At 38.6% G+C, this 70,783-nt stretch overlaps 2 protein-coding genes and 1 pseudogene across 4 annotated transcripts; all 3 read left to right on the plus strand.

Moving 5' to 3' along the window:
- The first annotated feature begins 11,604 nt into the window (after positions 1-11,604).
- Positions 11,605-33,290, plus strand: C5H12orf54 (chromosome 5 C12orf54 homolog). Of its 3 annotated transcripts, none has more exons than XM_070621155.1 (9): positions 11,605-11,699; positions 12,418-12,537; positions 22,697-22,727; positions 23,231-23,269; positions 26,505-26,537; positions 28,553-28,577; positions 30,287-30,335; positions 31,756-31,937; positions 33,081-33,290. In XM_070621155.1, exons 2-8 carry the CDS (start codon positions 12,473-12,475, stop codon positions 31,895-31,897), a joined length of 384 nt encoding a protein of 127 aa, XP_070477256.1. In that variant the 5' UTR covers positions 11,605-11,699; positions 12,418-12,472; the 3' UTR covers positions 31,898-31,937; positions 33,081-33,290. The 3 variants fall into 3 exon arrangements, with proteins under 3 accessions (XP_070477256.1, XP_008511823.1, XP_070477257.1); XM_008513601.2 differs by having other exon boundaries at positions 11,612-11,739; XM_070621156.1 differs by having other exon boundaries at positions 11,651-11,785.
- Positions 33,291-42,454: 9,164 nt separating this feature from the next.
- Positions 42,455-43,883, plus strand: LOC139083570 (glutamate dehydrogenase 1, mitochondrial-like; annotated as a pseudogene).
- An 18,081-nt stretch (positions 43,884-61,964) lies between these two features.
- On the plus strand, positions 61,965-62,915 carry LOC103546814 (olfactory receptor 8S1-like). Its single transcript, XM_008513649.2, has one exon. It carries the CDS (start codon positions 62,076-62,078, stop codon positions 62,913-62,915), a length of 840 nt encoding a protein of 279 aa, XP_008511871.2. The 5' UTR covers positions 61,965-62,075.
- Positions 62,916-70,783: the final 7,868 nt, after the last annotated feature.

Consider the following 70,783-nt stretch of genomic DNA (forward strand, 5'->3'; position numbering starts at 1 on the left):
TCCCTTTTCTCCACATCCTCTCCAACATTTGCTGTTTTTTGTCTTGGTAATTATAGCCATTCTGACTGATGTAAGGTGATATCTCATTGTAGTTTTTATTTGCATTTCCCTAATAATTAGTGATGTTGAATATCATTTCACACGTCTGTGGCCATCTGTATATCTTGTTTGGAAAAATGTCTGTTCATATCCTCTGTCCATTTTTTGATTTGGTTGGTTGTTTTTTTGCTGTTGAGCTGTATGAGTTCTTTATATATTTTGGAGATCAACCCCTCGTTGGATATATGATTTGCAAATATTTTCTCCCAGTTGGTGGGTTGCCTTTTCATTTTGTTCGTGGTTTCCTTTGCTTTGCAGAAGCTTTTTAGTCTGATGTAGTCCCACTTGTAAACTCTTTCTTTTGTTTCCCTTGCCCGAGTAGACATGGTATTTGAAAAGACGCTTCTAAGACCAATGTCAGAGAGTGTACTGCTTACATTTTTTTCCAGGACTTCCATGGTTTCAGGTGTTACAACCAAGTCTTTGATCCATTTTGAGTTACTTTTTCTGTATAAGATAATGGTCTACTTTCATTGTTTTGCATGTGGCTGTCCAGTTTTCCCAACACCACTTATTAAAGAGACTTTCCTTTCTCCATTGTATGGTCTTGGCTCCTTTGTCAAAGATCAACTGTCCACAGATGTGTGGTTTTATTTCTGGGCTTTCAATTCTGTTCCATAGATCTTTGTATCTGTTTTTGTGCCAGTACCATGCTGTTTTGATTACCATAGCTTTGTAGTATATTTTGAAGTCAGAGATTGTGATGCCTCCAGGTTTGTTCTTTTTTCTCAGGATTGCTTTGGGTTTGGGGGGTCTTTTGTTGTTCCATACAAATTCTGGGATTCTTTATTCTATTTCTATAAAGAAGGTCATTGGGATTCTGATTTGGATTGCATTAAGTCTGCAGATTGCTTTAGGTAGTATGGACATTTTAACTATGTTTTTTCTTCTGACTCACGAGCATGGAATCTCTTTCCATTTCTTTATGACTTCTTCCATTTTTTTCAATAATGTCTTATAATATTCAGTTTACAGGTCTTTCACCTCTTTGGCTAAGTTTATGCCTGGATATTTTATTCTTTTTGTTAAGATTGTGAATCGGATTGTATTCTTGATTTCTCTTTCTGCTAGTTCATTGTTGGTGTATAGAAATGCAACTGATTTTTTAAAATTGATTTTGTACCCTGCAACTTTGCTGTAGCTGTTGATTATTTCTAACAGTTTTCTGATGCATGCTTTAGGGTTTTCTATGTATAAAATCATGTCATCTGCAAACAGAAAAAGTTAAACATCTTCCTTCCAATTTGGATTCCTTTTCTTTCTTTTTCTTGCCTAATTGCTCTGGCCAAAACCTCCAGTACTGTGTTGAATAGGAGTGGGAAGAGTGGGCACCCTTGTCTTGTTCCTATTCTCAGAGGGATGGCTTTCTGTTTTTCACCATTAAATATGATGTTGGTGCTGGGTTTGTTATATATGGCCTTTATTACGTTGAGGTACTTTCCTTCTATATCCATTTTATTCAGAGTTTTTATCATAAATGGATGTTGGATCTCGTTACATGCTTTCTCAGCTCTATTGAGATGATCACATGATTCTTGTTCTTCATTTTGTTAATGTGGTGTATCACATTGATTGATTTGAAGATGTTGAACCATACCTGCATCCGTGGAATAAATCCAACTTGATTGTGGTGTATGATCATTTTAATGTATTGCTGTATTTGGTTTGCCAATATTTTGTTGAGAATATTTGCATCTCTGTTCATCAGTGTTATTGGCCTATAATTTTCCTTCTCTGCAGTGTCCTTGTCTGGTTTTGGTATCAGGGTAATGTTGGCCTCATAGAATGAGTTAGGAAGACTTCCATCTTCTTCAATTTTTTGGAATAGTTTGAGAAGCATAGGTATTGAATCTTCTTTGAGTGTTTGGTAGAATTCTCCAGAGAAGCTGTCTGGTCCTGGACTTTTGTTTTTTGGGATGTTTTTGATTACTGTTTCAATGTCTTTACTTGCGACTGGTCTATTCAGATTCTTTATTTCTTCTTGTTCAGTTTTCGGAAGTTGTATAATTCGAAGAATTTTTCCATTCCTTCTGGGTTATCCACATTTGTGGGCATACAGTTTTTCATAGTATTCTCTTATAATTCTTTCTATTTATACAGTTGTAATTTCTCCTCTTTCATTTCTAATTTTATTTTAGCCTTCTCTCTTTTGTACATTATGAGTCTGGCTAAGGGCTTGCCAATTTTGTTTATCTTCTCAAAGAACCAGTTCTTAGTTTCATTAATCCTTCCTACTGATTTTTTAGTCTCTATTTCATTTATTTCCACTCTGATTTTTATTTCTCTCCTTCTTTTAACTCTGGGCTTAGTTTGTTCTTCTTTTTCTATTTCTGTTAGGTGCAGTTTAAGATTACTTATTTGAGATTTTTCTTGTTTGTTGAGGTGGTCCTGTATTGCTATGAATTTCCCTCTTATGACTGCTTTTGCTGCATCCCATCAGAGTTGGTATGTTGTATTTTCATTTTCATTTGTCTCCAGATATTTTTTCACCTCCCCTTTGATTTCTTCACTGATCCAGTGGTTCTTCAGTAGCATGTTGTTTAGTCTCCACATATTTCTGGCCTCCCAGTTTTTTTTCTTGTAGTTGATTTCTAGTTTCATAGCATTGTGATCCAAAAAGATGGTTGAGATGATTTCAATCTTCTTAAATTTATTGAGGCTTGCCTTGTTTCCCAACATATGTTCTATCTTTGAGAATGATCCATGTGCACTTGAGAAGAATGTGTATTCTGCTGTTTTTGGATGGCATGCTCTCTATATATCTATTAAGTCCACCTGATCATGTGTTTCATTTAAATCTACTGTTTCCTTGTTGTCTATTTGTATGGATGATCTGTCCACTCATGTAAGTGGGGTGTTGAGGTCCCCTACAATTATTGTGTTCCTGTTAATTTCTCCCTTTATGTCTGTTAATAATTGCTTTATGTACTTTGATGCCCCTGTGTTAGGTGCGTATATATTAATAAGTGTTATGCCCTTTTGGTGGAATGTCCCTTTTATCATTGTATACTGCCCCTCTTTGTCTCTCATTGTCTTTTTTAACTTGAATTCTGCTTTGTCTGATATAAGCATGGCAACACATGCTTTCTTTAGTTTGCCATTGCCTTGGAGTATTTTCTTCCATCCCTTTACTCTGAGCCTATGTTTGTCTCAAGAGCTGAGATGTGTTTCCTGGAGGCTGCATATTGTTGGGTCTTGTTTTTTAATCCATCCCACCAGTCTGTGTCTTTTTATTGGAGAATTCAATCCATTTACATTTTAGTGATTATTGATATATACAGGCATAATACTGCCATTTTATCTCTTGTTTTCTGGCTGTTCTGTGTTTCCATTGTTTCTCTTCCTTTGTAGTTCTGACTGCCATTTCATTTTGGTGGTTTTCAGAGAAGGTTTTTGCAGTTTTATCTCTTTTTGTGGACTGTAGCTCTGCTCTGATTTTTTGTTTAGTGGTTACTATGAGGTTTGTATAAAAGATCTCATGGATGAAATAATCCATTTTCTCATTGCTTTCTCATTGTCTCTTATCTCCATTAACTTAAGCAGTTTCCATCCCTCTCCTCTTCCCCTTCTGTGTTATTGCTGTTACAAATTGTTCTAGTTTTAATGTTATGAGTTTGTGACTAAGTTGAAGTCTTTACTGTTATTTTTGATGCTTTCTTTCCTTTTATCTTTTAAGTTATAACTGTGTATTTGCCTCCCTGTTGTGATAGAGAGAGCTGCAGTTTTCAGATTATGTCTGTCTATCTCCTTGCTCAAAGCTTTGTAGACCTTTGCCTTTTGTTTCCAGTGTGAGGGCACCTTTAATTATTTCTTGTAGGGGAGGTCTGGTGACAATGAACTCCCTGAGCTTTTGTATCTGTGAAAGGTTTTATTTCTCCATCATATCTGAATGACAGTTTCACTGGATAGAGTATTCTTGGCTGAAAGTTTTTGTCTTTCAGTATTTTGAATATATCACTCCATTCTCTCCTAGCCAGTAGGGTCTCTGCCAAGAAATCCACCGAAAGCCTGATAGGGTTTCCTTTGTAGGTTATTTTCTCCTGCTTTGCTGCCCTTAGTATTTTTTCTTTGTTGTTTACTTTTGCCATTTTTACTATTACATGCCTTGGAGAGGGTCTTTTAGCACTGATGTAATTTGTCACTCATTCACTTCGTGTATTTATAAATCCGTATCCTTCCCTAGGTTTGGGAAGTTCTCAGCTATTATTTCTTTGAACAAGTTCTCTGCTCCTTTCTCCCTCTCTTCTCTCTCTGGAATAACTATAATCTTTATGCTGCTTTTCCTAATTGAGTTGGATATTTCTTGAAGAATTTCTTCATTTTTTCATATCTTAGTTCTGTCTCCTCAAACTGTAGAAGTCTATACTTCTATCCTCTAAATCACTAATTCTTTCCTCCATAACATCAGCTCTATTTCTCAAGGATTCTAGATTATTTATTTCATTGTGTTTTTCATATTCAGAATTTCTGGTTGATTTTTTTTTATAGTTTCAATCTCTTTGGTGAGGAGATTCATTTTATTCCTGAGCTCATTGAATTGTTTTCTGTGTTCTTTTGTAAATCACTGAGTTTCTTTACGACAGCTGTTTTGAATTCTCTGTCGTTTAGGTTATAAATTTCTGTGCCTTCAGGGTTGATTTCTGGAGAACCGTCATTTTCCTTTTGGTCTGAATTGTTGCTGCAGTTTCTCATGGTGTTCGATGAACTAATCTTTTGTCAGGGCATTTTTGGTAGTATTAGGTCACAGATTCCACTAGTTACTGCTAGGGGGAAGCAGGAGCCAAGTTTCTGGTCCCACCCTGTGTGCTGGAAGCTGTGGGGGTACTATGGGCACTTGCACCGGCCTGGGGAGCTTTCAGGTGCTTGTGTGGACTGTGCTTGGTGGGCTGGGCCTCCTCACTGGGTCTGAGCTAGGGCCACTCCTTGGGACCTCAGGGGCATGGTGGGCTCCCTCCCCCCACCGGGAAAGCAATCATGAGCAGGCTAGGGCTGCAGCTGCATCTTGATACAGTTGCCCCAGGGCACGTTCTCTCTTTTCGGGCTCAGCAGTACCATGGGTGCTTGCTTGGCCTGGAGTGTGCTTGCCCCAGCATGTAGACCTGCTGCCATCTCTGCTTGTGGTCTTCCAGCAGCTGTGCTTGGTGGGTGGGGTTTCCTCACCAGGACTGAGCCACTCCTTTGGGCCATGGGGGCATGGTGGCCTCCCTCCCCCCATCAGGAAAGTGATCACAAGCTGGCTAGGGGCTGCCACTACCTCTTCCTACAGTTGCCCAGGGGCACATTCCCACTTTCAGGGCACTCACACCAGGCTGGAATGTGTCACGCATATGCACAGGGCTACAGGTGCAGGGCAAGGGGTGCTCACTTATCTCTATTACTTCCCAGAGAGCCAGTCAATCCACCCTCAGATGAATAGCTGCATGTGTCTCTCAGGTGTCCTGTTGTGCTCTGTAGGTTGGTCAGTGAATGTCTACTTAGCTGTAGTTCAAAAGAGGGAGAGACAAAGGGAGCAGCTCACTCTGCCATGTTGCTGACATAACTCTCCTTTGGTTTCTTTACTTGATTGAATATAAAACTACACTTTCATAGTTTCCTCCTGCTTCTTGTAATTCTTTTTCTCTGCTTAATAGGTCCTACTGGCTAGATGGTGGAAGTCTCAAGCCACGACTTTCAGAGCTTGCAGATGCTGTGGTCATTAGCAATGCTATTCACCAACATTTCAGTTCTCTTTCTGAGCACATGATGGGACAGAACTTCTCAGCCACCTCAAAGCTAAGAGTGTCTCTATGTCTTGTTTGGGCCAATGAAATGTGAATGGAAGTTATGTGTCAGTTTAAGGAAGATGTTTTTATTACAAACAGTCACGACTCATCATGTTTCTGTTTTCCTACATCAGGAATTGCTGAAGCATGAAGAAGAAACTCCCTCCCAGATTACCTGAGTGAGGATGACACAGGCAGAGCCCTTCCCCCATGCCCACCCAGAAAGGACATGTAATGTGCACAAAAAAGAAACCTTTCCAGTTTTAAGCCACTGAGATTTGGGGAGGGTTGTGTTGGGGGTACCCCAGACTACCCTCAGGCTTGATGATTGACCAGAAACACTTACAGGACTCAGAAGCTGTCATAATTATGGCTACACTTTATTACAGGTATGGGATACAGATCAAGGTCTGTATCACAAGAGAAAAGGCACATGTAGCAAAGTCCAGGGGAAACCAGGCACAAGCTGCCAGATGTACCCTCTCAGTGGAATTGCACAGGGGTACACTTAATTCTCCCAGTAATAATGTGTGAAAACGTGTGAAGTACTGCCAACTAGGGAAGCTCAACTAAGCCATGAGGTCCAGGATTTTTATTGGGGGTTGGTCACATGCAGTGCCCATATGACTGACCTCAGCTACTCAGACTTAAGTCCTCTCCAGATCAAAAACTGGCATTCACCCTAAATATAAACTTACCTGGTCAAACTGGTACAACATGGCTCAAAGCCTCAGGCTATAAAAACACTCTTATCAGGCAGACTATTCCAAGGTTTCAGAGATTATCTCCCAAGAGCCAGACAGGGACCAGTCCTGAAGATAGGCCTTTCTTTGGAATATGTAGAGTTTAAGAAACCCAGCCCTGTGTAGTTAACTCTCTTCTGCCCAGGGAATTGATTTGGGGGGTCATACAGCCTCTCCTGAATGTTATAGAGACCCAAGTCATTTCTACTTTTGAAGCACTTGTTATACTAAAAAATGAAGAAATGTTCAAACAAAGCTATAAAGAAAGGCAGAATAATTTAAATATTTACATTTAATGAAATAAAACTTCAGAAATAAGACTTTTTTGAGACATACAAAAGTTGAAAGAATTCATCACCAGGAGATCTGCATTGGAAGAAATTTAAAGAAAAGTCCTTCAAGGAGGAGGAAAATGATACCAGATGGAAATCTGGATCTACATAAAGAAATGAAGGCACCAGAAATGATATTTACATGGGTAATTATAGAAGACATTTTATTCTTTTTAAGTCTCCTTTAACAACAATTAACTATTTAAAGCAGAAAATACTGTATTTTGGGACTTATAACATAGGAGAACAATAGCACAAAGGCTGTCAGGTGACAAATCAAAGTATATTGTTGTAAGATTCTTATACCATACATAAAGTGATAATAATATCACTTGAAGATAGACTCTAATAGTTTAAAGATATAAACCATAAATCATAAAACAGCCCCTAAAGTAACACAGTAAGAGTTTAGTTAATAATCCAACAAAAGAGATCAAAGGAAATCATAAAAAATATTCAATTCACAAAGACACGGAAAAAGAGAAACAAAGGAACAAAAAAAAGCTAGGACAAATAGAAAACCAAGAGCGAGATGGTAGAGTTAAACCCAAATGTATGAAAAATCATATCAAATGTAAACTAAATTTCCCAATTAAAGGGCAGAAATAACTACATTTGGTTAAAGAAAAAAGCAAGACCTAACTATATGCTGCCTCCTGGAAACCAACTTTAAATATAAAAACACAAATATATCAAAATAAACGTGATGGAAAATTATATGCCATGTTAATATGTATCAAAATAAAATTGGAGTGGCCATTTTAACATCAAAGTATATTTTTGGAAAAAGAATATTACTAGGACTAAAGAAGGTCATTTCATAATGATAAAAGGTCAATTCATAAATAGAATATCTGACCATCTTACACAACACATGACACAAAAACTGAGGGCACTAAAAATAAATAGAAAAATTGAAAATTATAGTTGGAGATTTCAATACTCTCTCTCAATAACTGACAGAACAAGTAGACTGAATATAAGTAAATACATAGAAGACTTGAAAAACACTGACTCAACTCTACCTAATTGAAATTTACATAAACTCCATCCAACAACAATGAAATGATTATCACAATAAGTTTAGTTAACACATCCTTCACCTCACATAGTTACCACTTTTTTGTGTGTTTGTGGTGGTGACATTTAACATTTACTCTCTTAGCAACTTTCAAGTATACAATACAGTATTGTTAACCATAGTTACCATTATGTACATTAGATCCCAAGAACTTAGTCATCTTCTAACCAGGAGTCTGTACCCTTTGACTAACATCTCATTTCTCCAACCTCTGCCCCAGCCCTTGGCAACCACCATTCTACTCTCTGTTTCTATGAGTTTGCCTTTTTAGATTCCACATATAAGTGAAACCATATAGTATCTGCCTTTCTCTGTCTGACATTTCATTTAGCATAATTGTCTAAAGGGTCATCCATGTTGTCACAAATGACAGGATTCCCTTGTTTTTTATGGCTAAATAATAAGGAATGAACTATTAAAATGCATAATAACATGAATGAATCTCAAAATAAAATTCTGAACAAAATATTTCACACAAAAAAGTACATATAGTGTAATTTGACTTCTAGAAAATGCAAACTATAATGACAGAAAGCACATCAGTGGTTGCTTAAGGATGGGGAGGTGAAAATGGCAGAGAAGGGCTAGATAAAGGATCATGAAGGGACACAAAGAAATTTTTTGAGTCATGGCTATGTTTATTATCTTGTTTTTGTTGATGATTCCATGGGTGTATACATATGCCTAAACTTATCAAGTACATTCTGTTTATTGTATGTCAATTATACCTCAATAAAATTCTCAAAAATTCAGTCTGAATTTAGTCTTTGTGTGTGTATCACACTGACAACTTAGATGTTTTTCTCCTCTTCCCTCTAGGTGACTTCTGTTTGCAGAAAAAGTGATGTCACGGTACTGGAGGATGACTTTCCTCTGTGGGATGCCCTTTTATATCCTCATTACTGGCCTACAATAATAATGCAATGGCTGGCTTCCCACTCATGCCTTTGAGCGAAGTGTCTGTACTGTTGATTGGCTTACTCGTTCGACATACATTTGAGTTCCTTCTATATTCCAGACATTGTTCTTGGCACTGTCGATACAATCAACAATGACTAAGACAAAAGCCCACATGGAGTTCACATTTTACGAGATGAAACAGACAGACAAAACTAACAAGTATTTATATTATGTCCAGTGATGATTAAAAGAAAAACAAATCACGGGGATGGCCTGGTGGCATAGTGCTTGGGTTCACATGCTCTGCTTTGGTGGGCCCGGGGTTCACGGGTTCAGATCCCGGGCACGGATCTACACACTGCCTGTCAAGCCATGCTATGGTGGCATCTCAAATACAAAACAGAGGAAGACTGGCACAGATGTTAGCTCAGCAACATTCTTCCTCAACCAAAAAGAGGAAGATTGGCAACAGATGTTAGCTCAGGGCAAATCTTCCTCAACAACAACAACAACAAAAAAGCAAATCAAAATAAAGGACTAGTCAGTGGTGGCAGCTGATGCTTTAGACGGGGGATATAGGAAGATCTCTCTGAGGAAGTGTCATTTGAGCAGAGACTTGAAGTGACTGAGATTGCCAAACAAATGGTCAGGAAAAGAGTGTTCTAGGAAGAAGGGACAGCAGGTATGAAAACCCTGAGACAGTAGTGTGTTTGGCCCATTTGAAGAAAAGCAAGGAAGCTAATGTGACTGGAGCAGAATGAGTAGGATGGAGGTGGGTAGGAAAGGATGTCTGAGGGGCAGGCCTGGATGTGGAAGGACTGTGAACTTTGTTCTAAATGTGATGCAAAGGGAACACAGGGTTTTGAGGAGGGAAGTGATGTGATCTGTACACATTTTTAAATGATTATTTTGGTTGATGCAGAAAGATAAAAATGGACCAATTAGGAGCTTCAGCAGTAGTCTAGGAGATAAATGACTGGCTTGGCCTGGATGACAAGTGATCAGATTCAGGATACACTTTGAATGTAAAGCCAACAAGATTTTCTGATGTAAGATAGAAAAAGAAAGGACTCAATGATGATTCCAAGGTTTTTGACCTAAGCAAGTGGATAAATGGTGGCACCATTTAACATGATGGGGAGAAACAGGTTTCCAAGGTGGGTGGAATCAAGAATTCAATTTTGGATAGTGAAAGATTTGGGGTGGTTAGAGACAGGTGGTAACTTGAGTTAGATTATGGGATGTATCTGGGCATAAAAGGATATAAGTCCCTGTGATGAGGGATGATGGAAGGAGGAGTTTAGAATTCTCATGGAAACTAAGGCAAGTAGGCAGGTAGGTCATGATGGGAATGGCCCTGATGGTCTCTTAGAGGGAGGGAGAGGCTAACTTCTAATCAGGGGCCTTTCTGCTGATTTTTTAAAGCAGTTCATAATAGTAAAAAGGCAGTGTTTAGGGGGCAATCATGGTGGTCTCACTAGTAGAACCTGGAGCCCTAAAATCTCCTTTCAAAACTAAGGATGGGTAGTGTACCTTCCCTTAAATCCTGCTGAAGACAGGTAGAGAGGCAAGCAAATGTCCATATCTTTGTCCATGAACCTACTATGGATTTTTTTTTTTTTTTTTTTTGGTGAGGAAGATTGGCCCTGAGCTAACATCTGTTGTCAATCTTCCTCTTTTTCTCTCCCCAAAGCCCCAGGGCATAGTCGTATATCCTAGTTGTAGGTCATTCTAGTTGTCCTATGTGCTATGCTGCCACAGCATGCCTTGATGAATGGTGCATACGTCCACACAGAATCCGAAGTGGTGAACCCTGGACCAGGGAAGTGGAGCATGCAAACTTAATCACTCAGCCACGGGGCCAGACCCCTACCGTGGCCTTTTGCAACAGGGAGCACATGTTGTGAGTCCTCTTCAGATTTCAGACCTCTGCTTCTCCACTCTGTACTTCCGCATGAGGGATGATTTGAATCTTTCCCACCATTACCTGGGCAGGCGGTGGGGCACTGCAAGGTTCCATCTTACTGTCTGTCTGCCTAAATACACCATAACACACTTCCCATTTTATCACAACCTCCCCACGTTGGCACAGCAGCCTCTCTGAGCCTGTTCCTCCTAGGGTTCTAGTTGCAGGGACGAAGTAGGTCCTTGGTCCCTTCTCTTCTCAGATTTTTAAACATACTGGGAGATTTTACATGTGCCATCACCAAAAAGCAGCAGATCCCTCTCAGAGTTGCACAACTACATCTAACATCACTTCTGTAGTACTTACTTCCTGCCTTCTTTTCAGCACTTGGCTTTTTGGCGTTTTTCTGCAGGAAAACTGTCTTCATCCGCCCTGAGGCTTTACAGCCATGATCATTCACCAGTCTTTGGTGATCTTCCAAGTCAAAGACTTTTGGAATTGAAAACAAAACTATTTCTCTCAAGGACCTAGCTCACAAAATTGAAAGCCAAATTTTGCAGACTCTGTTTTGAAACTCAAAGTAAAAAATGGATTCTTCTTCTGGGCTCATTCCTACTGTCTCTCAGAAGCAGTGGATGTCTCACGCAATGGGTGGAAGTCAATGAAGCAGCAAAGATTTCAAGAAACTAAAATTTCACAGTATTATCTCATTATTTTGTCACTATCATTTGGATATTGACTGAGCACAGGCTGAGGGTGGCAGATTTATGAGGTCATAGCTGAGGTCACAGAAGAGTTGAAAAGAGCAAGGTTTACAGGGGGCAGATGAGATGGGGCTGTTGTGAGATGGGGCTTAAAGATAAGAAATTCTAGGGGGTAAGAGATGGGGTGAAGTGTGTTTGGGGAGCCCAGTTGGGTAAGTTCCTGGGCATATTCAGACCAGCTCCTGCTGGGGTTTGGAGGTGCGAAGAACAGGAGGGGGAAACTGGGAGGCAACTTCTCAAAGGAGGATTTAACTCTTGCCTGGGTTACTACTTTGGTCTTTCAGCCCCATGTGGTTTTGAGAGCATCAGTATGAGGTTTCCCTTCTCCTCTACAAAGCACTTGAAGGCTGGAGCTGACAGACCTCCAACCTGTAGTGCTACCCTTAGTTGACCATGAAGATTCTGACTGTGAGGTGGGATGGGATGGGAAGTTTGCCAGTCTTGAATTCATTATATACTACTTCCTATCCTTGCCTTAGAGCCCGCCTTCACCTCAAGGAGCCTCTGGCCAACTCCCTAGCCCCAATCCCAGCTAGCTATTATTTTTTACTTACGTTATTTATCTTTTTTACACCCACCTTCTCCCTAGATTTTCTGTTCTTACTGAAAAAGAAGTCAGGAAGACTACCTGGGGCATATGTTTTCTTCCTCTCGCACTTATTTTTCATTACACATATGTACACACACATACACGAATACAATTGACCTATTCAAAACACAGATGCTTCCTGAACTACTGAGACACCTGTCCTGGTAGTTCTCCAGTGGGTAAGTGCTTCTCTTCTCATTGTACACCTGCCCTCTCCTCCTATTCATTTATGCCTCCCCAGGGCCTAGAGCTATCTCCATCTTCAGCTCCAGAGTCTGGTTTCTGTCCGGGGACAAATGGCACAGCATGTCTTCCAGGATCAAGAAAGAAAAGCAAGAAGGACCTCCAGGCAGCAGGAAAGGTAAATAGGGCTAAAGATGATCTTCAAAAGTCCTTAGATCGGATAAGCTCTATGGCAGAACTACGATCACAAGTCTCCCATCCCTCTTCTGGCTGTACTTATTTCCTGGTTGGAGAAAGTGGAGACTTTCCTGTGTCCTCTCTCTCTCCACCTCCTCAATGGATGACACAATAGCAAATCTCTGTCATCCTATTAGAGGATGGGCATCAATCTGAAATACCTCTAGGAGTTAATTGGGTATACAACCTAGGAACATTTATTTATCTCAGGGTTAACTTTCTCTAAGAAGTCCTTGTGTCCTCTATAGTATAAATCAAGGTCAACCATTAAAAACCATGCTTCCCTTGGACTAGGGTGAAGAGAAGGGCCAGAATCTGCTGCTTGAGACTGAATATGAGACCCAGGCAATGTTATCCATAAAGTCAGAAAAAAGGAGGCTTGCTGTGAGCTTATGGCTCAGGAAAGCCTCAAAAAAGAAATGGGACTTGGCTTGAGCTTTTGAAGTATGCAAGTGATGTCTTGAGATAAGGGTTTGTAAGAATTCAGGAAGAAAGAGAGTTTAAGGCGTCTTCTAGGTTTCTAGGCTGCTTATCTTATTAAAGTACTGAAAATGGTTAACTGGGCCTCAAGTCTGAGAGCCAGTGAGGAATTGAGAAGCCTAAAACTTGTAGGAAGATGGAAATCTGTTCTAAGAGCACAAATTATCTTCCAGACAGTTGCAAGACTCTGAGGAGAAAATAGTGACTCCATATCAGAGTCTCTGAGGGTTCTATATGGGAAAGCACATAAACCACACCAGAGACCTGACTTCTCTGCTAATGAACAGATGTCTTGGCAGAGGAAGAGGGCAAGACATTGTAAAGATAGCAATCACAATAATATATTAATAAATAATAAAATAAAATATATTAATAAATAATAAATAACCTTTAAAGTTACAAGGGCTTTCATATAATCCACCCCCACCCCCAAACCCTGTGAGGTAAAGATGATTCTTCCTGTTTTTTAGGTGAGGAAACAAACTCATATAGGCTAAGAGACTTGCCAGACACTTTGGAACTGGAACATGGTGCAGCTGGAATTCAAACAAATTCCTCTGTCTCCAACTCCCAAATTCTTCCTTCTGCAATGTAATTAGGTTTCTGATAACTGAGCTATAAAACAAGGATGGAAGAATATCTTCTGCTCTTTTAGAGAAGTCATAACAAAGAGTGGAATCAAACAGACCTGAGATGGAATTTCAGCTTTTTCACTACTATTCCTTAGCATATAAGAGTGTCGGTTTGCTGCATAGTAAAAGTGTCATTCCACACCTCCCTCACAGGACTGTTTGAGGATAAGATATGTAGATCAAAGCACCTACCTCAGTACCTGGTTCATAGAGGCTCAATCTTCTCCCAGTTTCCAGTGACAAATCGTGAGAATTCTGCTGTGAGTGGATCTCCTCTCCTCTCCCCACTCTCACCTCCCTCTCTCCCCACCACTTCTCTTTCTCTATATATCTATATCTATACATACATGTCATTCTTTCTCTTCATATCACACCACACACACACTTCCTAACCCTTTCCCTCGATGTCCTTTACCCAGTGTGTCAATTATTCACTACCTTTGTTTACAAGGATCTGGATTAAAACCTCAACCTGGCAGAGAAAACTCCAGGTGAACTCAGTTGTTTTATTTTCTCTCCCCTCCTCACTCTCTAGAATAGGTAGATGGAATCCCTGGGGAGAAGAACCTTAAAAGTAAGGAGGTGTTCAGGATAAGGGTCATGGTTTGGATTTGCAGGAAGAGCTGTCCCCAAGTTCCATAGAGAAATAGCACTCTAGCTGGCAGAATTTGGGGCATGAGTCATCGTATATGATGGCTCCAAGGAGATTTTCACCTTGTTCTTTGCTATTCTGAATGTAGGTTCATCAAGAGTCCCCTCTTATCTGGAGATCTGTTAGGTTCAATGTCCTCGTAGGCTCAGTATTTGCTTTCTTCTGTGTCCCCCAGACTCACCATGGTTATTAGCCTCCCTAACCTTGTTTGGAAAGACTTATTGCTTCTTTACATGGCAGCAGGAACCCCAGGCCAGAGATGTAGGATCCTTGAGTTCTGAAACATGCCTTCCCCTCCATCACCTTTCCCTTTTTTTCCAATCTCTTCTGAGGGTCCCACTCTAGGGTTCCCAAAACAATTCTAGGAGGTAAAGACCAACCCTTACTCCCTCCAGGTTGTTACCAATCCCCTGACATCCTTTGACCTGTCACCTCTACACAAGTCTCCACTGGGTCAGAAGATCCAGGCTGACTTTGGTGAGGATACACTATTATGGTAGATCAGACTGGTTGCCCAGTTTTCACCCCTCTCCTTCTTACCAGTTACTCCTCTAACCTTATATACAGCTATTCCCTCTCCCAGGTGATTTTGGCATCAATTCTATTGGTCTTGAGGAACAAGTGCTTCAGCTGTGCTGCCAAGAATAAGAAAAATCTTTCAACTTCTTCTTCAGCCTTAAATTCCCATCCCCACCCATCAGAGGTCATGAAGAACACATTTTGGGGGGACAAAAAAGGAAGCAGTTTGATAATTAGATTTACTTTCTCAAGACAGGCCTGGGCTGTTCAACAAGTTAGGTAGGCTGCAGGGAGTGGAGCAGACACAATTAGGAGGAGAATGGTAAAGTTTAATGGCAATGACCATCACTCTTACTTTTACTGCTCTATGCTTTAAAGTTCTCAAAGTGCTATCACAATAGCCAAGATTCTGGGAAGATAATGACATAAGTCCCAGAGGAGATATGAGAGGTGGGAGGTGGGACCCTGGCTATCCTTCCTGCATTTTTAGTATAGAAACATCAAGAATTCTCACTAGGAGTTACAGGATAGAGTTTAGGAAAAGCCATTGGCTTGTGTTCCCAGCACCTCATCAGGTTTATTTTAATATTTTATTGTATATATTTAAGGCATACAGTTTGAGGATTCAATATATGTGTATATTGTAAAATAATCATCACAATCAAGATAATTAACATATACATCATCTCACAGTTAATTTTTTTGGTGGTGAGAACACTTAGGATCTACTCTCTTAGCAGATTTCAAGTACACAGTACAGTATTGCTACCTGTAGCCAACATGCTGTACATTAGATCTCCAGAACTTATTCATCTTGCGTAACTGAAACTTTGTTACACCTTGGCCAACTCATTTCCCTCTCACTCAATCCCCTGATAACCACCATCTACCCTCTGCTTCTATGAGTTTGGCAATTTTAGATTCCACATATAATATAGATCATACAGTATTTGCCTTTCTGTGTCTGGCTTACTTCACTTAGCATAATGTCTTCCAGGTCCATCCATGTGGTCATAAATGACAGGATTTCCTTGTTTTATTAAGGCTGAATAAGATTCCATTGCAAGTGTATGCCACATTTTCTTTAACCACCCCATCGTGGACATTAGGTTGCTTCCACACCTTGGATATTGTGAATAATGCTGCAATGAACAAAGGAATGCAGGTATCAAGGAATAATAATTTCAATTCCTATGGATATATACCCAGTAGTGGGAGTGCTGGATCATGTGGTAATTCTATTTTAAATTTTTTTGAGAAACCTCCATACTGTTATCCATAATGGCTGTACCAATTTACATTCCCACCAACAGTATACCAGAGTTTTCTTTTCTCTACATCCTCACCAACACTTGATAGCTTTCTTTTAATTGAAGTATAATTGACAGATAACATTATATTAGTTTCAGGCGTAAACATAACGATTTGATATTTGTATATATTACAAAATTATCACCACACTAACACTAGTTAACATCTGTCACCATACATAGTTAAAATTTTTTTTCTTGTGAAAAGAGCCACAAGTCTAGTTAACATGTCACCATACATAGTTACAAAATGTTTTTCTTATAGTGACAACTTTTAAGATCTACTCCCTTAGCAACTTTCAAATATGCAATACAGTATTATTAACTATAGTCACTATACTATACATTACATTCCCATGACTTATTTATTTTATAACTGGAAGTTTGTACCTTTTGACTCCTTCACCCCTTTTGCACACCCCCACTTTCCCTTGCCTCGGGCAACCACCAATCTGTTCTCTGTATCTATGAGCTTGTTTTGTTTTTTTTTTAATTCTACAGATAAGTGAGATCATATGGTATTATCTTTCTCTGACTTATTTCACTTAACATAATGCCCTGAAGGTCCATCTATGATTTCCTTCTTTTTGTGGTTAAATAACATTCCATTCTGTTTATCCATTCATCCATTGAAGGACACAGGTTATTTCCACATCTTGCCTATGGTAAATACTACTACAATGAACATGGAAGTGCATATATCTTCAAGTCAGTGCTTTCATTTTCTTTGTATGGATATCCAGAAGTGGGATTGCTGGATCTTATGGTAGCTCTATTTTTAATTTTCTGAGGAATCTCCATACTGTTTTCCATAGTGCTGCACCCATTTACATTCCCACAAACAGTGCTCAAGGGTTGCTTTTTCTCCACATCCTCACCAACACTTATTTTTTGTCATTTTGATAATAACCATTCTAACAAGTGTGAGGCAATATTTCATTGTAGTTTTGATTTGTGGTTTGATTAGTGAAGCTGACCATTTTTCAAATACCTGTTAGCCATTTGGATATCTGTTAGCCATTGTATATCTTGTGTATTTGAAAAGTCTATTCAGGTCCTTAGTCCATTTTTCAGCAGAGTTATTTATTTTTTCACTATTGAGTTGTATGAGTTCCTTATACATTTTGGATTTAACTCATTATCAGATATGTGGTATGCAAACAGTTATTCCCATTCTGTAGGCTGCCTTTTTATTTTGTTGATTATTTCCTTTCTTGTGCAGAAACTTTTAGTTTCATGTAGTCCCACTTGCTTAATTTTGCTTTTTTTGGCCTGGGCTTTTGGTGTCATAGCCAGAAAATCTCTGCCAAGAATAATGTCAAAGAGCTTTTCCCTATGTTTTCTTCTAGGGGCTTTAGAATTTCAGGTCTTATGTTTAAATCTTTAATCTACATTAGTTTTATTTTTGTGCATCTTGTAAAATAATGGTCCAATTTCATTCTTTTGCATGTGTTTATCCAGTTTTCCCAATACCATTTGTTGAAGAGACCATCCTTTCCCCACAGGGTGTTCTTGGCTCCCTTATCATATATCAGTTGACCACATTTGCAGGGGTTAAATCTGGACTCTATATTCTGTTCCATTGGTCTATGTGTCTATTTTTATGCCAGTACCATACCATTTTAATTACTATAGCTTTGTAGTATAGTTTGAAATCAGAAAGTGTGTTCTCTGGCTTTGTTCTTCTTTCTCGGGATTGCTTTATGTATTCAGGGTCTTTTGTGGTTCCACACAAATTTTAGTATTGTTTATTCTATTTCTGTGAAAACTGCCATTGGAATTTTCATAGAGGTTGCATTGAATCTCTAGATTGCTTTGGATAGTATGGACATTTTAACAATATTAATTCTTCCAATCCATGAAAATAGGATATCTTTCCATTTATTGTGTCTTCTTCAAATTCTTTTATCAATGTCTTACAGTTTTCGATGTATAGATCTTTCACCTCCTTGGTTAAATTTATTCTTAAGTATTTTATTCTTTTTGATACTATTGTAAATGAGATTTTCTTAATTTCTTTTTCAGTAAGTTAACTACAGTGTATAGAAACACAACTGATTTTTGTATGTTGATTTTTTATCCTTCAACTTTACCGAATTTGTTAATTAGTTCTAACAATTTTTTGGTGGAGTCTTTAGGGTTTTTTATACATATATAAGATCATGTCATCTTCAGAGACAGTTTTTTAAGATTTTTTTTTTCCTTTTTCTCCCCAAAGCCCCCTGGTACATAGTTGTATATTCTTCGTTGTGGGTTCTTCTAGTTGTGGTATGTGGGATGCTGCTTCAGTGTGGTTTGATGAGCAGTGCCATGTCTGCGCCCAGGATTTGAAGCAACGAAACACTGGGCCGCCTGCAGTGGAGCGCGTGAACTTAACCACTCGGCCACGGGGCCAGTCCCTTCAGAGACAGTTTTACCTCTTCCTTTCCAATTTTGATACCTTTTATTTCTTTTTCTTGCCTAATTTCTCTAGTTAGGACTTCCAGTATTATGTGTATAGGAGTGGTGAGAATGCACCCCCTTGTCTTGTTCCTGATCTTAAAGGGAAAGCTTTTAGCTTTTCACCATTGAGTATGACATTGGCTGTGGGCTTGTCATATGTGGCCTTTATTACGTTGAGGTATATTTCTTCTACACCTTATTTGCTGAGAGTTTTATAATGAATGGATGTTAAATTTTATCAAATCATTTTTCTGCATCTATTTAGAATTTTATCCTACATTCTGTTAATGTGGTGCATCACAGTTATTGATTTTTGTATGTAGAATCATCCCTGTATTCCAGGGATAAATACCACTTGATCATGGTGTATGATCCTTTTAATGTACTGTTGAATTTGGTTTGATAGTATTTAGTTGAAGATTTTTGCATCTATGTTCATCAGGAATATCGTCTATAGTTTCTTTTATTGTAGTATCCTTATCTGGCTTTGGTATGAGAGCAATATTGGCTTCATAAAGTGAGTTTGGAAGTGTTCCCTTCTCTTCAATTTTTTGGAATAGTTTGAGAAGGACTGGCATTAACTCTTTAAATGTTTGGTAGAATTCACCTGTAAAGCCAACTGGTCCTCAGCTTTTCTTTGTTGGCATGTTTTTGATTACTGATTAAATCTCTTTACTCATTATTGGTCTGTTCAGATTTTCTATTTCTTCATATTTCAGTTTTAGTAGGTTGTATGTTTCTAAGAATTTATCCATTTCGTCTAGGATATCCAATTTGTTGGCATATAATTGTTCACAGTAGTCTCTTCTGATCTTTGTATTTCTGTAGTATCAGTTGTGATGTCTTCTCTTCCATTTATATTTTTATTTATTCAAGCCTTTTGATATTTTCTTTGACATATTAGTTGTTCAGGAGTGTGTCATTTAATTTCCACATGTTGTTGAATTTTCTAAATTTCCTCCTGTTACTGACTTCTAGTTTAACACTATTGTGGCCAGAAAAGATACATGATATGCTATCAATCTTCTTAAATTTGTTAAGGCTTACTTTTTGGCTCAACATATGAACTCTCCCGGAGAATGTTCTATGTGCACTTCAGAAGAATCTTGCTGCTGTTAGATGGAATGTTTTGTATATGTCTTTTAGAACCATTTTGTCTATAGTGTTATTCAAGTCTGCTATTTCCTTACTGATATTCTGCCTGCATGATCTATCCATTGTTGAAAGTCGGCTACTGAAGTTCACTATTATTGCTGTTTATTTTCTCCCTTCAGTTCTGCTTATATATGCTATATATATTTAGGTGCTCCAATGTTGGGTGCATATATACTTATAATTGTTATATCATCTACATGAATTGACTCCTTTCATTATATAATAACCTTCTTTCTCCCTTGTGACAGTTTTTGATTGAAAATCTATTTTCTCTGATATAAGTAAAGTTACCACTGCTCTCTTTTGTTTACCATTTGCATAGAATATCTTTTCCATCCCTTCACTTTCAGCCTATGTTGTCCTTAAAACCAAAATGAGTCTCTTGTAGACAGCACATCGCTTGATCTTTTTTTCCTCCATTTAGCTACTCTGTTTCTTTATTGGAAAATTTAATCCATTTACATTTAAAATCATTATTGATAAGTAGTTATCAATAATTACTATTGCCATTTTGTTGTATTCTCACTATTGTGTAGTTCCTTTGTTCTCTTCTTCCTCTCTTGCTGTCTTCCTTTATGATTCGTTGAATTTTTGTAGTAGTATGCTTTGATTCCTTTCTCTTTACCTTTTGTGTATGTAGTAGAGGTTTTTTCTTTGTGGTTGCCATGAGGCTTACATAAAACATAGTATAAGTCTATTTTAAGTTAAGAACAACTTCAATTGCATACAAATCTCTACATTTTTTTCACCTCTCAGCCACACTTCAAGTTACTGATGTCATTATTTACATCTTTTTATATGTATCCATTAACAAATTATTGTAACTATAGTTATTTTTAATATTTTTAACTATTATACTAGCATTAGAAGTGATTTAAGCACCATTACAGTATTCTGTATTAGACTAAAGTATTCTGAATTAGACTACATACTAATCTTTTTCAGTGAGATTTATAGTTTCATACGTTTTCATTCTGTTGCTTAACAACCTTTCAGTTAACTTGAAGACCCTCCTTTAGCATTTGTTTGCCAAGTCTAGTGGTTATGAACTCCCTCAGCTTTTGTTTGTCTGGGAAAGTCTTTCTGTTTCCTTCATTTCTAAAGGATAGCTTTCCAGGGGAAGTATTCTTGGTTAGCAGTTTTTGCTTTTAATACTTTACTTTATCATCCTAATCTCTCCTAGCCTACAAGGTGTCTGCTGAGAAGTCAACTGATAGTCTTTTCAGAGTTCCCTTGTACGTGGCAATTTGTTTTTCCTGCTCCTTTCCAAATTCTCTGTCGTTTCCTTTAGATGACTTGATTAAAATGTCTCAATGAAGATCTCTTGATGTTCAGTCTCTTTAAGATTTTTGAGCATCTTGAATCTGAATGTTCATTTCCCTCCCCAGATATGTGAAGTTTTCTGTCATTATTTCTTTAAACAAGCTTTCTGTCCCTTTCTTTTTCCCTGCTCCTTCTGGGGATCTCAAAATGTCTCTACTGTGTCATTTGATTGTGGCCTCTAAGTCACAAAGGCTCTTTTGCATTCATTTTCTTTTTGTTCCTCTGTTTATATTTCAAATTATCTGTCTTCAAGTTCAATGATTCTCTCCTCTGCTTGATTAAGTCTGCTGTTGAAACTCTTCATTGTATTTTTCGGTGCAGTCATTATAGTATTCAGCTCCAGAATTTCTGTTTGGTTCTTTTTTATGGTTTCTATCTCTTTGTTGAACTTCTCATTTTGTTTATGTATTGTTTTCCTTATTTCCATTAGTTTTCTGTGTCCTCTTATGGCTCACTGAGCTTCTTTAAAATGATTATTTTGAAGTGTTTGTCAGGCAATTTGTGGACTTCCATTTCTTTGGGGGTCCATCACTGGAGCTTTATTTTGTGATATTTTGTTGATTCTTCATATTCCATGAATTCTGGCATTGCTGTCTTTGTATTTAAAGAAGCAGTCCCCTGTTTCAGTCTTTATTGACTTGCTTTGAGAGTGAAAAACCTGAACCAGTTAGCCCAACTAAAGATTTTGGGGATTTCTCAGCCTATTCTATAGGTGCACTCACTCCTATCTTCTTGTTTCCTCTTGGGGAGAGCTTAGGATTTTGTGCCTTCTCTTGATCCCACAAAGGCAATCTGGGTGCTGAGAGCCTCCTGTTTATTTGCCCCAGTGGTTCCCTGGAACATTCAAGATTGTATGCCTTTTCCCATTCCCACATAGTTGAGCAAGCTGCTGATATCTACATACTGTCTGCAGAGGCTTGCACTTGCCATTTGTAGAGGCTTGCAAGCACTATCTTGGGGAGAGTGAAGTGCTGGGGGCATGTGTCAGTCATTTGAGGGGAGGGGCCTGCAGTTGAGGAGTCCCATGGAGTTCATGGGTGGGCCTCTTGGTAGAGATCACAAACTGGTAGTAGGATCTGTAGTTGGTTTTTGAGTTCCATGTGGTGGGCTGCTGTGAGTATCCACCCTTCATCTCTGTTCCTAGCTCCCCCCATACTATTCAGCTATGCTTATCCTCAGTGATCTGGGTGGGGTGAGGCAGAAGTGTGCCTCTTTGACAAAGTCTCATGAGGCTGGGGAAGGAGGGTGCTCTTTCCACTCTCACTTTCCCCCATGGGAGAAATCAAAGGCTGAGAGGGTCTCTCTTGGCACTGAGCTATGCTGCCTTTGGGGAGGGGGTGACATGGGTAAAGTGAAACTGTTTTTATTATCCTCTTCAATTCATCTATTCATGGATTTTTGTTCAAATGAGGTGCTGGAATCTCTTCACTGGGCTCCTATTTTAACACAGAGGTATTCCCATCCATGAATGTTTGTCAAAATTTCTGTTTCTGCAGGGGGTATGAGGGCTGGAATCTCCTATTCTGCCATATTGCTGACATCACTCACCCAGTATCTCATCAGATTTATATCATCCTTTCTTTCCAGAAAATCCATTGAAGACAGAATGAGACCAACGGTGGGTAAGATTTCTAAAAACACTGGTTCTTTGGGGGCTCCTGGTTCCTGGAAAAAGCAGAGGAGAAGAGGGTGTGGCCATGAGGCAGGAAAGCTGCCTAACAAACACCATATCTTGGAGGACTTGGACATTGTGGTTTGGGGTGCTCTTGAGAAGCTGGTGGGTCACTGTCTGCCAAGACTAGGTAACACCTTCAATGCCACTACTATACTAAATAACTCCAGAGGCAGGCAGGCTATGCAGGTATTGATAAAGTGGGTAAACATATGAGTCTGTTTATACCTGTCACCCACCAGCTATACCAAGAGATGACAGGAGATATGGGTTGAGAATGACCCAGCAGGGATGAAGAAGACTTTGGGCTGCCTCACAAATGGGATAACTTCAAGTTTCTATCTCAATTCCAAAAAAATATCTTGTATTCTATCAGTTTCATGATGTGTCAATTCAAATTCTGAGAGAGTTAGGGTACTGTTTCCAAGATTTGTCTCTTATTTCAACAGGAAGCACAGTTAACAATCACTGAAACCCTGTGGGACCAGGTAAGTACAGAGGGGTCATCTTTGACAGCATGGTGAGAGGTGGAAGAAGGGAGAGAGGGCTTAAGAAAAGAGTAAAGTTCTTTCTTTCCCCTTGAGAAACTTGCTGATTGATGGGAAAGGATTACCATGGTCCGTCTCATTTTGTCTATTACTCATCCAGTCCCAAATCCTCAGACTTCTCCTGTCTGAGCATCACAGCGCCCCTTCTCTACATCCACCTGTCCATTAGATAAGCCCTCGCAAATATGTTTTCTCTGCCAGCCATTTAATAAGAACTATATAGTGAATAATTTAAATCTCGTTCACTAGCAAGCACATTAGGGCAAGTACAGAGAAAGCTATAGTCTTTAACTCTCCAATCAGAAGAAGGCAAAGTTATCATTTTGCTGTGAAAATTAAAGATCTTAACTCTATTTCTGATCAGAAAGAAAGTTGTTTTTACCTTTGGAGCCACTCAAATTGTCTGAAAAATACTTGACTGTGGTCCTTGATTCCTACATCGTAAAACACAATTTTCTGAAATATTTGGCTCCTCCAGAATGAGTTAGCTTCAAACTATACCACTCAAAAAATAAATGAATAAACTTGAAGAGTAGAGATATTTAGTTTTATCCATTTGAATGCCAAATTGAGTCCATAAAAATGATTACTTTTTGCATAATTGGTAGTGAGATATTATTTCCAAGAGCAATATGCCAAGTGGTCCCATTGCTTCTGGAGCCCTTGCCTGGAACCTGATTGGGATTTTGTCATTAGCACGGAGGAGGATTGTTTTCTCCCATTGGCTATGGCTGGAGGGTCTGTATCAAGACATTAAAAGACATAAAAATTGGATTAAGTCATTCAGATACAATTTCAATATAATCTCAATAGTTGTGACACCCTTCTACTTTGCTTTATCATGGGAAACTGCTTTCTTACTAAGGCTTTTCTCTACCTGTTCTGAATCCTTTAGAATATTCTAATAAAGATTTTGAAGGAGCACAAATGCCAGATTCACTCTGTGTACCAGAGATTGCCAACAAAATTTTTTAAATGCTTCAAAATGTCCCACATATTCCCAAGTTTATTGACAATAATCTAAATGAGAATAATGGCTAACAGTAGAAAAGTATGCCTGGAGCTTTCTTGTTCTTTATTTTATTCTATTTGAGAGACTCACATCTGCTATTTGTTGGAGAGATGTAAAGTGCTGAAAAGAAAGTAAAAGAATATGAGTCTGTACTTTGGGTGTGAAGAAGAACTGCCCTTTCAGGATGTGTGGCACATGTGTGTGGGGACGGATTGTAATTAGTCTTTGGGTGGTGAACATGAGGTAATCTACACAGAAATAAAAATACAATAATGTACACCTGAAATTTATATAATGTTATAAACCAATGCTACCGGAATAAAAAATAAAATAAAATCTCACATCGGGAAAACTTAGGAAAAAAACAATTGCCCTTTCTGTGGTTAGGAAAAAACCAGTATTTTAATCTCAAGGAAATTAGATTAAATCACTTAAATTGGTTTAAAGAGATCTAGTTGAAAAAAATGTCTTCCTTTGCAGAAGATAATTAAATCAGATGTTGAATAATGAATGAAATTGTTGAACCCTATCAAGAGAGTGCTTTGGGATCTGAGAACTATAAGTTGAAAATGATAAATAGGCTCATTAGGTTACCAATGGGAAATTATTGCCTTCAGTCTTCTAACAGAAGAAATGCCATGAAGCAGTAAGTCTCAGAATCTAATTAAGCCCTGATTTTTGAAATTGCTTTAAAATAGACTTAAATTTAATAAATTTGAGAGTAGCTTCTTTTAATTCTATTAAAATTAATATCTTTTTCACTTTGATAGAATGTTCTTGGTTTCCCAGATATGGGAAAATGACAATCAAGGTGGCCAATTCTCAAACATGAAAATGCCAGATTTCACTTTATATTTGAATGGTATATCAGTGCAGAAGCTAGTTAGGCCCATAAGATAGCCTGAGCAAACTACTGGGAACTTTCATAGGACACAGACATTTACTTGGAGTTTCTGAGGCCTTCCAAAAAATATCAGCTATTTCAACTTCCCAATCTTGACATTCTAGTTGCATGTACATTTAAACTCTTGGATAGAGATAAAAATTAGAGGACAACTGATCACTTTTGAACCTACAATATCAACTTTCCATATGGAGGTACGAAGGAAAAGTCTATTTCTTAAATCAATGACTATGGATTTTTTATTAAAAATGAGTAAATGTCTCCACAGCGTCTCCTGCAAGGCCTCATTGAACAATATTAAATGAAATGAGTAACGTGATCAACTTTTTTATTCTCTGTGATTTTCAATGACTCTTTCTATAAATTTTACAAAAAGAAATAATCCTCTTAATTAAAATGTTATATTAAAATATTTTTAGTGTTCTTACAATTACTATACTAGCTAAAGAGTGAGTTGCTTATGATAACATTCAGAAAACCATCCTGTTGGGAACCAGTAGACAGTTGGATACCTTTGACATAATACAGGGTGAGTATGATATAACAAAGAGTGTTGAGAGGCAATAAATTGGTAACTGGCACAGTCCACACCATTGACTATTCAGCTTCCATATGCACCCTTATATACAAGTCAAAACTCCTGAATATCAACAAAAACAACTCTATATTTTCACCAAACAACATACAGCTATGTCTTAGAGTCTTCATCCCTTCCCCAAAACAAGGCAAATCAGTTTTCTAACACTGTATCCATCTATGGCTGGGTGAGAGCACAGGTACATATTTAGTTTTACAAGAAACTGTCAGAGCTTTTTCCAAAGTGGTCATACAATTCTACACTCCTTCCAACGATGTATGAGATTTCCAGCTGCTCTATAGCCTCACCAACATTTGGTGGTGGCCTCCTGTGTATTACAATATAAATACAAATGTATTGATTTTAACAGCTATGCTTAGCTTCAGAACAAGGACCAATTAAACAGAAATGAAATATAGTAGTGGATTTCATTTACATTCCTTTCACAACTTAGCCCTCTTTAAATAACTTCTTATATTTCACCCATTTACCATATGGAGAAATGGCAGCCCAGAAACAAATGTACAGAGGTGTCAATGGGATTTATTGCTAGAGCTAGGAAGCCATAGTCTCTTGGCATTCACATTATACAACCAAATGACTGGGAGATTCTACACATAAAATCCTTTTGTAATAAAATCTATAACATTAATTTTTCCATAATTTTTTTGTCTTCTTTCAGGTGCTAACAGCTTTTAGGGATATACAAAAGGAGGTGAGATTAAATTTCAATTCTCTAAATTCCCTGGCCGCATCACTTTCCCTTGCTCCTGCTTTTTCCATACCCTATTATGATGTTGACTCTGATCAAAGTTTTAGTTTCATTTCTTTAGCTGGTGATTTCTCCCTTTAAAGAGTAGCACTGACTTGTCAGTTCAGGAAGCTAAAGCAAAAAGGTGCCTAACAATTCCCTTGTGGAAATATGATAATATAGAGAAAACACTGTATCTCTCAGAACTTCTCTTAGCAAGAATACTCTATGTGGTTACTGAAACACTAAATGACTGAGTAGGGAGGAGTCTCCAAGTGATATCATAAACTGCCTTATTAGATGAGTATGTCTATTACCGCAAGGAAGTGCAAATTAGAGGCCAGAGCTAAACCTCTTTGCTGAAAAGAAACAATCTTCCTCCTCTGCTCTCCTCCATGCAGATATATTTTTTCTATATAAACACTGACCAAATATTTAAAAATACAATCAAACATGCACCATATTATTGGCCTTCCCCAGACACAGTGATTATACTAGCTGTATTAGCTCACTCAAGATATTGATATGTCTCAGTCCTACCAAGCCCACTGTCCCGCCTTATTTTTTTGCTGTCTGTCACAGTGGAGAGCAACAAGCACTATATACAAAATTGCTTATCAACATACTATTTACATAAGCAAACACATAACTTAGAACAAGTACTAATATTATAAAACTAGCGCAAATGGAAAACTGTACAGATGTCTTAACTTTCGTTCCTCTCAATATAGTTTCACTAAAATTAGAATCTAAATATAGGATGAACCTCCTGTAGACTTCAAAAACAGTAGCTCTCTCTTTCTAGATGGGGAGAAGTGATGGGAAAAGGGATTGAGAAGGCATTGAAAATAAACTTCTTTCTAGATATTTCACTATCTGGACTACTCTTGGCCTTAGAACTGAGCCCCTTTCTATAGTCCAAGAAGCCAGGTCATTGTATCTTGCTGCTGTGTCTGGGGCTTACTCTAGGGAAAATTACAAGAGGGGACTGGGTAGAGATCAAAAGCTTGATGTTTTCACCCAAGTTTTGCCTTGGGGTCAGAGTGCCTCCACCCTACCTGGAACTTTAATCCCCTGAGGCCTGAGTCTCCTCCAGTTAAGACTTGAGGTTAGTAAGAGGAGGCAGCTTGTCCATAAGTAGAACTTGTGTGTGTTGATTTCCATCTTCTCAGGGCCTATAAACAAAGTCAAGGTCCCATCTGACATCCTCTGTGCTGAAGCTCTATTCTAGTGCTTCTTCATGGAGTCCATCAGACACAATCCCTGCCCTCATAGATCCCCCAGGCTGGTGTAGACAAAACAGACACCTAGTCACAGACTTAGAAGGGCAATTTTTGTACATAAATACTGAGAGAAGAAAGCCAAGCAGAAGATAGCAGGGAGAGCTAGAATTAGAATATACTTTTTTATGATTAGGCAAACTTTAAGGCCTAGCCCTAAAGCACTGTTATGTACAAAGACCATCTAGCCGCTCCTGTGAGCTCAGGGGGTCCAAAGTGGATCATCAATAGCTATTTACCACAGGATGAGTATGAAGGAATTTTTTTCAAGGGCTTTCACAGATACTTAACGGTTCACCTCAGAGAACCACTGGAGACTCAGTGAGGAGGGTGAAATGGGCCAGAAAAGGGAGAGTAGAAAGGCCAGGAAGCATAAAAGAGGAGAGGTCACTGTATGAGTGATTAGGACTATAAGTAATGGACTGTATGTCTCCCCTCTCTAAACAGGCCACAGCTTGTTCCGTTTATTTATTCATTATTTATCAAACATTTATTAAGCATATGCTGTATGCAGGGCATTATGTTAAGTGGTTGGTGGGAGGGATACAAAAACAATACAAATCCTGCTTTCAGGAAACTTAGAATTTAATTTCATTCCCAAGAAGCCCATATCTCCCACATAGACATCCTAATATTTGACCCCTGACGGTCCAGAGGAGACTGGCCCCTGACTTTCTCTGAATTTTCATTATTTTTCAGCTGCAGGAAGATGCTCGGATTCGAGGTAAAAGAGCAGTATTCCAGGGTTTGAATAAGCCATGAGTGGTGGGAGGGAATAAGGAGGAGTTCATCCCAAAGTCTCATTGTGGGATCTTCCATTTGGCTAAGAACTGGAGTCCAGGTCCTCTTTTCCTTTCTCCTTCAGCCAAGCTAGGTGTTGACTTTCCTTGAACTTCCATACACACTCCTAGTCTCTCCTCTGTCTAGTCCAGTCATCTGAAAACGGACAGCAGGATCCCTTTCCCCCTCTGGATAGCTGTTGAGGGCCTAAGGACACTGTCAGCCCTCAGTCAGACATGGCTCTTTTCAGTAGAAGAGAGACGGCAAGCCCAGAGGGGAGCAGCTTCCCAGCTCTGCTGTAAGGACTTAGCACGGCTGGCACAGGGATTGAATAGTGGGAACGTCAGAATGGAATGATTTTTCAGGGTGGTCAAGTTATAGCTCTCAAATGCCCAGATGTAAATTCTAGTGTTTCAGGAAAATACTCAAAACACCCAGAAGTCTAGAATTATAGAATAAAAGCCATATTTGGAGCTCCTTCCTTCACCCATCCAAGAAGTAACTAATAAATCAGAGCTTTTCAAGCTTTTGCATGTATACAAATCACCTGGGTACCTTGTTAAAAAGTAGATTCTAATTTAATAGTTCTAGGGTGGGCCTGAGATTCTGTATTTCTATGAAGCTCCCATGTGATGCCAAAGCTGCTGGTTCACGGATCACACCTTTGAATATCAAGGATGTAAAGGACTGCGCCCAGTGAAACATCCTCTAATGTCAGAATGAAATAAGATTTAATTCAGGGACTTCCAAGTCTTATGGAAAGATTGAGGAGACTTCAGATGTGGGTGAGGGAACCAGAGGGAGGAGAAAATCAAAAGAAGATTCTGACTTGTCTAGGGGTCTCTCTGGGAATTGGAACTACTCTGCTTTTCAACCCCTCTACAAAACAGAGCTCCTAAGAGTCCAAATCTTCTTGAGAATCTTGAAATACGGCCAGTGCAGAGAGAACACCCTCTGATCTTTCTCCAAGTCTGGTCAATCACCTCCACTCCAGAATGATAAGGAAATATCGCCAGGCAGAACCCATCATGAGATACAGAGGGAATTTTTTTTGGCTGCTGATCCCCAAGGATCAACAGGTCAAAAGAGCTAAGCTTACCTCAGCTTGAAAGATGCTCTCCTTTATGCAAGGAAGACTGATTTCCAAAGAGGTCACTACAGGGCCCTAGGAACACCCACCTGATGACCCAGGATGTAAAAATGTGGATTGAGAATCCTATCTGCTGCTATTCCTAAAAGGTGGCGGGGGGGGGGGGGGTGGGGAGGGGGGAGAAGGGGGCGGGATTCAGGATAAGATGAGGAGAATTCAAGTCTCATTGTATCCATTTCCTATACAAAAAAAGGAGACAAGAAGTGTGAAACTAAGGACCTGTTCCAGTGGCAGTGCCCTGGGACTGAGGCATTTGACTAACTCCTAATGCCCAGCACTGGTTAAACAGAGATCTGGTGGTCATGATTCCCTATGCTTTGCAAATGACTAGATGTCTGGTGTTACATTCTGCAACTCCTTCTCTGACAGGCCTGTATGTCTTCAGCTTGCCCATATGTTTTGGCCTCTTCCACTTTGACTGGCTATACTGCAAACTAAGGAGGGCTCTTAGGGAAACATTTCTAGACTCCTGGTAACAGAAGGACTTCTTGTGTTCTGCTTAGGAATGAGCAGCTGCTCCGTGACACGCACATCATCTGCATCCAGGACTGTGTAAGTGGCCCTCTTTTGATAGTCCCCAAGTGAGATGGCATCCACTTGGATATGGGTGTGTGGATAGAAGTATAGCTGGCTCTGAGCCTAAGCCTTCAGAAGCCTGTACTTCCAATATACATCTCTTCTAAAGGGGCAGGAGGTGACCTCCCACCACTCTCAACTAATGGTGAAGTACAGAGCCAGGGCTTCCTCCTCTATCTTCAGCCCCATCAGAAACCCCTGGAATTTCAGGATCAGTTCTGGATCTCACCAAAATAGAGTTTGAGAGATTCTCTTCATTCAACTGAGGGAATAAGGGAACATAGAAAGAATGACAGATAAGGAAGGCCATGAAAAAGGAGTAAAAAATAAGGGACTTAGAAGGAAAAGGACTTAGAATAAAATTAATAAAAGTTTGAGAGTCTTATGCCTTAACATCGAGAGATGTCAATTTCTTTCCCATAAGAAAAAGACTAGGAGAAAAAAAGACCAAGGTACAACACCAGAGATTTAACTTAGACATTCAGAATGACTTTTCAACAGTGACAACTGAGAACTAGAGGACTGGGTAATCAAAAAAGACAGCAGCATCAAGTTCTGCAGAAGACTTCAGAAATACTTATTTAAAAATCAGTTTGGGAGCCGGCCTGGTGGTGCAAAGGTTAAATCCTTGTGCTCCACTTTGGTAGCCTGGAGTTTGCCAGTTTGGATCCCAGGCATGGACCTACACTGCTTATCAAGCCACATATAAAGTAAAGGAAGATGGGCAAACATGTTAGCTCAGGGCCAATCTTCCTCAGCAAAAAGAGGAGGACTGGCAGCGGATGTTAGCTCAGGACTAATCTTCCTCAAAAAAAATCAGTTTGACACGTTTCAGATATGGTCCTGCCTGAACCAGGCAACAGAGGTGAACTCCCTAGGTCCCTGTTTAAACCAAATTTGATTCTATCTTAGAGAGCTGGCCGTGTGAAATAAAAACTATTCCTCTTAAAGAAATAGATCATTATACTTTAAATTGACCAGTGCTGAAACCATGAAAGGAATAATTAACAGCTAATCTCATATTTACATACATTTTAAATGTAATTATTATAAACCTTTACATATGACAAGCACTTTTGATTGGTCAGAACCATATTGGATCTACAATTTTACTTAGTTTTAATATTCCTCAGGCAAGTATGAGGAATTTTCCTGACTTTCCTGATGAAAGCACAGGCTCTGATAACTTATGACACTATGTCTCCTAATGCCCAGCAAGAGTTCTTTCCTGTAGGCGACACAATCATCAAGGATTGCAACTCCCAGAGCCAGTGATGCCCATTCCCGGTGGACTGACATACCAAAATCTCTAAGGACAGTGGAGGCTAGGGAGGGGGTACCCAGGGATGGGCTCTCTCTCTCTCATACATTCACAACCTCCTCTTATTTGGTACAGAAGCATGAGGCCTCGGGATTCTGGGATGACCCTACAGTCAGGAAGATTGCTGCCAAGCACTAGAAAACAGCCTTCAGGGGCCCAGGTCCACAATCTGAGAAGCCAGCACCCTGATCAATCAGCTTACTACCCTGGACTCTAATTCTACAATCAAGGAAGAATGCCTCCTCTGCTTCTGCCAGGTGTTTCACCCAAATGGCATTTCCCCTGAGCTCCACTCTGTCCATCCTGTTGTAGTCAGGAACCCGGGACTCACGGGTCCTCATTCCAACATGGCAGAGCAGCACTCTACCAAGCAAGTGTGGTCCAATACAAGGGACAACAGCGTGAGAAGGTGGAAGGCTGAGGGCAGGGCCAAGTCAGGAGTTTTTGGCCTCTGTGATCAAGACAAAGAGCCAAACAGAGTGTGTCAGGTGTGAATAGTTCTGTATAGGGAGGAGTGTTCAGGAATCAGGAAGAGACAATTATGGGACAGAGATGGAAAGACAGAAAGTTTAAAAACACACTATGAAATGTGAGGCCCATTATTCCCTTCTGGAAAGTGCTCTGGAAACCTATATTACCTTCGGGGCTTAATTCAGAATCAAGAGTTAAACACAGTAGGTCCATAATAGACTCCATTGTCAGGATTTTCGTTAATAAAGTACTTGCATGTTTTGCCCTCAAAGGTATTGCTTAAGCGACAGGCCATTTCCTCAACCTTTTTAACTTCCCTACTCCCTAGTTTCATCTGACACCTAATCCCATATGGAGAAGAAGACTGTCTCAGATGCTCACCTGTGGCATAGACTATACTAACCACACTCTCTGTCTGGCCTGTCTAGGGCTTATTAGGAATTCTTCTTAAGACAGAGTCTGAGTGATGGGTGATAGAGAAAACTGGGCTCATCTGTATGTGTTCAGTGACTGTGTGCTTTCTTGAACAGTCCCCTTTCAAATATTTTATCCCCTTTCCCCAAATATCAGCAAAAATACACAAAATGTTCCAAATTTTCGCAACAAGATTACATCTTTCTGAAAGAACACGTACACTCACAAACTCTTTGTCATCATTCAAAACTTACTTTTCCTTTAGAAATTAAGGCAGGAAGCTTCCTTTTTCTTCAGTACAACACAGGCAGCAAGCATGGGATAGCAAAGAGTGGACACTGCATAGAAAGAAGATGGTATACAAGCAGTGGATCCCCTCCCTTAGTTTGTTTTGGCTATCTTGGATAGGGTCATGGGGGTAGAAACATCACCATGAGGACTGCTTTTATTTTCAGTGCTACCTGCCTAGTAAACTAAATTTCTTTTATTCCCATCCACGTGACTCTGACATCTAGAGCACAGCTTTGGTTTCCTGAAAAAGAGAAGTTATTAGGCAGACACCATCACTGACCCAGAAGAGAGAGTGATACTCATGGGCAGAGAGGCCAGGGTCTATGACTGTAACTGGGAACTTGGAAATGGAGTGAGACCCAAGCACATCACAACTGTCAAGCAAAGAAACAAGCAAGCAAACAACTGATAAAATAAATGTGATGTAAAAGACATTTTCCCTGTTGGTTCTTACTGGGTAGTGCAATGTGGTGATCAAATGTCCAAGTAGGGTTTTATATTTGGTTTAGAAAACAGTACTGTAGATTAGGAGAAGATCTGGATTACAAAATCACAAACCCATTTTGATTTTGCCCAAGTTATTCTCCTTTGTGGGCCTCTGTTTCCTGCCCTGTAAATAAGAAGGCATAACTGGAAAATGCTGAAGGCCCCTTTCATTGTGATCTAGATGGTCTCACAGTCTATGATTCCAGCATAGCTATCCTCTAAACTGTGAAAAAGCTAACTAGTCCAAAACTATTTTCCACAAGAAAGGACTATTTAGCATATTTGTCAAAGATGACAATGTTTGCACATATAAATGCACATATTATATGACAGGGAAGGTATAGTTTTTAACTCTTTCCTTCCTAAACAAAATCTAAACAAATGAACAGAACATTAAGAATTATACAACACAGAATTTAACGCCTGGAGTGAGAACTGTCACAGCACCAGCAAAATAATAGACAGAAAGCATCACAGCAACATAATAAGTTTTAAAAAATAATCATCTCTTTAGATGTTGACTTGGCATTTGTTAAAATACAAATGTTTATTTTTTAATTAAGACTTTACCAAAATAATGGAGTTTTTTTCACATGATAAAGAGACCTCATAATTTTCAAGTTGTATTGGAAACAAACTACAGAAGGATGCTTTCTATTTTCATGCTAATTCAACAGTATTAAAAATACCTTCAGTGGTTTTCCAGTTCCAAAAACAATTAAATATAATATAAAATCCCAGTCAGACATTTTATAGAAGTTGACAAATGGGCAGAAAATTCATCCATAATAGGCAAAACTTCCAAAAAAAAAAAAGGTCTTGATGGAGTTACTTTCAAAATTTTACTTTTCAAAGTCAAGAGAATGAGAAGTCACAAATTCAGAGAAAATATTTGCAAAAGACTTATCAGATATACCAAAATATATAAAGAACTCTTAAAACTCAACAATAAGAAAATGAACAACCCAATTAAAAAATGGGCAAAAGACCAGATTCCTCACTAAAGATATACAGATAGCAAATAAGCTTATGAAAATACACTCAATATCAATGTCATAAGGGAACTGTAAATTCAAATAACAACCAAATACCACTACACACCTATTAGAATAGCCAAAATCCAAAAGAATGACAATATCAAATGCTGGTGAGGACGTGCAGCAACACGAACTCACATTCACTGCTAGTGAGAATGCAAAATAGTACAGCTACTTTGGAAGACAATTTTAGCAGTTTCTTAAAAAACTAAACATACTCTTACTATACAATCCAGCAATCATGCTCCTTGGTATTTCCCCAAATGAGCTGAAAACTTATATCCACACAAAAATGTGCACACAAATGCTTATAGCAGCTTTATTCATAATTTCCCAAACTTGGAAGCAAATAAGATGTCCTTCAGTAAGCTAACGGAAAAATTAACTGTGCTACATTCAGGCAATGGAATATTATTCAGCACTAAAAAGCAATAAGCTATCAATTCATGAAAAGACTTGAAGGAAATCTAAATGCATATTACTAAGTGAAAGAAGCCAATCTGACAAGGCTGCATACTGTACAATTCCAAGAATACAACATTCTGGAAAAGATGAAACCATAGAAACAGTGAAAAGATCACTGTGAGATCTCTTACCGTGGTGTGGGATAGCAGAGGAAGCTGTGTATGTGTGGGAGCAGGAGTATATGGGCCTCTACTTTCTGCTCAATTTTGCTTTGAGCCTAAAATTGCTCTAAAATTTTTTTTTTAATGAATAATGGACCACATTGTTGTCAGGCTGAAAATCAAAGAAATTTATGGTCATGTTATCTAGGGTGAGGAAAATGCTAAACCTTCTGGGCTAGTGCTGGCTGGCTCACCTGTTTCAAAAGGCAATACAACATGAAAAATGTTAAATTTGTAGGCAATACAGGTTCTTAAGATCAGGAGGCTATGGAAGAATTTTTAAAATATTACTGACTGTTATACAGGAAAAAGGTTATGTGGAAGAGCAGGTTCTTAACATTGATGAGACTGGCTTTTTTCAAAAGAACAGTGACAAATAAATCTATATAATGCAAATGGCCTCCAAAGTCCCTGTTTTAAATCATTCAAAGACTGTGCAATTAATTATTTATAAAAATATATATATTAAATGAGATGTCTTTAAAAAAAAACCAAACATAAGACAAGGTTATAGATTGATCAATTAATGAAAATGTTGTGACCAGAGGCCCACAGGAACCTAATCTTATATTTCCCCTAGGAGCAAAGGGTCTGTTTTCACTAATTCAAAGTTCATAGGGACTTTATAGAACATAAAAACCATGAATAACTAGAATTGACTGTATAATTATCTAAAAACTGTAAGCAATGAGGATGTTCTTCAGCAGGTGAATGCATAAACAAACTGTAGTACATTGATACAATGGAATGTTATTCAGTGATAAAAAGAAATGAGCCATCAAGCCATGAAAAAACACAGATAAATTTTAAATGCATATTGGTAAGTGAAAGAAGCCAGTATGAAAAGGCTACAACCTGGATTATTCCACTTATATGATCTTTTGGAAAATGCAAAACTGTACGGACAGTAAAATATTAGTAGTTGCCACTTCAGCGGGAAGAGGAGGAGGGCTGATCAGGTGAAGCATAGGATCTTTAGGGCAGTGAAACTATGCCATATGTCACTATAACTGTGGATACATGATACTATGCATCTGTCAAGGCTCATTGAACTTTACAGCAAAAAAGAGTGAACTTTAATGTATGCAAATTAAAAACATAGCATTTAGGAGGTTGGAGGAATCCCAGGTTGGAATTCAGAATGTGATAAAGCAAGATAAACTGTATTACAAATGTATGAAACAACCTCACTGAAGAGGTTAGGGGAAAAAGGTGCTGATCTAAATAACTTTGAAAATTAGTGGAATCTGTAAGATTAAAGGCAAAAGCAACTGTATGTAAGCACTGTACTCTCATTAATAAACTGTTTCCCACAGCAGGAATGGGTTAACAATTCTGATACTTTAATTCACGTATACTTGAATTAAATAATTAAGTAAATAAAAGGCAGATGGTAGAAGCCAGGATTTTCACTGGTGAAATGGCAGTATGCAGATAAGCAAGGGGAGAAGGCTAGAATGATCCACGTGATAATAGATTGGAGTTGGAAACATCAGCATGAACTCATGTTTATCTTAATATAGCTACAGATCGTTACATACAGAAATATTTACAGATACGTGTTTACACACAGGTTAGTACACACACATATATTTCCTTGTTATCAATTGAAAGGGCCTAAAGCAACAACACATCAGTAACAATCATCACATCTACCACCCAAATCCTGGTTTCTAATATCATTCTCTGAAAAAGGAACCAGGGGATATACAAGATGATCTTGAAGCATTTTATAGGATCAGAAAGTAAGAAAGTACTAAAACACACACGCACAAACACACACACAATGATGAGTGTAAGTCAAAGGAGCACAGGAGCCAGCTGAAAGAGGTCTCAATGACCAAAGCTGGAACAATTTGAGAAACAAGTAAAGTAATATTGGATTACAACACAAAATGTAAAATATGCATAAGACCATACTGATATAAACAAATGATTGAACAGATAAATAAATGGGGGAGAACAAATCTCCCATGCAGAAAAATTCCAAATAATTTATATAAATACCCGACCCTCAAAGAGGTGGTCAGTAACTCCTCATTCCATATTTTGAGCTGCACATAGAGAATTCCTTCCAAAGAATAGAGTATGGAAAAAAAAAAGAGCCAACTTGGAGGAAAACGAGTAACTTCACAATGGATAAATCTGACAAACACTACCTGAGACACAGGACCAAGGTAACCTTCCACAGTAATAAGTTATGTTTTTGATAGTGATACCGACCCTGATATCAGTTTCCCTACATTAAACCCAGCATATATGGGGTTAAAACCAAAACACTCTTTCCCTGCTTGCTTCCTGGCTTCCTGGCTCCAGAATCCACTGTCCTCCACGGAAACAGACACAGCCAAGGACAAGCACCTCGATTCATTTCTCCTCCCCACAAAGAGATACAGGCTGGTGGGAAAGCTACTGACCAGCAAAGTCATGGGCTCCCTCCTCTCTGCAAGTAGTCTCAAGGCCAAAGACAAGCTGATGGGAAAGCTCCGACCAGCAAGGCCATATACTCCCCTTCCCCTACCTAAAACCCGAAATAAAAACCCTTTCTTTTAGCTTTTCGGGGAGTTTGGGATTTCAGCGTTAGCTGCCCTCTCTCCTTGCTCAGTGTTGTGCAATAATAAAATTCCTACTTTCTTCCACTACACCCCATGTCAGAGCTAACTCACTTCAGGTTTGATATCAATAGTATGTACTCTAGATATGATGTGATGAAAACGGTACTCTACCTCTCTGGTCTTCCTCCCCAAAATCTACAAGCCCAGTATAATCATCAGAGGAATGATCAGAGGAAAACCTCAGACAAGCTCAAATTTAGGGACATTCTTCAAAATATCTGACCAGTACTCCTCAAGGCTATCAAGGGCATCACAAACAAGAAAAGTCGATGAAACTGTCATAGCCAAGAGGATACTATGGCGATATGACAACTCAATATAATGTAGTATCCTGGATAGAATCCTGGAACAAATAAGAAAGGACATTAAGTAAAAACTAAAGAAATCTGACTTTAAAAGTATAGAGATTAGTTAATAATATATCAGTGTTGGTTCATTAATTCTAACAAATATATTATTGTAAGATGTTAATAGGTGAAACTATATGAGGGAAAATGGAAACTCTCTGTACTACCTTTTCAATTTTTCTGTAAAAAACTATTCTAAAGGTATTTCTAAAATAACTGTTCTAAAAAATAAAATTTATTTAAATGCCAAAATAATAATAATGGTAAACAAACATTGATAGCTAATTAATAGGTTTCTCACTGTGGTATGGGTCAACAATTCTGAAACGGCTTTCTATATATTCTAGAATTTTAGAAACAACATGGATGCAAATAGGAGCCAAGTTTCTGACTGTTAGAAAAAAGAATATCAAATATGGAAAGGTTAAAGATATATCTGTATGTTTATATAAACGTGTTTATAATCATACACACACAAACACATTTTTTTCTAGCTCTGTCTGGTAAGAGGGTCCGGGGCAATGACACAACAGTAACAATAGGTCATCTAGCACGCAGATCTTATTTTCTAAATACTATTTTCCATTTAAAGGAAACAGAGTATCTTGGAATAAAGACTGACTCAGGGCTAGGGCAAGGAAAGTACAAGATGAGTCTTTTTGTGCTATAAAGGGAAGTGATCAAAGAATGATGGGACATAGCAAAAGGAAATAAGAGCCAACTTGGAGGGGATCCCACTGGGCATATCTAGGACAATTTGAGCATAAAAATAAATAATGATAGTAATTGATTATAGCCTGTTGAATAAAATAAGAATCCAGGAGTTCATACTGAGAGAGTGAGGAGAAAGAGAGGAAAGCCCTTGCTTGCAGAAGAATGTGAACTAATAAAGAAGGAATGAAGGAGTTAGGAAATTATCAAAGGATGCTACGGCTAGGGGGCAATAGTTTAATAAGATATTTACATAGTCTCAAACTACCTCTCCACATATTATTAATTACAAAGGGAAAAATAACTTTATAGTGAAGAAACTTGGTGGACACCATGTTAAACATTTTTTTTGGTTATATATATATATATATACACATATATATATAAAATCTTTATATGTATATAATACTTTTATAGTATATATTTTATACTAATATAAATTTTATATTTAATATATACATTTTAATTTACAATAACAATATTTTTTTAAAAACAAGAAAGGATATCTTGAAGAAAACAAAACAGTTAATACATTTAGGTGTCTAAATGAATTAACAATCAAGCTTGATTTCAAGCTGTGAAAAACTAAGAAAAAAAAATAACTGATACATAGGTTATCTCTTTGTATCTTATCTTGACGTATACAAATATTTTTTCCCAGAATTATATTAATTCTATTATAATGTCTAAGTTATATATAATTGACAGGTATGTCATTTAGATTAAATTCTAGTTAATTAGAGAGAGTAGAAATAAGACTAATGTGGAAACTTTAAGGGTTCCAATGTGGGCTCACGGTTAAAAAGATACCTTCAATAACAAAGTTCTCTGCCTTACCTAGAAAACCAACAACAACATAAACAAAACAAAACTTTAGAGCCATCTTTCCAAAATGAAATATATTTAAATAACTTCTCAGTTTAAAGCATTTCAGTGATGCTCCATGTAGAGTTCAGAGAGTTAATCACTACAAAACATGACTTCATAAGAAATACATCAGGGTAAGTATGGTATGTTTTGGAAATTGTGTTCCAACTTGGCAGATAAGGAAGTGCTTCCCTGAGAAAGTACTATGTAAGACAGACAACACAGGATGAAGAAGAGTTATGCCAAGGTTTGGCAGATTGAGCTAAGAGGAATTCCAAGTGAAGGTAAAGTAACAGCACTATCTAGCCATTGTCCCAAGATGAAAAATGTGACCCACTCCAGGAACAGAAAATAGCATGGTGTGCCTGCAGTAGGAACAATTTGTGACAGAGTGGTGTAGACAATTATGAGGGTAGAAAGATAGAATGGACCAAATGGTAATCAAGTGTTCTTATTCCATGTAAAGGAATTTGGACTTTATTATGTGGGTGATAGTGATTTCATTTCTTCTGAAAATATACCTAGAATTCGGATTGCTGGATCATATGTCAGTTCTATTTTTAATTTTTTGAGGACTCTTCATTGTTTTCTATAATGGCTGTACTAATTTACATTCCCACCAACAGCGCACAAGGGTTCCCTTTTCTCCACATCCTTGGCAACACCTGTTATCTCTTTAGACACACATTTTTAAATGACTTTGATTAATGTATTCAAGAAAATAGACGGTAAAATGGACAATTTCTCTAGAGAACAGGAATCTATAAAATAGATTCAAAAGTAAATTCTTGAATTGAAAAATATAACGACCAAAATTGAGTAGATTAGAAACAGAAGAAGATTAATAAACTAGAGTGTGGGTCAATAGGAAATATACTGACTAAAATACAAAGACAAAAAAAAAAAGAGAAATACAGCATAAAATCATTAAAATCCTGTGGGAAGTGGTAAGATCTAACATGTGTATTTAGAATCACAGAAAGAGAGGAGAGTCAGAATGGGACAGAATAATATAATTTAATATGAAAACATAGTTAGAGGTTGAAAAATTAGATAAGGAAAAGGTGATACAGAGATAGTAATTACAGGAAGTAGCTACCATCCTTAGGGCTGGGGGAACAAAGAGAAGAGGCTGGGTCATCAACAACTAGAAGCCCGCAGAGGATTCTCTGTGAGCTGGGACTCAGAGCTCTGAAGGCGGGGGAGTGCTGCCCACCTGTGCTGCCATTTCAGGAGCTCAGAGAAGGGGTCTCGAGGAGCTGGGAAGCCGAGCTTTCCCGCTGATGCTATGTCTGACAGGGCATGAGGAGACTAATCCTGGTAGTGCTGAGAAAAAGCTGGAAAGTGGAACCCCAGCTTTCAACAGGGTGATGCTAAAAGAAACAACAAGTAGAGTCGGTTGTCGAGGGAGAAATATACTCTGCAGATTCTGCACATCACATAAGGGTAGGTCTGGAGATAAGAGAGAGTGTTTTATTAACTACTATGAACCTCCAGCAGGAAAAATACAAAATAAACCACACCCAGGTACTTCATTATAAACTACTGGGAACCAAAGACAGAGAGAAAAATTTTAAGACAGCCTGAGAAAAAAGACAATTTACCTTTCAACAGTTCCACCTTTAGACACAGGCAGCTGTGGCCCAGGCCCGGACTTGTGTTTCAGGGCTGCCTATTTGGCTTCCTTCCCACCTGTCACTCTGCACAAGGTGAGGGTCTCGCGGAGTCTCGCTGAGAGACGCACGCACGGCCAGCGCTCTCGATAAGTCAGGCTTCGAATACCTGGGACCTCAGCGTCCCCTGCCGCACGGCCTCAGGTCGACCGCCGGCTCTCACAGCCCTCTTTCTCCAGGAGCGTGCAGCCCAGGCCTGAGGAGGGGGCACGGGGCCGCACTGTGTGGGTTGACTTAAGCAGGCAAAGAGCCTCTCGGTTCATGAAAGACCCAAGGGTGGGACAAGAAAGGGCCTTGGGTCGGGGCCTCCACGTGTACTTTCTACCTGGGAAATAAGCAGGGCTGAGCCCGCCTTCAAATGACCAACCATTAAACTGAAAACTGATTTCCCAAAGAAATGACGGAAGCTTTAAGACAACGGGTTAATATTTTGAAAACAAGGAAAGGAAATACATGCAAACTAGAGTTCTGTACCGCCAAATGTACCGGAAAACGAAAGAAAATGTACCTCAGAAAAGAAAGCAGAACTCCGCCACCACCAGGCAATCGGCAGGGGGAGCCGCGTGAGGCCAAGCGCAGGCCCAGGCCGGTTCCGTCACGCAGCGCGCATGCGCAGGGTGCCCGCTCGGTCATTCCCAGGGTGCTTTGGGCCGTGTCTGCCAAAGTCACCAGCTCTTCCCTGTCAGGTGGCCAGTAGCGAGAAGGGAGAGAACAGCCCAGAGAAAAAGAAGCTGAAAAGGCAGCCCGCCCCAGGGTCCCCAGGAGTGCGCCTCTCCCGCAGCGTCTCCGCCTGGCCTTCATGTTTGCCGCCTGGGCTGGGCGAAATGCTGCTGCTGTCCAGGGCCGAGCCGCCGCCCTGGCCTCTGCGGCGACCGAGCCGGCCACGCTGCTACACTAGGCAAGGCTACCGCAGACCACGAGGACCACCCCACTTCCTCAAGATGGTGGAGGGCTTCTTGGCCGGTGGCACCAGCATCGTGGAAGACAAGCTAATGGAAGACATCAAGACCCGGGAGAGTGAGGAGCAGAAGCGGCCCCGGGTGCGTGGCGTCCTGCGAATCATGAAGCCCTGCAACAGCGTGCTGAGCCTGTCTTCCCCATCCGGTGTGACAAGGGCTCCTGGGAGGTCATCAAGGGCTACCCGGCCCAGCACAGCCAGCACTGCACGCCCTGCAAGAGAGGTGTTCCTTAGAGCAAAGATGTGAGTACAGATGAAGTAAAGCTTTGGCTTCTCTGATGACATATAAGCTTTGGCTGTGGTTGATGTGCCATTTGGGGGTTCTAAAGCTGGTGTTAAGGTCAGTCCCAAGAACTACACTGATAATGAGTTGGAAAAGATTCATAAGGAGGTTCACCATGGAACTAGCAAAACAGGACTTTATTGGTCCTGGCATTGATGTGCCTTTCCCAGACATAGGCACAGGTGAGCTGGAGATGTCCTGGATTGCTGTACCATATACCAGCACCGTCAGGCACTTTGATATTCATGCACATGCCTGCATTGCTGGTAAACCCATTAGTCAGGGTATTATCCATGCTTGTATCTCTGTTTCTAGTTGTGGCATTTTCCATTAATTGAAAACTTCCTCAAGTTTCTTATATGAGCATTTTAGGAATTAAACCGGAGTTTGTAGATAATACTTTGTTATTCAGGGATTTGGCAATGTGGGCCTGTACCCTATGAGATCATTACATCATATTGGTGCTAAATGTCTTGGTGTTGGTGAATCTAGTGGGAGCATGTGGAATTTAGATGGCATTGACTCAAAGAAGCTAGAAGACTTCAAATTGCAATGTGGATCAATCCTGGGTTTCCCCAAGGCAAAGCCCTAGGAAGGAAATGTCTTCTAAGCAGACTGTGACATACTAATCCCTGCTGTCAATGAGAAGCAGTTGACCAAATCCGGGGCATCCAGAGTCAAAAGCCAGGATTGTTGCTGAAGCTGCCAAAGGACCGACAACTCTAGAAGCTGATGAGATTTTTTTGGAGAGGAACGTTATGGTTATTCCTGATCTCCTCTTAAATGCTGGTACAATGACAGTATCTTAGTTGGAGTGGCTGAAGAACATAAATCATGTCAGCTATGGCCATTTGAGCTTCAAGTATGAAAGAGATTCTAACTACCACTTCCTCATGTCTATTCACAGGAGTTTAGAAAGAAAATTTGGAAACCACCATGGAACTATTTCCGTCGTAACCACAGCAGGGTTCCAAAACAGAATATCGGGTACATCTGAGAAAGACATCGTGCATTCTGGCTTACCTTACACTATGGAGTTTTCTGCCTGGCAAATCATGCCCAGCACCACAAAGTATAACCTAGGATTGGATCTGAGAACAGCTGCCTATGTCAACAGCATTTAGAAAGTCTTCAGGGTGTACAAGGAAGCTGGTTTGACCTTCAGATACTACATGGATCATAGCTGACTTCGCTACTCTCTTTACCTGTAACTCCTGCAAACCTATCACAAGTTTACATGTAACCACAGAAATCTCTTTCTCTTGTGGACATCATTCTCAAGAAGTCAATCCAAATCAGCCCTTTCAGAAGAGAAATATTAAGGTTAGGAGATCATACACAGGTTGATGAGTGTGAAAGTAGAAATTGCCTGTGCCAGAAGGCCACTTGAAATATTTTTCCTTTAAATAAAAAGTCTCCTTTCATCTGGCTGTGCTCCATTCCTCCGTAGCTTGTTCCCAACACATTAATTACATGTTGTTTGAGCTAAGCAATCAGTTGCTTACCTTATTTTGCCGTGGACAAGTCTAGAATGGAATGTGTTAGAACTTTGATGCATTTAAGAAGTGAGTGTGTGGCATTTTCAGAAGGTGTTAGGGTCCTAAAATGAGTTGTTATTATTTCACAAGAGAAAAATAACTCAATTTCACAGGTAGCAAAAATAATAAAAGCTATTTCTCTTTATGCTTTTTATTCTTTTAGAGTGAAATAATTACACGATGCTGTAATAAAATTGCCTTTGTTTACTTAACTAGCGTAACCTTGACTCAAGTGGTGAATGCTTATAAACACAAAGGGAAAAGCTAGAATTTTTATGACATAAGACAGTATTTTTTATAGCTCATCAATTCTGTATATCCAGCAAAAATAAAAAGCCAGGTGGATAATTGTTATAACTGTGAACGAAGAAGGCTATTTTTGTTAAGACTGTCTGAATTTGCTAAGTATAATTATGACATGTAGTCCAAATAATGCAATAACCTGCTTATCACATTGATTAATTTTTAATTTCTTTTGAAGAGAGATTGTGTTGAGTAATTGAGCAATAATTCAAGTAATGTAACCCAGGAAAAAAATACTTGGTCTCCCTATCTGGAGTCTGGCCAACAGCTCTAAGCATTGCCAAGGTTCCCAGCTCCCCCTGATTTTTGTGTCCCTTATTTGTAGAGGCCTTTTGTGCTGCGTACAAGCTTAATTAACAAAGTTGGGCTTAAAACATTGGATTGAGTGTTTTGTCTGGGATGTTTTTGGCCAGGGCTTTCTGAACAGTGGTATACCAAAGAAATACTATATGTTATTTATGTAATGAATGTGCCTTTTTTTTTTTTAACAATAATACCCTTTCAGGAATTTCTAATTACTTTGTAATTGCATGATAACCTGGTAATAAAAAGTTATTAAAAGTCTGCCTTTTCAAAAGCAAATGAAAGGGAGATATTTTCAGACAAACAATGACTGAAGGTATTTGGCACCAGCATACTTGCACAGCAGACATACTGAAAGGATTTCCTTATATAAAGGGAAAATTTTCCTAAATGGAAACATTGAAATAGAGGTATGTGTTAAGAGTACCTGAGAGTTTGACTGTGTGGGTGAATTCAAATGAATATTGATGTGTATAGCAACATCATGATGTCTTGAGGCATTATATATGCATATACATATATATACACACACACACGTATAATCAAAATATATGACAATAATAGTACAAAAGGTTGGGGAGGGATAAAAAGTATTGAAATTATGCAGCCATCCTTACATTGCCCATGAAGTGGTAAAAGAAAAAAAAAATTATAGAATGCATGTGGTAATACCCAGGGTAACAACTAAAAGAAGAGTAAAAGACTGCCTCCTAATGGAAAGGAAAGTATGGAATGGTTTTTTAAAAATAGTTAATCCAAAAGAAGGCAAGAAAGGAGAGAAAAAGGAATATAGAGACGATGTGACAAATGGAGAACAAATGATGAGATGGGAAGTTAAATCCAACTACATCAGTAATTATATTAAATGTAAATGGACTAAATACTGTGACTGAAATCTGCTTACTGGTTATTTATCAACTGAAATTATCAACTGAATACTGCTTAAAAGAGTTATACCTTAAATATCAGGTATAGAAAGGTCACAATAAAAGAATGTAAAATGATACATTTTATAGTTAATAAAAAAGAAAGCTTTTAAGATGTAATAGGAACCTAGTCAGTGCCTCTCTTTGTCCATTCCCAGGGAGAGACATTAGAGTTGGAGAGGTTGTTGTAGTGAAATGGCACTACTGTTGTAGTGGAGTGCAGTATAATTCAAAAGAATAGAGATAGTATTTTGAGAAGCAATGTTCCCTTTAGCTCAAACATGCAAATATAGTCCTGGGCCTGGAACCACTAGAGCTAATAACAAACAAACAAAAACCCTCCAATGTCCAGAAATCTCTTTAGAAGGGTTCCACATTTACCACTCCTCATTTTCACATGAGGCACACATTCACCCAGTTGAGCAAGGAAGCCCTTCGTGACTTATCATGTCTTTAATAAAAATGTTTAAATGTCCTATTCCAAATGTTCAATTAAGTCACTGCTCCATATGTTTTAAAGGGTCCGTTTCACCCATTTTTGTACAATAGTTATGTTGAATGTGTTCCTTGATCCAATGAGATGTAGATTATGGCTCCAAATTGACATAAAATGCCTATTTTCAGGACTTTGATAGTGTTTCAGCTTCTGCTTCAGTTGAAGAGCAAACAAAGACCAAGGAGAAATAACTATTTTTGTTAAAAATCCTTTTGAACTTTCAGAAACATTGGCAGTGGCCATATGCCAACCACCTGTCAGCTTTGGGTCAGTTTTTGTTCATGGGGGATTCTCCCCAAGATCAATTTCAGGTGGTTTCTCTCTTGTTAACGTTTAGGAAATTACACTAGTGGCTTCCACATTAGTGACTTTGGTAGGTGACAGTGGAATATGTTTTTGTAACCTTCACTGTTGCATGGCTTGGACATTACCATGCCTGCACATCTCATGTATCCAAGTGACTACCTGCAGACCGTGGACGAAGGCATCATCTTGGCATTCCATTTCTCTTCTGAGCCAGTAATTGGGTTCTCTTGGTGAGCATCCACATGATCTACTTTAATTTTCTTTCTGAAATTGCATAGGCCTTCCACAATCACATTCTTCACACACAGTCATCTTTAATTTTTCATCCATCAAACATTTATTAGCCAGATCATTGGGCCATTGGCTGTGATCTAAGAGTGTGTGATACCCAGACATTTTATATCAATTAAGACTTTGTTCTAGAGCAAAATTAATTTTTATTTATTTATTTTTTTTTTTGCTGAGGAAGATTCACCCTAAACTAACACCTGCTGCCAAGCTTCCTCTTTTTGCTGAAGAAGAATCACCCTCAACATCCTCTTTATTTTGTATGTGAGCCACCACCAGAGCATGGCCACTGACAGATGAGTGGTGTAGGTGTGTGCCCAGGAACCGAACCTGGGCTGCCAAAGCGGAGTGCCCCTACCTTAACCACTAGGCCACTCGGGCTGGCCCTTAAATTCTTTTTGTACTGCTATATACACTGCTTTCAGTTTAGCCTATTGTGCAAACTTACCTTTGCCTTTTCAACTAGGGAATGACTGTCTTCTGGGCCAATAGCAGCAGACTTCCATATAAAATATCATATTTCAATATAGGAGCTCCCATTGGTGGAGCAAGCAGCCTGTTAGACTTCAGTAGGAATAAAGCAATAAAATTCAGACCATTCACAAACAGAAGTGAATGTTCTATCATTGATCCCAGAGGCAGAGAGAGGCTGCCTGCTCATGGATTTGATGCACTCACTCCATCTCAGCATATTCCTGAGTGTAACATTTACATTTTATCAAGAAACTTTGCTGTACAACTCTTTGTTTGAATATCTTTCTGACATCACTTGTATCAAAATATGTATCTTGGTAGTTCGTTGTCCTTCAGCCATATGGCTGTTTCCACCAGAACTTGAGTGTGCCAGTAGTTTGTCTCCAGTGGGTTGTACTTAGTCATAGCATAGACAGTTTTCTAATTCAAAATACCAGTAGCTGCCATTGGGTGGCAGAATTAGACTTTTGCTAATAACTGTAGTCGGCCTGAGTTTTAGTGGTAGACACAGATAACATCGTTGATCTGTTAGGATTATACAGTCCCAGAGATGCAGCTTGTACTATTACCCTTTGCATATCCTCAAAGAGTTTGTTCCAACTCATTAAAATGTAGTCTTTTTTTTTCCTAGTCACTATATTAGAGATGACAGGATACCCAAATGTGGTATGTGTGTCCACCAGAATCTGTATAGCTCCACAAGACTTTGTGCACTTTTCTTATTAGTAGGACCCAGAAGGGATAGTAATTTGTTCTTTACTATTTGTTAAATGTCCCTAGAAGCCTCAACTTGGGATATTCCCAGATATTTGACTGAATGGCCTCAGCTCTACATCAGCCATCCTTTACTACTCTTGCACACTATAATTTCCCAACGCTCTTGGCTTCGTCTTCCAAAGAGGAAATTATCATGATACGATCAATGTAACGAATCAACTTACTTTTGAAAGTGGGCAGATCTAAATCTCATCCTACCAAGCTGTGACAGTTTCTTGGAGAATTCAGGCCTTGTAAGAGGACAGTAATTGCATAATGGAGTCTATCTCACCTGAAGATGAACTGTACTTGACCTGCTTTCCAGAATGGGACACAAGAGCTAAGTCACCTTCAGCAAACCAGTCACCTTTAACCTGATGAACTCTTGAAATGTTTTCCTCATGTCTGGCATAGAAAAGGCTATCAAGGGAAGGACATTTAAAATTCAATAGTCAGCACCTGTGCAGTTTTTTTCATAAGCCGTGTAGAAATATTACAGAGAGAATTAAGGCAGATTTGTACTACTTATCCTACTGGTTTTTTAATAAGGACTGTGGTTCACTGTCCTTTCATACTCAAATACTGCTTAATGGTTACTGTAGAAGAAGATGCAGGCATTGCTAATGGATTCCATTTAGCATGTAATTAGAACCAGGCGAAGGGTGGACTTGCCCAACATTTGGCTACAAGCTAGAAATGGTGAGGCCCTCTACTCATGCATCACCTCGCTTCCATATGTACATTTGGGCCAATATGATACCACCACTGGATAGCTCTCAGTGTCTCATTTCCCTATCTACACTTTTACTTGATCTTGGTACCTCTACCACAGAATCAACATACCACCCCAAGATTTACTTTTAGCCCCTTAATTATGCTTTCTGACTTCCCTGCAAATATAAGAGACATCATGTACCAGAATCCCTAGGGAAATTAGTATGTTTTCAGTGTTAAAAATGTAGAGGTTATGATGGTCCTAATTTGGGGATGATCGTGGACAAATTTAAAAGGTGAGATCAAAATGGTTAGAAATGAGGTTTTCCAAGCCTATACTCAGACCCGCTAGAGCCAGGTGTCTTCAACAACCATATGGTTTTAAATGTAAAAACATTGTTTTTTGCTTAATAAAGAAGCCTGGGTAAAGGCACCATATCAATAAATGCAGCATGATACTAACTTTGCTTTCCTCCCTCCCTAGTCCAGAACTATCAGAATCTATTTCCAGATATACTCTCCAGTTTTTGCCAATATAAATTAGCAAAATCTTGTAGTTCCCCTTGACTATAAGCCATTTTCCTTCATATTCCACTTTATAATTACTCCCCTCCCCAACTTGAGATCATTCTTGGATCTAAGTCCATTTGTAGGTGTGGAAGCAATGAGGGATTTTGAACCTGGGTGATGAGGAGAATTGATAGCCTCCTGCAAACTGTAGCAGTTAATAGTGTTAGTACAAACTACAAAATTGTCTCTAGTTAGTTGAAGCAGAAATTGAGAGCTGGTTCTTCGAAAAGATAAGCAAAATTGACAAACCCTTAGCTAGACTCACCAAGAAAAAAAGAGAGAAGGCTCAAATAAATAAAATCAGAAATGAAAGAGGAGAGATTACAACGGACACCTCAGAAATACAAAAGATAATAAGAGAATACTATGAAAAGCTATACGCCAACAAATTGGATAATCTAGAGGAAATGGATAAATTCTTAGAAACATACAACCTTCCAAAACTGGACCAAGAAGATGTCGAAAATTTGAATAGACCGATCACTAGTAAGGAGATCAAAACAGCAATTAAAAACCTCCCAAAAAATAAAAGTCCAGGACCAGATGGCTTCCCTGGTGAATTCTACCAAACATTCAAAGAAGACCTAATACCTATCCTTCTCAAACTCTTCCAAAAAATTGAAGAGGAGGGGAGGCTTCCTAATTCCTTCTACGAAGCAAACATTATCCTGATACCAAAACCAGACAAGGACAACACAAAAAAAGAAAATTACAGGCCAATATCACTGATGAACATCGATGCAAAAATCCTCAACAAAATACTAGCAAATCGAATACAACAATACATTAAAAAGATCATGCATCATGATCAAGTGGGTTTCATTCCGGGAATGCAGGGATGGTTCAACATCTGCAAATCTATCAACGTGATACATCACATTAACAAAATGAAGAATAAAAGTCACATGATCATCTCAATAGATGCAGAGAAAGCGTTTGACAAGATACAGCATCCATTTATGATAAAAACTCTAAATAAAATGGGTATAGAAGGAAAATACCTCAACATAATAAAGGCCATATATGACAAACCCACAGCAAATATCATTCTCAATGGAGAAAAACTGAAAGCTATCCCTCTAAGAACAGGAACCAGACAAGGATGCCCACTGTCACCACTCTTATTTAACATAGTATTCAAAGTCCTAGCCAGAGCAATCAGGCAAGAAAAAGAAATAAAAGGGATCCACGTTGGAAAAGAAGAAGAGAACCTGTCACTCTTTGCAAACAACATGATTTTATCTCTAGAAAACCCTAAGGAGTCCACTAAAAAACTTTTAGAAATAATAAAGGATTACAGTCAAGTTGCAGGATACAAAATCAATGTACAAAAATCGGTTGTGTTTCTATACACTAACAACGAAGTAGCAGAAAGAGAAATTAAGAATACAATCCCATTTACAATTGCAACAAAAAGAATAAAATACCTAGGAATGTACTTAACAAAAGAGGTGAAAGACCTGTACACCGAAAACTATAAGACATTGTTGAAAGAAATCAAAGAAGACACAAAGAAATGGAAAGATATTCCGTGCTCTTGGATTGGAAGAATTAACATTGTTAAAATATCCATACTTCCTAAAGCAATCTATAGATTCAATGCAATCCCTCTCAAAGTTCCAACAACATTTTTTACAGAAATAGAACAAAGAGTCCTAAAATTTATGTGGAACAACAAAAGACCCAGAATAGCCAAAGGATTCCTGAGAAAAAAGAACAAAGCTGGAGGTATCACACTCCCCGATTTCAAATTATACTACAAAGCCATAGTAACCAAAACAGCATGGTACGGGCACAAAAACAGACACACAGATCAATGGAACAAAATTGAGAGCCCAGAAGTAAACCCACACATTTATGGACAGCTAATATTCGACAAGGGAGCCAAGAGCATACGATGGAGAAAGGAGAGTCTCTTTAATAAGTGGTGTTGGGAAAACTGGAGAGCCACATGCAAAAGAATGAAAGTAGACCATTCCCTTACACCATGCACAAAAATCAACTCAAAATGGATTAAAGACTTGAATGTAAGACCCGAAACCATGAGACTTCTAGAAGAAAACATAGGCAGTACGCTCTATGACATTGGTCTGAGGAGCATATTTTCAAGTCCCATGTCTGACCGGGCAAGGGAAACAAAAGAAAAAATGAACAAATGGGACTACATCAAACTAAAAAGCTTCTGCACAGCAAAGGAAACCATCAACAAAACGAAAAGACAACCTAACAATTGGGAGAAGATATTTGCAAACCACATGTCAGATAAGGGGTTAATATCCAAAATATACAAAGAACTCATACAGCTCAACAACAAAAAAGCCAACTATCCAATTAGAAAATGGGCAAAAGATCTGAACAGAGATTTCTCCAAAGAAGACATACAGATGGCCGACAGGCATATGAAAAGATGCTCAACATCATTAGCTATCAGGGAAATGCAAATCAAAACTACAAGGAGGTACCACCTCACTCCGGTCAGAATGGCTATAATTAACAAGACGGGAAACAACAAATGTTGGAGAGGGTGTGGAGAGAAGGGAACCCTTGTTCACTGCTGGTGGCAGTGCAAACTGGTGCAGCCACTATGGAAAGCAGTATGGAGTATCCTCAGAAAATTAAGGATAGATCTACCATATGATCCAGCTATTCCACTGCTGGGTATTTATCCAAAGAACTTGAAAACACAAAGGCATAAAGGTACTTCCACCCCTATGTTCATTGCAGCATTATACACAATAGCCAAGACTTGGAAGCAACCTAGGTGCCCATCAAGGGACTAATGGATAAAGAAGATGTGGTATTTATACACGATGGACTACTACTCAGCCATAAGAAATGATGAAATCTGGCCATTTGTGACAACATGGATGGACCTTGAGGGTATTATGCTGAGTGAAATAAGTCAGAGGGAGAAAGTCAAATACCATATGATCTCACTCATAAGTAGAAGATAAAAATGACAAAAAAAAAAACAAAACACATAGCATTGGAGATTGGACTGGTGGTTACCACTGGGGAAGAGGGGAGAGGGGAGGGCAAAAGGGGTGATTAGGGTCACATGTGAGGGGATGCACTATAATTAGTGTTCAGGTGGTGAACATGATGTAATGTATACAGAATTTGAAATATGATGTTCATCCGAAAAAAATAAAATTAAAAAAAAATTGAATCAATTAGCATTGATTGGCTAGCTCACAGAAGCTGGAAAAAATATGTTAAGACTGGGTTAGGCTTCCAAAACAACTCCCAGACTGACACTGCAATTCTACCCCAACCAAAAAGTAGCCATCACCACTGCAAACCCCAGAATTTGCCTCTTCTGCCACCACCTGTTTAGTTTTCTATTGCTGCATAACATACTACACAGACTTAGCTGCTTAAAACAATACACATTTATTATCTCACAGTTTCTGTGGGTCAAGACTCAAGTCACAACTTAGCTGGTCTTCTGATCAGGGTCTCACAAAGCTGCTCTTGTGATGTTGTCCAGGCTGCATTCTCATCTGGAGATTCTACTGGACAAGATTACTGTCCTAAGCTCACTCAGATTTTTGGCAGAATTCATTTCCTTGCAGTTTTATGACTGAGGATCCCAGCTTCCTACTGGTTGGTGGCCAGTCTCAGCTCCTTTAGGCTGCACTCAGCTCTTGGAAGCCATCTGCAATTCCCTGTTATGTGGCTCTCTATAGGCAGCCACAACACTTTACTTCCTCAGTGCCAGCAGGAGAGCATCGCTCTCCACACCAGGGTCAAGTCCCTCTTTTAATGGGTGATTAAGTTAGGCCCTCCCACGGTAAACCCCCTTTTGATTAACTCAAAGTCAGCTGATTTAGGACCTTAATTACCTCTGCAAAATTGCTTTACCTCTACTTTATAGCATCACCTAATCAAGGAAGTGACATCTATCACCTTTACCATGTAATATGAGTCGTACACATTCTGCTCCTATTCAAGGGGAGGAAATTACCCAAGGGAGTGACTCATTGGAGATCACCTTAGGGTATTTCTGCCACCTTTTCTAGAAAAGGTAGTGTGGCAGAAACACCACCTTCATCATCTTCACTTTTGAGTCGAAGTATTTGATTGGTGTAAATTAGGTCACAGGCTTGCATCCTGGCTTCAAGGGAGGCTAGATGATGTCGTCTTTTATATTATGATAAGACAGGATTCATGATATAGAAATTATCAAAATTTAGAGAGGGTATTCGAAAATGGTGAGCTGTCTCTATTGACTACTATCCATCACAAATGTAAATTACCTCAGGGGTAGTAGAATTTTCAAATATATTAATAATATGCAGCGTCTAAGTCCAGAGTTAATCCTGGCTGGAATGTTGCAACCCTGTGCTTATTTCCAGGGATTTTGGGGACAAAAGAGCTAACCCTTGTCCAAACCTGAAATGAATATACTAACCTGTGGTTAGTGTATTTCTGTGCTAAATTTAAAGCATACTAGTGTAAAATCTCTGCCAGTTTATTAGTGCTGTTTATAGAAAATGTACAGATTGATGGCCTTGCACATAGTTTCTGTTATCTTGGCGTCTGTTCTTGATCTGGGTCATGCAGCTTATTTTGGACTGTATGACCAAAGATGTGTAAAAGAGCCCTCTTCAGATGAGATTTTGACCTCTCTTGGACCAAGGTATCTCACCTGTATCTTTGTGATTCATTCTCCCTACCTTATTCTAAGGCCCTAGAGTCTCCAATTTCCCAGAGTCTAAAGTTTCAGGGATGGAAAGAAGAAATCCCTAAAAGGGGCACTAGGAATGATGGTGAGAGGGTCTAATCCTACTTCATCCCCTTGGTTCCTGAACTCCTGTATTCTGACCAATTGGACATAGCATCATATAACAGCCATTGAGTCATTGCATAGTCTACTCCCTAGAGGACGTGCACTAAGGGTGTAATAATAAAGCTGACATTTTATTAATTTATGCCATCCTCATATTCTAGCAGACCAGAAACTTCCATGTTATGTGGCATAGAGTAGGACAATGGACACCATGATCATGGGGCCACTATCGCAGCTCTTTGCCATAAAGTGAGTCCTTTGCTGTAAGGTGATATTATGCAGGATCCCTAAGTTTATAAATTAGAAATTCCATCAGTCCTGAGATATAAAATACTGTGGGCAGGGAAGGTTAACTAGTATCTAGAATAAGTAGTAATACAAATAGGGAGATATTGCTGACTTCAGAATGAAAAATGTCTGATGTAATCAACTTGCCACTAAGAGACTAGTTATTGTCTTTGAGGAATAGTACTACATCAAGGCTTTGGTGTGTGTTGCCCTCTGCTTTTTACAGGTTGGCTTATTAGCTTTGGTGAGAGAGAGTCCATGGCATTAGACCAAAGCATAACTCCATCCCTGCTATCATAGCTGCATCTTCAGCCTATCGTGCAAGTACTGAGGTGACCAAAGACAGAAACTGACAGGCTTCCACTTGTTGAACCTTCCTGTCCTTCTGGTTCAGTGTGGATGCTCTCTGGTAGGCAATGATATGAGAAACCAAGATCCACACTTTTTATGAAACTTACACATTCATCCATTTTCCTTTCCCCAAGACTGCTTTGTCCCATCTTCTAATCTCCCTTTCTCAGCCCTGGACCATTCAACGAAGCCATTTCCCACTGCCTGAGAGTTCATGTATAACCTTATTTTGGATCATTTCTGTCTCCACACAAAGTTAATGTACCAAGTGCACCATCCAGAGATCTACCTGTTGGGGGTCTCTCTCCTCACTATCTTTCAAGGCCACCCCTGAGTAGAAATGTAGTACGTCATCAGGCTTTTTCAGCTTGTACTGACATACTTAGCAAATCTCTTCGTGAATTGAGACTGAGATTTCTCTTTCTCCATTATCTGGTCATAGGGAACCTCCTATGAGGCCATAGGCATGAGCTGAAGGTGAGACATTGGTGAAAAAGTGATGGTTGTCATGGGACAACCTGCCCGTGTAACTTATTTGTGCCCTGTGGCACAAGCCCAATCCTGAACATACCATTTCCATTATACTTAAGATTATTGCTTGCATCTGCCCACACTTTTGACTTGTAGGACCTGAAAGTACTCAGTTCATAATGGGCAGCTCCAGATGCATAATTACTTGATGTTTAATAATAAATTATTCAATTTCTCTTAGGATTCAATAGGAGCTACTTTTCAAACATAAAATAGTTATCCAGAGATCATGCCTCTTCCTGTTCACCAAGTCCAATTACCATGAAATCATTAATGAGCCATCCAGTTTGATATCCTACAGGATGTCAAGATGATCAAGGTCTCCTATGACAGAAGGAGGAAGAGTTAGCACACCCTGGATCAAGGAGAGTGGAGTGAAATTCTGTCCTTCCTACCTAAATGTAAATTGCTTTTGTTCCTCTTCCCTGATGGGGGTTTAAAAAAATACATTTTCTAGGTGCCAGCCTGGTGGCACAGCGGTTAAATTCCTGTGATCCACATTGGTGCCCTGGGTTTCGCTGATTGGGATCCTGGGTGCGGACCTACGCACCGCTTATCAAGCCATGCTGTGGCAGGCATCCCACATATAAAGTAGAGGAAGATGGGCATGGGAGTTAGCTCAGGGCCTATCTTCCTCAGCAAAAACAGGAGGATTGGTGGCAGATGTTAGCTCAGGTCAATCTTCCTCAAAAATAATAATAAAAATAAATGAATAAATTAAATTAAATAAAAAACATTTTCTGGATCAACAGCCTCATGTTAAGTGACAAAGTCTGTGGTGATAGGTTTTAGTAAAGACGTCCAGTTGGTTGAACAACTCTGATTGGAGCTAACCCTTAATAAAGTTTATATAGTCTATTGCCACCATATCAGGGGCAATGCCAACAAATTAAATGAGATGAGATGCACCCTTCTGCATTCTGTGAGTCTTTGAGGGTTGTGTAATCTCTGCAATTCTAGCAGAATGGTATTTTATTTCTGATTTACTATCTTGGCTAAAGTTGGAAGGAGGTCAGGTTCAAGAGCTCCTCTTTGGCCATTCCTATTATAAAAGCTTAACACCATAGATTAGAGAACCAATGTGAGAAATCTGCCAGCTCCTAAGTGCATCCATCTCAATTACTCTTTATGAGATCAAGGAAATCACTGCTAAATAGGTCCATGGACTCACAGGACCCACTTTGAGATATTTTGGACCAGTACAACATTTATCACCTAATCTGCATATGCTCCCATTATGACATGAGGACTTGATGATATTTCATGACCCAGGTGTCAGGGTTCAGCTCAGCCCCTGTACACAAACAGCCTTCAAAAGATCTAGATATTTTGCTTTCTTCAGTGTACAGTTACTCTGACACATCGTCAGAGGACAATTTGGGAGAAGAATTGGGGTCATATTTATTGAATATAATTTATGTGACTGTGGGGTCTTCCTAAAGGACACCTAGCTTCCCCTTAAATAGACGGATTTTGGTTCTTAGAGCTGGTTCACATCTGGGAACTTGAGACAGGACTGTGGTTGTTTTGTGGCAGCTGACACAAGCCTTTTGCTCACCTGTTCTCAATCTTATTTGGTTGTCATTACTAGTAAAAAAATATCTCATTGACTTCCTGTCTATATTCCCCCTGAAAAACCTGTGGTCAGTTATATAATTAGTAGAGACACTTGCAGATCAAAACTCCTTGGTTGCCACCAGGGCCTTGGTGCCCAGCACAGTAGTTGTGTTCACTTGCACTTGACTGTTAGAGGCAGCCGTCTGGCCTCTGCTACTCCAGAATCTCATCTCTATTGGCAATAAGGAGCTCAATTCCAGGACAGCTTCTCCGACCTTCAAACCTGGCCTATGTCACTGGCAGGACAAACTTCCCTGAGTTTCTCAATGATTCTACTGCTCTTCTCAGTAATGAATTCTTTAAGCTTTAACAAAGGGCCTCCTGGAACACAGTCAGATGACGGATACTCCAGTCTTAAATACTAAACCCATTTAACATACATACCTCTTTTTCCCTTCTTCAATACTCTGCAAGGCCGTTCTGGCAACTCCACCTACTTTACTCCATTGTGTAAATGCTTCCATTGTTTCCTTGCCAGGACATAAAATTCTAAATTATGCAACAATCCATTTAAATAAAATACCCTTCACCCACACAACACCTTCAAGATACATCCCTACATGTGTTCCCCACATTCCTACTAGAATGTGTTAACTGTATCCTGCCACTCTTCCAATGAATAAGCTATTTCTTCCTATGGGAGTACTGTCCTTCCTACTTGGACAATTTTGAGATTATACCCATATTAACAGTCTAGATGAAATTAGGGGAAGTTAGGGTAGATTGTGAAGCAGACACACATCCTCTTGTGAAGGATGAGCTTCAGATGGGGCCTTTTCATCCAGGCAATGTGAGAGTGATGGACTTTAATAATGGGTTCCCCTTTACTAAAGACATTTTATCAACCATAAAAAAACACTGCAGGATAGGTCCATGGCCCCACAGAAGCCACTTTGAAATATTTGGGGCCAGCACAATATATAGTGATTTAATATGATTCCCCCTTATTAAAGACATGGACCACTTCTGGAGCCTGAAAGTATAAGGGCATTGTGGGTTCAGGGTTCTCAAACACGTCCACCCAAATATTCATATTCCTGAGCTCGGAGTTCAATCCCTTCCCTATCAGGGTCTTGTCTTAAACATAGGAGACCTTCTAGAGCTGCATATTTAGATTTCTTTATGGGTCAGCCATCTTAAGATCAAATCTTGGGGCTTGTTTTCCTCACAGTCTCCTCTTCTGCAACAGGAGATGAGGGTTTCTTCAACACTTCCATATAATATTTGTGGATTTACAGTGCCCTAAGTTGTTAGCTGACTGAACTGAAAATATCATTCTCTATTTCAAGGCTGCTAAGCAAATAACGAATGCTTGGCTCTCCGTGATCTTCATAATTGAAATTATCTACATATTTTTGAATTGCTACAGCTATTGCAAGAACCAATACTTTCCCTTCTCTATGTACATTATCCAAATCCACCACAGATAAGAATCGTAGTAATTGGATGTTACAGGGGTTGTCTCCAAACTATTTACCCCTAGAAAAAGTCCTTGTTACCACTTAACTGGCAGTGGATGCAATACCAGAATGCCACTGTTGTCTAGAATTACATCTGGTACCAACTGTCTTCTTATGCATTCTCCCTAAAGCAGAAGATGAGATATGGATTTAGGTACTGGTAGAGTATTTTGGAGATGATTCAAAGTAGCACAAGTAAGAAAATGAGAGGCATGAGACAAGAAAGAGAAAAACCAGTAAAGGATATATTAATGGGTATGTTTTTATAGTGGGAAACAGGAGCTCAATCCCAATGAGAACCTTCAGAGAAACCACGTGGAACATACCTCAGAAACTTCCACCAGAGAGCAGAGAAGCTGGGGCATTTATCCACTGATTTCCATTTTCCATTGGTTAAGGATAATCCCCATGGGCATTAACTCCCTGGACTTCTGGGTCAAGTATGTGTGCTTGGAGCAAGATCCTGTGATTCTAGAGATCATCCTCTGTTGTAGAAGCAAAAGATGCAGGTACTTGAGCTGGGAATCTGTCACTGTGCAGATGAACTCAAGTGGGTCCTGGGAAATGTGACCAGGATATAAATATTATATATCTGTATATTTGTATGAATGTAAATATTTCATATACCTAATGTTCATTTTATGATAAAAATTAGTACAAATAAAATAATTTTAATATCCACATAGATTTTCTGCAGAAAGACAGTGTCCTAAAATGGACGTGAGTGTTCTAATTTCCTTACAATTCTGTTTCTTATGCTTGTTTAAGAAATAGACAGGGGACGGGGGCTGGCCCCATGGCCGAGTGGTTCCAGGACAGCTTCTCCGCTGCAGGCAGCCCAGTGTTTCGTTGGTTCGAATCCTGGGCGCGGACATGGTACTGCTCATCAAACCACGCTGAGGCAGTGTCCCACATGCCACAACTAGAAGGACCCACAACGAAAAATATACAACTATGTACCAGGGGGCTTTGGGGAGAAAAAGGAAAAAAAATAAAATCCTTAAAAAAAAGAAAAAGAAATAGACAGAGGGGGAATGAAAATCACTATTAAGCATTCTGGCTTGTGCTTAAAGGTTTAAAGTGCTCAAAATCACTATTAAGCATTACAGCACATCATAAACAAATAAGTGGAAATTATGATTTATAATAATCTATTATGACTCAATACATGATACATTCAATAAGTAAATGATTCTTTACAAGAAATCTTAATCAGTAAGCATGAACATTGTTATATAGCCATTGTGTGGCTTGAGTATATATGGATTCATATATGTGGATTCATCACACCTGATAAAGTTTACTGGGCAGTGTAAGCAAATGACTGATTATTGTATTTCTTTCCTTTAAATTTATTATTTTTTTACTCATTTTATCTTCAACTCACATGTACACAGGCGATTTACCTGTGTGAAATTGCCTTAGAGTGTCAACTGAAAAATATTTCTTTTTTACAAGGAAAAATATTAAATATCCATTGCCTTCTCTGTCTCCTATGAACTTGCTCAACAAGAGTTCACATTTGATAGTTCTGGTCATTGCTTCAACCTAGAAGTTCCAAATGCCACACTTAAGGGAACCCCACTGGTACTCTTGACTACAAAGTCTTGCTTTAAGTTCTGACTAGAGGGAATAACTGGCATTGCTTCAGCCATCCTTTGGGCTATTGATGCCTGGGAATCATCTCTCAAACTACCTAAACATAGCTGCTCTGGGAGTTAGTTAGACCAAAGTATTCTATATATGGCTGTGGCAATACATTTAGAAAAAGAAAGGAACAAATGAAGTGGTACAGGGTGATGGTGTTTTAGACCATTTGGAGGAAAGAACCACCTTGTAGCTATTTCACTTTACTAGTGAAGAATACAAGAAAACATTTTATTATCAGTAGAGTTTTATAACCTCAATAGTAAAATAAGGTATAAAAAAATACCTTCTCCAGATCATTTTCATTCTTAGTAGTTGAGTCAAACATAAGCCCTGCAGCCACATCGGGGAGCATGTTGTCTTTTGGAGAGGATGTACAGGTAACATGCATTTGGGTATTGGAAGGGAAAAAGGGATGTGTTGATAGCCAATCTGTTGAAAAGTAAGGACTCAAAGATCCCCTTGGTCAGGTTATGAATTTATGGGGCACAAGGCAGCAAAGGAATGGCCAGGAAAAGAAAATAGACTCAGCCACCATGATAAGTCCTACTGGTGACCCCAAGGTCCAATTCTAGTACATCAGAGCAAAGCTGGAATTGATGGATAACAACCAGCCCAAACAGGCAGAGTATTTTTATAAACCATACCTGAGTGTTTGGGCAAAACCAAAGTCAAGGGACACAGAAAGGTGTTGGTACTGGACTACTGAGAAAAGTGTCTTAGGATGAAGGTCAAAGGATAAATCCAAATATACGCACTACAGAGATATACAGGACTAAATACTCTATTTCTTTCTTTAAGACACCTTCTTAGAATGGGCAGAAAAAAGTTATTTAGTAAAGATCTCTTCTTGTGGGACAGGAAACAGCCATTGCTGGTGATTTCAGAATAATTTAGATGTCCTGGCAAGCTCTCAAAGTTCTAGGATCATAAACTGGACTCCTGAAATTCTGCCCCTACTTCTGTCCTCCTCTGCCAGAATGAGTGAGTGGTCCATGCCATGGACACTGGCATGGTACTCCTTTAAATCATCTCTTCCTTATTTGCTTGGAGACATGGCCCTTCATGGAGTACACATCCATCCCAGAAAGAAATTTCAGGAGAGGGGCCAGGGGTCCAGCTTCACTTTACCTTGTCATTTCTCAAGTCTGGCTGGCCTTTTCTTCTGAGAAACATTGCCCTCAGTAACTTCAAGGAATTTAATCCTTCAATGCTTCAATGTGATTCCAAATGCCAAAATGTCTTTCAGCTGGGAGATGGGAAAGGCGAGCATCTATCTTTAGTGATTTCAAAATGACTTTATTACACTCTTTCAGAAAGGAACAGGAACAGTGAGGGGAAGAACAGCTTGAACTCTGATAGGGGATTATCCTGCATGAGGATATTATTTGTTTTAGGCTACAATTATAATCACAAATAATAAGGATGATTATTACAATACATAATATTGCACAGATTTTTAAAATACATATGTTATCATATGTATTTTTTACATATGATTACATATTTTATCATATGTTATCATATTTAATTCTGATAACACCCTTAACAGAATAATATATTGTTATCCTGTTTTTTCACCAAGGAAGCAGAAGTCCAGGACAGTTATGTAACATGCCCAAGATGGAGCCAGGATGTGGTTCTAATCTTATGCAAACTCCTACATCATTGGTCATTGCACCATTTGTCTACCTATATTCTACACTCTAGCTATTAAGAAATGCCCATGTTTTACCAAACATGCCTTGCTACTTCTCAATCCTGATCCTCCAGCTACACGGCTACCTCAGTCTAATTGTGCTTCCAGTCCATGACTTCATAGAAAACTCATACTAATCCTTAAAAGTTTTGCTCAAATAACTTCAATGTGCTGACATTACTGACTTCTTGTATAAATCTCTCTTTGAGCTCCCATTCCACTTACTCACGTGTGATTTAGTTTCTTGTCTTTATTTCTGTGTTCTTCTTTGAACTATGACTTTTTTATGTTCCAAGCTAGTGACACAAAACCTGACCCATATTTTCTAGATGATTGTTACATTGAAAGAGAATCAATGCAATGTGAAAACTGGTTGGAGGATAATAGAAAATTCACTGCCATATTTTTCTATATCATTTTTTAGAGATCAATCTTTTCAAGTGGCCTTTGGGAACTACAGCATCATCACGGAATTCTTCCTCCTTGGACTGTCTGGCAACCCCCACATTGAGGTTCTGCTCTTTGTGCTTTTCCTGGGGATTTACATCCTGACCCTGATGGGGAACCTGACAATGCTGCTGCTGATCAGGGTTGATTTTCACCTCCACACTCCCATGTGCTTCTTCCTGGGTCACCTCTCTTTCTTGGACCTCTGCTTCTCTTCAGTTACTGTACCCAAGATGCTGGAGAACCTCCTGTCTCAGAGGAAAAGCATCTCAGTAGAGGGCTGCCTAGTTCAGGTCTTCTTTATGTTTATCACTGGAATTACTGAAGCCTTTCTGCTCTCAGTGATGGCCTATGACCGCTATGCTGCCATCTGCCACCCACTGCTCTACTGCCAGATGATAAGTAAACAGCGTTGTATGCAGCTTGTTTGGGGCTCATGGGGAATGGGGTTTTTGGATGCATTCATAAATGTCCCTCTGGCAATGAAAATGGACTTCTGTGATTCCCATACCATCCCACATTACAACTGTGAGCTACCCTCTCTCTTCCCGTTGTCTTGCTCTGATGTCTCTACCAACCTCAGTGTCATGCTTTGCTTAATCACCCCACAAGGGATTGTAACTTCCCTCTCAATCTTCTTCTCTTATGCCTACATTTTATCCACCATCCTGAGCATTACCTCCACCTCCAGCAGAAGCAAAGTTTTTTCCACCTGCTTCTCCCACCTCACCACAGTGATCTTGTTCTATGGCTCTGGTCTTCTCCGCTATCTCATGCCACCCTCAGGATCCTCCTTGGAGTTGATCTTCTCTGTGCAGTACAGTGTGGTCACTCCTATGCTGAATCCTCTCATCTATAGCCTGAAGAACAAGGAGGTAAAGGCAGCTCTGAAAAGAACACTGGAAAAGTATTTACAATGTTTTTGGTGTCAGAATAAAGAGAGAGGATGATGGATAATTGGAAAGCAAATGCATCTGGCAAGACGTTGAGTGAGTTGACATTAAGGAGAACTTCCTGACTGCTCATGATGTCAAATTTTGGGGGAAAAAAAAGCCTAAAAAGTAGCATAGAGCCATTATAGAGTGGATCATTCAGTTCAATACCATTCAGAGGCAAAGGAATGGATTAAATATATTATTTTCATTTCTTATATATATATACATTAAGGTTGATATTAGGTAAATTATCTATCATTATTTATAGTTGAATTTTGAAAAGTGCTGAAGGTCATACTTTTTCTACATAGATAAGTGCCTGAATCTTTGGAAGAGAAAAATCATAAAGAGTTCACAGAGGCACCAGTAATGAGTTCTGATTAGAGTTTCAGAAGAGAAATGAATGCGTCACCATAATGGGGCTGAAGGCTTCCCAACGTTTGCTCTCACAGGGAAATAGAGCAGACCTGCTGATTCCCATTTTCTGGGTTTAAGAAGGGCCCACAGCCTCAGGGAGGGGACACTTTTAGGAAAATGGGACAGGAAAAATCAGGAGTACCAGGGCAATGCAGAACCACTGGGTGCCCTAATTTAACACTGGATCTGAGATAATCCCTTGACCAGTGACAATCCTGGAAGGGCTGAAATTCTCTTCAGAATTCCAGCATAAGGCTCAAAACTGGGACTTCGGATGAAAGGAATATGTGATGATCTTTCCAAATAAGTAGATATAGGTTAAGTTCTGGACAGAATTTAATAATAGGGTATATTCAGTGGCCTCTACCTTTCCTTTCTGGATCCTTCCCCATCCCTGATTCCCCTGCTTGCACCTAAGTGCCCAGGGCCACATTTTCCCCCTGCAGGAATCTTGCATTTTCATGGCTACCTAGATGAGTAGTAACAATTTACTGAAAGTTAATTTTCCTAAATGTCTTTATCCTAAAGATAAATTTGTAAATTAATGCGCTCTTTTAGACTCTATCTCAAAACCATTTCAAATTATTATAGGAGAACAACATTTGGGCCTCTTCAGTATTTGGGGACATTTTTCCCTTTGTCTTTGGAGAATTTAAGACTAGCCAATTGGTCCAAAAATATTTTTTCCTTGACATCATAATTTTAAAATGCATATTGATAGGCCATCCTTAATATAAAATTCATCAAATATACATTTTGAGAATCATTGCTTCCATTTTTGCTACTTTTATTCATATACATACTTATTCATATACATATTACCCCATAGGAAATTATGGATCAGTTTAGCACCTGCTCAGTGTTCATTTCTGAAGAGGAAGGTATATCTCTATCAACAGCAAGTGTGACGGTATGGAATGGACATCACGCATTTGTTGTTCCCTGTTAATTTTTTGCTATATTCAAAATAAAAGGCTAAATAGATCATATGCGTTAACATGAGTCAATATTTTCTAATCTTAAAGAAATAGAGCTTAAATTATCAAAAATTTACCTACACAGAAGTGATTTCCATGCTCCATGCTTTTACAAATTCCTATATTTATAAGTAGTTTTCTTGGTATCCCCTTTACTTGGCTTCAGGGAGGGGAATGACTCTTCTCTCCCCCACAAGGAAAGGAGGAAATGTTTATCCATCAAAAGTACTGCATTTCCCCAGAAGAGAGAAAGCATCAAGATTCCCTCTCTGCTCTCTACTCCCCCAGAATTTCTTTTATGTATTGTAAACTGTGTGTTGGGGCAATGGTTCCAGTAGCAGATTTATTCTACCACCTGTTAGTAAGAAAAGTGTCTGCTTCATTTGTGGGTAGTTCAACTTAAAATAGGGAAACTTAGCTTCGGTTCCACTGGGAGCCCTATTACTAATCCCAACTCAGCAGGAAAATTCCCATTGACATACTTTATATTATATTCTTTTGAAAGCATCTTTACACTTAATAAAACATACAACATAATACAATTTTGTATCCAGATATTTATTTTTACTTATCTTCTAAGTACTTTTTGTGTTAATGCAAATCTTTTATAAATATCAGTTTTAATTATTTTAATAATCTCTTACGCATATATTTCAAAATGTGCTTAGCAATTTCCCATCATTGAGTAAATTTTAATATTACACTACTATAATTTATTCCCCCACATTTATTAGAATAATACAGTTCAAGGTAGCACAAAACTGAGAGTTTTTAAAATTATGATGAATTAAATATCTTAGACAAAAGATTTTTTGGTACTTATAACTATTCTGAGAATTGGAATTAGTAGATCAATGTATATGATAATTGTTAAGCTCCATGACACATTTTAACAGATTATTTTTCAAAATATTTTGCTTATCACTTTACTATGATGCCAGCAATCTATGCAAAACCCTGTAACTCACCACTGTAACCCATATTAGATATATTACTTTCAAATTATTTTACTCAGATGAAGGGTAAATTGATACTACAGATTGGTACCACTGATAGTGAACAATATTACATATTGTTTGCTAATTATCCTTTTTTCTAACTAGTTTTTCATCTGGTTTTCCCATTGATAAGTTGTAATTGATTGTTAACTTATCAATTTAACTGCTATAATGCCGTAATATATTAAACATGCTCTATCATAGCTGATTCCAACTTGTAGACTTTCTTGAAATGTTTTCTCATGAAATTTCTTGTTTGAAATATAGAAATATTAATGTTTATGTAATCGTTTGCTCAAATTTTCTTATGAAGATCCTATTTCCCCTAAGTTTAGAAAATCATTTCATTAATGTAAGGCCAGTAATAATATCACGTTTGGACATTTTAATTTGTCTCAGGACTTAGTTAAATGCTTTACATTCACCATTCCACTAATTGCTGACATTGCGTATTACTATACATGAAATAAGTTTGATCAATCTCATTATGTAGAAGAAAGACTGAGGTGAAAAGAGATTTAAAAAAAAACCTCAACAACCTATCTGAAATGACAGATCGGATTCTAGAAACTGTGTTCTTAATTATCATCACAAATGGAAAAATTGAAATAAATTAATCCCATTTATTTATGTAAATAATAACTTGCTCCAGTTTTCTGCAGACACACACACACACACGCACACCTATTTAGAGGGAACTCTTCATCCTTCATGCATGCATGGGCATACAGGGATCTACGTGCATCGATGACCATTTTCAGTTTGAGAGGCTACAAGGAGGCTCTGCAATCTAGAACTTCTATTTCTCACATAATCTTTATTCAGATCATCAGGATTTTGGTTATGGGAAAGGCTTTGAAGATGGGATCATGGATAAAGAATTGATAAATAAGGGCTCGGGAGTCACACTTGCTGGATAATTAAGTCTGGGCTGCACCTTGTGTTATCAGATACCAAGCAACTAAGATTAGCCGAAACCAGGAATATCTGGGGCACCACAAGTAATCCTGGAAGTTACAGCCAGGATACTCATTCAAATATTCCCTGGCATGAAATTCTTTCAAGCATCCCCCTTGTTTATATTTCTAGAGATGTCGGCCTGTTCTGGAATACACATCCATAGTAGTAATGTTCTTCAGGGCAGACCCAGGGGTCTACGGTGAGTCCCAATCACTTTGTCTCCCCCTTGACATCTCTGCAGTCTTGCAGCAATTACATGCCCTCCTTTCTGAGTGAAAGCACCCAAAGTAATAGCAAAGTTAAGACAGGCTCCACATCAAATATTTCTAAACATCCAATTTGCATTCCAACTAGGGTCATGAGCAGAGGAGAGCAGCTACCGTTAGTGATTTCAATGTGATTTTCTTACACCTTTCTTGATAAAGGCATGTAACATAATAATAACAAAAGCAGCATTAGCAGCAACAGATTTGGTCTTTGATAGTGCTTCACCCTATGTGAGAATTTAGGTGACTTTTTCTACACCTATAACCTCAAAGAATAAGAATAATAATAATAGTAGGCACTTTGAAGAGCTTTATACATAATTTCATATTTAATTCTAAAAACTCTCTGCGGTGCTGTTACTATCTGCATTTTAGATACAAGGATATTGAGGCACAGAGCTTCATGTATCTTGTTCAAAGTCATTTAGCAAATTAGGGGTAAACGTGGGATTTGAACCTAGTCTGATGCAGGAGCCCACATGTTTAGCCCCTGCTCTGTGATGTCCACTTATTCCCAGGCATCAGTTTTTCAGAACTACTCATGTTTTACCAAACTTGGCTTGATTTTTCTCAGTCCTGAGTCTTTGAATTCATTGTTCACACAAAATAGATGTCTCTCAAAAACACATTTTCCGAGACCAATCTTATGCTTTCTTAAAAAATTTGCTCAGGTTCCCTCAATGTAATATCATTACTGACCCTAGTTAAATCAGTCTGTGCTCCCACAGCATTAATTACATTGTTTTATAACTTCTTCCTTTCGTATCCATATTCTTCAATGGAGTCGGAGCATTTTTTTTGCAAGTTTGAGGTTTATAGTACAGTTTTGTTGTCTATAATCACCGTACTGTGCATTATGTCTCCAGGAGTTATCTACTAGTTGCAAGTATGTACCCTTAAACAACATCTCTCCCATTCCCCTGCCCCAAGCCTGTGGTAACCACCATTTTACTTTCTGTTTTTACAATTTTGGGCTTTTTTAGATTCCACATATAAGAGAAATCATACGGTATTTGTCTGTCTTTGCTTGACTTATCTCACTTAGCATAATGTCCTCAAGTTCCATCCATGTTGTTGCAAATGGGAAAATTTCCTTTTTTTCTCATGGCTGAATAGTATTCCATTGTATGTATACGCCACATCTTCTTTATCCGTTCATCCATTGATAGACAGTTAGGTTGTTTCCATATTTTGGCAATTGTGAATAATGCGACAATAAACAAGAGAGAGCATATGGCTGTTGGATACCCTGTTTTCATTTCCTTTGGATTTATATACCCTGAAGTAGGATTGCTGGATCACAAGGTAATTCTATTTGTAACTTTTTGAGGAACCTCTGTATTGTTCACCATAGTGGTTAAACCAGTTGACAATTCCAGCAACAGTGCACAAGGGTTCCCTTTCACCACATCCTTGACAACACTTATCTCTTGTTTCTTGATGATAGCCATTCTTACAGGTGTAAGGTGATATTTCATCATGGTTTTGATTTGCATTTCCCTGATGATTAGTGATTTTGAACAACTTTTCTTGTATCTGGTGGTCATTTGAATGTCTTCTTTGAAGAATGTCTGTTTAGGCCCTTGCCCATTTTTATATCATATTTTTGTTGTTGTTTTTGAGTTGTATGAGTTCTTTATATATTTTAGATATTAACCCCTTATCCAATACAGGGTTTGCAAATTTTTTCTTCATTCTGTCAGTTCCCTTTTCATTTTGTTGATTGTTTCTTTGTTGTGCAGAAGCTTTTAAGTTTGATATTGACCCAATTGTTGATTTTTTTCTTTCTTCCTGTGGTTTTGGTGTCATATCAAAAAAAATCATTGCCAAGACCAACGTCAAGAAGCTTCTTCCCTATATTTTCTTCTAGGAGTTTTATGGTTTCAGGCCTTAAGTTTTAAGTCTTTGATCCATTTTGAGCTAAATTTTGTGAGTAGTGTAAAACAGAGGTCCAATTTCTTTTTTCTGCATGTGGTTATCCAGTTTCTCAACACTGTTTGTTGAGGAGACTATCTTTCTCCCATTGGGTGTTCCAGGCTCCCTTGTCAAATATTAGTTGGCCATATATGCAGGGGTTTGATTCTGGGCTCTCTACTCTATTTTGTTTGTATATGTGCCTATTTTTTGCCAGTAACATACTGTTTTATTTACTATACCTTTATAGTATAGTTTGAAATCAGGAAGTGTGATGCCTCTGGTTGGTCTTCATTCTCAGGATTGCTTTGGTTTTTCAAGGTCTTTTGTGGTTCCATACAAATTTCAGAATTGTTTGTTCTATTTCTGTGAAAAATGCCATTGGAATTTTGATACAGGTTGCATGACTCTATAGTCAATAGGTTTGGATAGCATAAATATTAGAACAATATTAACTCTTTCAATCCATGAACACAGAGGAACTTCCATAAATTTATGCCTTCTCTGATTTCTTTCAGCAAAGTTTTATATCCTATCATATGATCTATCCTGGAAAAGTTCTGGGTGCACTTGAGAAGAATGTGTATTCTGCTGCTGTTGGATGGAATGTTTTATAGATATCTGTTAGGTCCATTTGGTCTAAAGTATAGCTCAAGTATGTCATTTCCTTGTTGATTTTCTGCCTGGATGATCTATCCATTGTTGAAAGTGGGATATTGAAGTCCCTAGTAGTGTTGTATTGTTGTCTATTTTTCCCTGCAGATGTTAGTATTTGCTTAATATATTTAGGTGTTCCAATATTGAGTACGTATATGCTTACAATTGTTATATTTTCTTAATGAATTGATTCCTTTATCATTATATAATGAAGTTCCTTGTATTTTGTTGGCTTTTTGGCTTAGAGTCTATTTTTTCTGATGTAAATATAGCTACCTTCTGCTTTCTTTTGGTTTCCACTTGCGTAGAGCATCTTTTTCCATCCCTTCACTTTGAGTCTATGTGTGTCCTTACATCTGAAATGGGTCTCCTGTAGGCAGCATATATTTGGGTCTGGTTTTTTAATACATGCAGCCACTCTGTGACTTTTGATCAGTGAATTAAATCCATTTACATTTACAATAATTATTGATATATACAGACTTACTACTGCCATCTTATTAATTGCTTTCTGACTGTTTTGTATTTCCATTATTTCTTTTTCCCTCTGTCTCTGCCTACTTTTTGAACTTTGGTTAATTTCCCTGATGGTAAGCTCTGTTTCCCCTTTCTTTGTCTTTTGAGAATCTATGCTAGGTTTTTGCTTTCTTATTACCTTGAGAATTACATAAAATGTCTTATAGATAAAACAGTCCGTTTTAGGCTGAAAGCAACTTATCTTTGAATGCCTATAAAGGCTTCACTCTTTTACTCCTCACTTTTATGTTATTGATGTTACAATTTACCTCTTCTTATGTCATATATTCATTAACAATTTATAGTAGTTATAGTTATTTTTACTATTCTTCTCCTTTAACTTTTATACTATAGTTGTGTGGCTAACACACCATCCTGATGTAGAGTTTACAGTTTTCTAATTCTGTCTGTTTTTCATCTTTATCAGTGTGTTATGTACTTTCATATCTTTTCGTGTCCCTGATTAGAGTCTTTTCATTTCATCTTGAAGAACTGCTCTCAGCATTTCTTGCTAGACAGGTCTAGTTATGGTGAACTCCCTTAGCTTTTGTTTGTCTGGACAAAGCTTTATTTCTCCTTCATATCTGAAGGATACTTTTGCTGGATAAAGTATTTTCAGCTGGCAATTTTTATCTTTTAACAATTTGAACGTGTCATTCCACTCTCTCCTGAACTGAAGAGTTCCTGATGAGAAATCTCCTGATAACCTAATGGAGATTCCTTTGTAGGTTACTTTTCTTTTTCCTCTGGCTGCCTTTAAGATTCTTTCTGTGTCATTAATTTTTGACAGTTTCATTATAATGTGTCTTGAAGAAGGTCTTTTTGCATTGAGATAATAGTGTTCTGTTAACTTTGTGGACTTGTATGTCCAAGGTTTGGTTTGGGAAGTGCTCACCTTTATTACTCTAAATAAACTCTTCCTCTGTAAGCCCAATTATTTCAATACTTTCCTTTCTGGTGAAATCTGATAGCTGGTGTAGGCTTATTGACTCTCGTAAAATCTTAGTTCCCTCTCTTCTTCTAACTGTATTATTTCATATTCCTATCTTCCGAATCAGTTATTCTTTCTTCGATTTTGTCTGCCCTGCTACAGATGCTCTCTATTGCATTCTTCGTCTCATACATTGAGTCTTTCAGCTCTAGAATTTCTGTTTGGATTTTTTTTAATAATTTCAGTC

This window comes from Equus przewalskii, chromosome 5 (genome assembly GCF_037783145.1).
Source record: "Equus przewalskii isolate Varuska chromosome 5, EquPr2, whole genome shotgun sequence".
Lineage (NCBI taxonomy): Eukaryota > Metazoa > Chordata > Mammalia > Perissodactyla > Equidae > Equus > Equus przewalskii.

Bases quoted from the DNA above. Each gene is read 5' to 3' on its own strand.
- C5H12orf54 (XM_070621155.1), top strand. From the start codon at position 12,473: ATGGCACAGCATGTCTTCCAGGATCAAGAAAGAAAAGCAAGAAGGACC. The intron at 26,538-28,552 runs GTGAGATTAAAT...ATTATTTTTCAG, and splicing joins TTAGGGATATACAAAAGGAG to CTGCAGGAAGATGCTCGGAT. The intron at 30,336-31,755 runs GTAAGTGGCCCT...TATTTGGTACAG, and splicing joins TCATCTGCATCCAGGACTGT to AAGCATGAGGCCTCGGGATT.
- LOC103546814 (XM_008513649.2), top strand. From the start codon at position 62,076: ATGGGGAACCTGACAATGCTGCTGCTGATCAGGGTTGATTTTCACCTC.